This window comes from Pezoporus flaviventris, unplaced genomic scaffold (genome assembly GCF_033815535.1).
Source record: "Pezoporus flaviventris isolate CSIRO_AGI_PZ_B2104156 unplaced genomic scaffold, CSIRO_AGI_Pfla_v1 ptg000188l, whole genome shotgun sequence".
Classification (NCBI taxonomy): Eukaryota; Metazoa; Chordata; class Aves; order Psittaciformes; family Psittacidae; genus Pezoporus; species Pezoporus flaviventris.
In genome coordinates, this window is record NW_026892736.1 from 1,350,489 (window position 1) to 1,422,577 (window position 72,089).

The window sequence follows — 72,089 nt, forward strand, 5'->3', positions numbered from 1 at the left end:
TCCAAAGCTCAAACCAAGTAAAAAATGTTTGGGTTTGAGTTCTGGGCATGCTTTCAGGATGGCTCTGGTTTCATTTAGATGCCATGGCCCGTTTCTGTGTTTATTAGGATCACTCTGCTAATGAAGGCTTAAAGAGAAATGCTGCAAGAATGAATGTTGGGCAAGTCTTTCGTGCATCTAATGACATGTAATTTCCATAGTAAATGCCTAATGGTTAAGGAGTATTTTATTCTTTCCCAATTTACATATTTAGAGTTAACTTTTGTGGCTGCTCACAGATAATTAGCCGTTTGTTTGAAAAGGAGCCTGTGAACTAGACAACCACATGCTCATTCCAGGGCTGGTGACAAAAAACTCCAGCCAAAAGTAAAACCTTGGGCACATCTCTTAGAACAATATTTGATGACAGGCAGCTGGAAGAAAGTCAGCTGAGAAAGAGGATGGGATGATAAGAGAGGAAAAGAAGGGGGAAAAGAAATGGGACAAACTGACTTTGAGTCTGAATCTGTATTTCCCCTATTATGAGAGCATTTGTTAATCACTCTAAGGGGGAAGGTCCAAACAAGCCAAACCACTGCAAGGCACCGGGCTGTGTGATGTGTTGGTTGTCCTTTGTTCATGCAGCTTCATCCAGAAACAAAATGCTTACAAGCCCTGGAATTTCAGGTGCATCTTTACTCATCAAAAGGCATCTCACAGATGTGAAATAGTTGACAGCAAGGCAAGAGCATAAAGAAGTCACCTAAATTCAGATGAAGGAGGTGCTTGTCACTGGCCATAAAGCCTTGCAGGAAATCATAAAATCTTGCTTTTTTTATCTGCACTCAGTGATTGCTGTGACGAAATAAGAATGAAAATTTAGGGTTAAATCTAAGTCTAAGGAAGGTGCTTTGAATAAATGGCTGCTGAAGCACACCTTGAATGTTACTGCTGAGCAACAGCGTACAGAGAAAGGCCAAGTCTGTGGGTTGGAGTGGAATTGAGTTTACAGGCAGATATTAACAAAGTCATTTATTGTGCTGGCCCATAACCTTGCTACCAAACATAATAATTGGGTGTTTAACCTTTATCTTGATAGCATGAACCAGCCATGCTCTTCTTTTTCTCAAGCACTGCCTATGGCTGAAGTCTGTGGAAAATGACAAATACAGTTTATATCTATGTGTATAAAGCACCCAGCATAAGACCAATGAATCAGATTCCTCTTAACTCCCACTAACCATCACTGATATCAACAAAGTCAGATGATGGTAACCAAATTTAGCACATCAGCATGTGTTCCGCAGTGCTGTTGATTGGGTGCTGGTGTCCATGTTCAGCTTCCCGTTTGGATTAGTGCCATTACAGCTCCCATGGAACAAACAGTTCTGAGGTTGGATACAGCTGCCCTTGGAGGTACCTTGTTCACAGGAGAAAGGACAAAACGACCAAACTAAGGGTCTATAGATCCTGTAATGTCTATTTTGTCTTCTCTCAAATTCCCCCTTGACCATCTTGTTCAACCACTGCCACTTCTGGAAGGCAGGCACAGAGATTGCCACTAAAGCACCTCCATTGTTCCAGTGGCTGGAAAACATTTGTCCTTCCCAAAACTCTTAGATACCGTCAGCATGAGAGTTTATGCACATCAGACCTGCTGCAGAGCTGAACTACATCTGCAGCAGCTTTTGTGTTCATTCCAACAGGCTTTGATAGTTCTCCACGGTATTTCTAGCAGTGTTGTGCTTCCCTGCTTCATGGTCCCGAATTTTCATTGACAGACAGTACAAAAGAGTTCAATCCTGACCTTTCCGGAGCTGTAGGAACATCACATTGAGGAGGTGGAGGGGAACACTTACAAGTGGTTCTGATGGATGGGAGGGAGGAAAACCTGGCAACAGGTCTTCACTCTTCCACAAGCCCTTCTCTGAAGAGTAGCCTCAACTCATGTTGTCAAGAAACTCTCAGGAAATGTAACTACATTGTGCTGCATTTTCTAACCCTCAGTTGCACCACAACCACTGACCTTGCAGATCTATGACCCCTTTGTATAATTCCAGGTTGTTGGAACTCACAGCAAAAATAATGTTCCCAATTCATCTAGGCTTTGACCTAAATTCAAATCTCACCTCCTAGCAGGGAGATTTAACAGATATCTTTCCAATGCCCTACAGGATGTTATATTTCTTCTATATTGTTCTCTTCTATGTTATATTCTCTTCTATCATGCTGTTGCACACTGACTGGATCTTCAAATGAGACACATGACAAAGTCCAGTCTGGCTGGCTGAAGCAGGAGGACACAGGAGCAGGAGCATCAGGGTAGGTGTAGTAGAGCACCAGAGAGCAGAAAGGTGAGTGGAAGCAAACAGAAAGCCCAACAGTTTCCAAAGCAATCAGAACATCATCAAGTGACTGCTTGTCACCACTGACTCTCCCTCTGTGGGGACATCAACCATGTGAAGGCATCACCAGAGGTGATGCTGCTTGGATGAAGGTCATTGAAGACACACCTTCCATCATGTCAAGCAGGGGCACAGTTGTGCAAATAGGGTTACAAGGAAGACCAAGCCACTTTTCCCATGTATCCCCATATTGCAGCACAGCTCAAAGAAAGAAAAGGAGCGTCTGCACCAGTAAAGCAGAAGTGCTCTTGGAAGTGACAACACACCACTCGCATCTCTCAGACTTTTTAGTTTGCTTCATCCCGGGGTCTTTACCGGAGGCATTAAGTTGGTGACTCCATAAACATCTAAAAGGGAGAAGTTAAGGGAAGTACAAATGAGTTTCACCTCAGGTTTAATGACTATAATTTTCTCTTGTAACTGTAATTTCCGTAATTAATGGCTGCATTCTTCTATTGTTGCAGTATTTGGAGATGACACAAAATGAGCAAGTGTTTTTGTTTCAGTGACAAAAGGAGAAGATTAGCCTGTTGAATGCTGATAGGAAATGTTTGGTGGGAGGAATAAGCAAGGAAGGAGTGTTAACAAGTTTAGTGGTGTTGTTTCATTGCTGTCTTATCTCTATTCTAATGGAAGAGAACTGTGACAAGAGCAATGATTTGATGTGATGCTGAAAATCCCTTTCTTCTCCAAGGAGCTTGGTTGTTCCAGTACCTGGATGGACACCTTAGGACAGCTACACCCATCACATAATAAGTAAAAGGTGCTTTCATAATCACAAGCTGATTTAAAAGGCCTTGGTTCAAATCTCAGCTCTTCCCTCATTTCACAAGTGATCACATTAGTTCTCTCTCTGGGCACCACCCCGTTAGTGAACAGTCTCTTCCTTTCTACTTCCATGGAAGATCTCCAAAAGGGCTTGTGGTCTCCCTGTGGTTTGAACCAAAGCTTGGCCAATGGGAATCCCAGCACAGATGGGCTTTTGTGGTTCGGCTGGCTTGGGTTTGAATTTCAAAGGAAATCACCAACATAGTTCAATGGTAGTAGTAAGAATAAGAATTAAAATTAATAGTAATAATCAGACATGTCAGCTTCTTGGATTCCTGCCCAGTGATGCAGGAGTTATAGACCCCAGAGCAGGCAGCACTTCCCAAATGACACTCTGAAGTAAGTACCAAGCCATGACTGAAGAGGGAGGTAACCCCCATGCAGATGGCTTGGCTAGCGTTGCTCACGTGAGGACTGACTTCTCTTCCCCATAGAGGTCTGCAGTTACAAAGTCTTAATGAGCAGTTGGACTTGACTCTCACACCCTCTTCGGAGGGTTATTTAGGTGAGCAGACAGCTTGACAAGAGTTACCTTCTGCATTCAGCTGCCTGGAGACTTGCTGCATGGTTCCAATCTATATTAACTTGTCTCCAAAGGCTGTCTCATGACTTTGTTTCCGAGGCTAGAGGGCAGGGAGATAATGAAATCCAGACTTCACCTGCAACCTTCCCAGGCAAAAACAGTGATTTCATACATACCTGATGGTCCCCGAATGGAGCCATCAGCCCACAGAGGTCCCTCTGGAAGCACAATGAGGTTTTCTACACTTAATATATTCACTACTGCATTTCACTGGGGGAGTCTGAGTTTCACCTTGTGACGGCGATGTTTCCCCTTCCCTTTTTCCCTTGCCCCCTGGATTTCTGCTTGTTCATCACCCTTCACATGTGCTTTGCCAGCGAGGGTGGATGTTCATGACTGTGTGTCATTCCTGTTCCCATTCTGGGACTAGGGACTTGACTCGGTGCATTCTGTACCTCCCATTGATGCGGCTTAAAACCAACTCCAGTATCTTCCACAGCCAAACTGCACCTATCAGAAAGGTTACAGAAGCCTGTCTGGATGTATGTGCCATGGTCTTGGCTCGATCTCCCCATCTTTTGCTGCCATACATTTGTTAGATGCAGAACTGGGAAAGAGTAGCATTTGAGCACTCTTTTAGCAGCAGAGCTTTTTCCCCAGGGTTCAGAGGCTCGACTCCATCAGTGGCTAAGAAATTAACCTTGAAGTGTTCCCTACCTTAAAAATAAGTCCTCTGGTTTGGTTTTCAAAGGTTGAGGTTTTTTACTTAAAAAACCCAGACGTTTTCTAAATGAGGAAGCTGATCTATACTTTGCCTTCCGTAAAGGTACCTGGTAGTCCCTGCACTGCAGGTGCTGGGATGGAAAAGTATGAATGCTTCTATTCCTGCCCTGGCAAAATCAACCTTTTTAAAGCAAGCTGCCACTGGAGGTGGCACAGGATGCTGGTGCCAAGCTCCCTCCTTCCAATTCATGGTGTTCAGCTATGAAACAGAGAGATTTACTGAGCAGCTCTAAAGGTCTCGCTCTTACTGTAGAGAAAAGGATGCTTTCATGCCAGCCTTCAACCTCTCTTTTGGCCAACCCAGGAAGGATTATTTCAGCCATGAAGATTTTACAGCATGAAAGGACCACAAGAACTATGTGGCATCCTAGCCATAGCAAATGGCATGAAGCTGGGTTTGTGTTAGCTGATGAGAGGTCTTCCTGATGCTGGGTGTGCTCCATTTCTGACTGGGCAACTCATCTTGGCTCCCAACACTGATCTGCCAGGGCTGCCTCTTCCCATACTCACAGCTGGCTACTGTCACAGCATGGAAATGCTCTCCAGTGCCATTTCACTCAGTTCTACCTGGTTTTCTCTACTCACAGGCCCTACTCTTCCTCTTCCAAGGCAGCGACTGAGCTGTGGAAATGTCCTTTAGGGTGCCAGCTCACTACCTGTTAGAAGAGCTCCGTTCTTGCCTGCAGTGGGTTATTGCTTACTCTGCCTTGGTCACAGCTCTTTGGTTTGAGATTGACCAGATGGCAATCAGTCATTAATTGTTGCATCTTGAAGATGAAGTCACATGAATCCATCAACAGGATATTGGCCTGCACCAGGGTGGGAATTTGAAGTCAGAGGAGGGGATTGCACATGTTAACTACAGAGCTGATATATCTCAGGTCCTTCCTGCTTTCCAGAGGTTGTTCTTCCCCTTGGACTAGTGAGGTTGGAAGTCCAAGCCAGAGGGTGGAGATTATATTGCAGTCACTCCCATACTACTTCCACCTGGTTTTCCTTTTTTGTTGTGTTTGCTCCATCCCTCTCAGGGATGAGCCCAGGGCCCTCATCCTGGTGATTTCTCACCCCACAGATACAAGGTTAGAGGCATTTCACAAAAGGGATTTATAGAGTTCATGTCATCCAGTGTTCTAATACAGCCAGCTCTTGGGGTAGGCATGGGTTTGGCAGCATCAGGGCATCAGGAAAGGTTCCACATGCCTGTTTGTTAACAGCAGAGCTGGTCTACTTCTTTGCTTTGCTGCCCTAGCTACTCCATCCTGCTCTGCACCACCCTACAAATGTATTTTGCAAGGGGCCTCATGTTGAACTGCCAAGTAAAGATCTGGCTCAGCGCATTTCCTTGGAGACCGATAAGGACAAGAGCAGGAGAGGGGAAGCATCTGTAAGGAAACAGCAGGAAAGGGAAGGCAGGGATCCCTAATCCATCATCCCTCCATGGACCACATACCCTCAACAACCACCTGAGGAAGCTGCAAACAGGGTAAGTGGTATTAGTGTGATTTGGGCAAAGGGGCACTGTCATTAACCCACTGCATAGGACCAGGTTATGCTGCAAGGTAACAAAACATGATTGAAACAACCTATTCTTACCCTTTCCTTTTTCAATACTGATTTGTATATACATGGAAAATCATCTTGTACATCTGGTGTAGAGTGCAGGGCCCTAAATGCTCTGCCAATGCATCTGGGGTGTAGGAATACAGCAGGGAAGGGTGGGCAGTGGAGAAGGGGGGAAGACAAACATCAAGGCATTTCCTTCCCCACAATCAGATTCCAACTGTAGTTCCCTATGGAAGACACGGGAGGAAAGCAGCGTGGGTTAGCTCAAGCTTTTAAAAACAATTTACCCACAAACAAAATACGCAAACCCCCCCCAAAAAGACATTCAACTGTGGGCTGAATCAAACCTGTAATAAAGCCTTTGCTTCCTTGTTCCTGCTTTTTCTAAAACTAAAGGCTAAGACAGGTCGATTTTGAAAGATCACTTCAAACCTCTGAGAAGGAAGCGTTTTTGTGCTGCCTTTGGCCATCAAAACCCATTTCACATCCTCCAGAACATCAAAATAAATCCCAAACTCTTTGTTTTATGCTTTTAACCACAATGTTTTGCTAAGACCAGCCAGAATGAGCCAGCATTTCTGGTCAGCTTGAATAGATAGGCTTCTTTTTTTTTTCCAGGGAGCTAAAAATTCTATCAAATGTATGCGTGTTTGTGTGATGCTTTTTGGCTGTAAATACAAATGCTGCTTTATGGCCACAAAATGCACAAGCTATCATTTGAGAAAATGTTTATATTAACACTGGATGTTGGGCATCGTGCCTAGCAGAGGAAATAATGTCAATTACCCACACAAATACCTTTCCAAATCTCTCAGTGCCTGCTTTCTGCATGAGCAGTTAGATTCATAGAAATTAGAGATAGGAAAAGATCTTATTAGCGCAGCTCATCTACCTCACTGCTAGCAAAGGTTTGTCCCCCACTGTGTTTTCTAGTTAGGTTTGCCCAGCCTAGGTTTAAAATGATGGGGGTCTCCAGGGGAGCTTGTCTGGTTTTTATGTGTATATCTCCATTAGCAAGCAGAAATATTCAAGTTCTGATGTGGAAATCAGCAACTTGGAGTCTGGCATCGGTATAAAAGTCTCTCCTCTGTAGTCAGCATGCAGGGACTGAGAGCAAGCACACCCTTGGGCTCAGCTTTGCAGAGGTGACGGGCTTTGGGGATGTGTTTCTATCACCCCTTGATGGCCTGACAGCACTGGATGGGCAGGGATGGAGGGCTGGTTAGATAGGGTTGCTCCTCTGCCTCCAGCCTTTGCTCCCTCTGCACTGCTCCAGTACTGGCAAAACACTTTCCCAGTGGGAGGCTGCGGAGTTCTTTCCATCCATGGGCTCTCAATCCCATGGATCAAGTCCCTGCCCAGCCACTCACATGCAGCCCAGCTGGTTTTGCAGGTAGATGGATGCTCACGGGGAGATGCCTCTTCAACATCTGTGACCTGTTGAGCTCCCCAGCTAAGCTGTTCCTATGGCTTCCACGAGCCCTGCATCCAGATGGAAAGCAAAGCATCCAGAACAGGGCCTCCAACTTCCACCAGTGAACAAGAGAGCTATGTGCAGCTTGCTGGGGTCCTCAGGGAACATCTGAGATCTGCACTAGCCATGACTCCCAGAGATCTTCTGCACTGAAAGGCACCGGCTAACATGGATGAGAACAGCTCATGGAGACCACAAAGCTCTGGGAAGCCCCAGGTCAATCTCTTGTGTAGTTGCCCAGCGAAAGCAACCAACACATCTCATTCCCATGGCAATCTTTGGGTGTTCCATGGGTTGGTTTCTGGTGTAACTCCCCTGCTGACATTCACCCTAGAGCAGGGGAGGTCAATACACGTGGAAGTATGGTCACTGCTGAGACTGGGCTTGCAGGAAGGTCCCAGATCTGGGCTATGGCTTCTGTGGCTGTTGATGGCTGCTCCACACTGTGTGGCACTAATTCTGCACACCCAGATGGACACAGCCTGCTGCCTCCAGCAGCCCTGCTCCTTTTCCACCTTGCAGTAGCCCTGCCATCCCTGCAGGCAAGATACTGCAGGCTGCAGAGCCTGCAAGGTAAAGAACCCCACAAGATGATGGTGCAGACTGCAGGGCTGGGACTTTCGTGTCCAAGATCAGCTCGATGGGTGCCAAGTGGACAAGAGGGGAAACGTGCTAAAGCTTTCTTTACCCACCAGCTCTCCCCAGGACCTCAGCAATCAGATTTGAAATCGATAGCAACCGCATGCCTGTGGCTCATGTCCAGCCAAAACAACTTTGACACTGAAACCCTGTCATATTCCTTTTAAAGGTCACCATAAGCGAGCTGGGCTCCTTCTATCAACTTACCAGTTCTTTACTTAAACCAGCTTAAAGAGAAAGTTCCCATGGTGAATTATAGTGTAACAACATGTTATTCTGTGATAAGCACAATCCATGGGGCCCAAGACACTCTCTGCTCCGGAAATCACTGATAACAGCTCATCTCTTTGGCGAGGCGTGAAGTTATCTGCTGTAATCATAATGCACCTTCTCTTCCATCCAGGCACTGGGCACAGAAGCAACCGCAGGGGCAAATAAGATTTCCTGGGCATGGTTTCTAGGTCTGGTGAAATAAAATACAGCTAATTCATTGCTGCTCTCAGGCAGAGGTATCTCAGCCCCGATGATGCTCTGATTTGTACGTGTGTACCCCACTCCAGGTTCAGCATCAACCTATGTCCTGTATGGGTCATCTCTGCTGTCCCACAGACCAAGTGTGGGTCAGTCCAGCTGTTAACAGCAGTAAACCTTTCCTGGAAGTCATTCTTCCATGCTCCTGTTTCCAGTGGCTGCATTCGTTGCCATTGGAACAGTTCAACCTGAGATTTTTGTCATAGTGAGTATGCAGCCTGGCCTGTGTGGTCTTGGGAAGCTTTCACTGATAACAGGGCAGGTATCTCTGATTAGAGAACGTTCATATTGTCAAAAATGCAATAAAATGATAGCAACAGCGATCCTTCCCACGTGGATAGGGATTCCCAGAGTGCTTGTCCTGGGAAGCAGGAAGCTGGTTTGCACCAGTACAAAGGGGGAAATGCTTTGAAAACGTGTGGCCTATGCTTTGCTGCTCAGTGTGATGGAAATGGCCGACTTCAGACAGACCCTTATCTGCTCCCCAGACCCTGCTGCCTGTCTCCTACCCCTCCCTGCCACTCCTGTCCCCAGGGCACCCCAGTGCCAGCCAGGAATGACAGAAGAGGTTTCCAAGCCCCAGAAAAGCCCCCAGAGCACATCACTGATGGAAGCAAGGTGATGACTTGCACCCAGCTCAAGATGACTTGCACCCAGTTCAATGATGACTTGCACCCAGTTCAATGATGACTTGCACCCAGTTCAATGATGACTTGCACCCAGCTCAAGATGACTTGCACCCAGTTCAATGATGACTTGCACCCAGTTCAATGATGACTTGCACCCAGTTCAATGATGACTTGCACCCAGTTCAATGATGACTTGCACCCAGCTCAAGATGACTTGCACCCAGTTCAATGATGACTTGCACCCAGTTCAATGATGACTTGCACCCAGTTCAATGATGACTTGCACCCAGCTCAAGATGACTTGCACCCAGTTCAATGATGACTTGCACCCAGTTCAATGATGACTTGCACCCAGCTCAAGATGACTTGCACCCAGTTCAATGATGACTTGCACCCAGTTCAATGATGACTTGCACCCAGTTCAATGATGACTTGCACCCAGCTCAAGATGACTTGCACCCAGTTCAATGATGACTTGCACCCAGTTCAATGATGACTTGCACCCAGTTCAATGATGACTTGCACCCAGCTCAAGATGACTTGCACCCAGTTCAATGATGACTTGCACCCAGTTCAATGATGACTTGCACCCAGCTCAAGATGACTTGCACCCAGTTCAATGATGACTTGCACCCAGTTCAATGATGACTTGCACCCAGTTTAATGATGACTTGCACCCAGTTCACTTGCTCTAGAAAAGGAGAAGAGCCTTTTCTGCCTCTCTCCACTGCTAAAGCTGGATCCACCAGCACCCTCACAGGAGAGTGGAGGTTGGCAAAACGACTTCTGACACCATTGGTGCTAGATGGACCACGTGTACATGGTGGTTGGGAGGGTGATGGGATGATGCCTCCTTTTCCTTATTGTATTGCTGGGAACCCTCTAGGACACAACCAGGCCCAGACCCATGGCTCAATCAGTTGCGTTCTCTTCCCATACATCAGGCTTTTCACACAGGAGAACTTTCGTGCCTTTAGGTGCATTAAGCCATCATGAAGCCTTTATCCATGTCAGGAAGTGTTTCTTCACAGAGACATAGGAACTGACCCATTGTCCCCTGGGCAGTTTCAGGACCACTCCAAGCTGGGTTGGGTGTCAGTCTGAGACCTTCCAATTGCAAGGTTTGTGCAGCTGAAAACCATACCTGGCCACAGAGATGCTTTCTGCTGCAGGTTAAACCTCAAAAGCAGGGTATCCGAGCGGCAGCATGCCTGGTGGGGAGTAAGTGAGGTCTTTTGCCAGTCTGGTGAGTGTGAAACCTCTACAAGAAAGGCTTTAGGGAGGCAAGAGCTTGTCAGGCCCTTTCAGCTGAAGTTCCCTGCTTCCTCTGCCTTTTGCAAAGGTAGGTCCAAAAGCTGCTCTCAGATCTCATTCAATGAGCATCACCTGGACTAATGCTGCTGGTCTTAATAACATCACTCTAGGTTTGAATCCAGTGCAAGCGCATCTTGCACATCCTTCCTCCCACCCTTGGATGAGGCTGGCTGGGAGTGCAGGAAACCCACCCTGGCAGGGGTGCTCCTCTCTGAAACCACCTCACCAACACTCACAAGATGACAAGTTGTCTGTGCAAAGACTCTCATGCAGTGTCACTGGATAATTCTATTTAAGGGATGCAGATTTCCATCATCCCGGTATCCAGTCTGTCCAGATTTCTGTGGATGCAGCAAGGGGAGAATTCCTCTCTTCACCGGTTTGGTTGGACATCACCTGATCTACACTCAATCCATAACATGCACAGGCTGTTGGAGGCATCATTTGGCTTCTTCCACATCACACATAATATCACCCTTCACTCCCACAGGCTGCTCGTGGTCCTACATTACCCAGCCATACACGATGCTGCACCACAAGTTCAGAACTGACCTTCACCACAGGGTGAATGTCACAGCTCCTGTCAAATGAGTCATTTGTTCTTAAAGCTTTTGTCACCAAAATATGGTGTGAGAGTGACTGACAGAAAGCTGGAGCCCTTCCCTGGCCCCTTCCCATGCTTGCAGTGTGCTTCATCTCCTGCTGTCAGGGAGCATCTCTGGGGCCAAGGGACTCTAAATGCTCACTCTTTGGAAGCATTTAGTTCTTGATCTTGCTGTAGATATAGGTCCATGAGGCTTTAGATGCTCCATCAACAGGAGGGTGCTGGATCGCCATGGAGCAGAACCTGGGTAGACCTGACAGCTGTGGTATTAAACCAAACCCCCTGCCCTGATCCTAAGTCCTTGTAGCACTGTCGGTGCCTGCTCAGCAAGGACAATATGTGTCTCTTCCTCCACATCACAGGCTTGGCATAACCACGATCCAGCTTTTCTCAGATGAATTAAAATCCTGAACAGCTCCTGTACTTCAGAGCCAGAAATAAATGCAGCAGATCTAATCCTAGGACCTATTCCAAGCTCCCTTTGTCATTCCTTTGCTGGGAAACCTTGGGGAAATCAGTCCTTTTCTTTCCTCGGCACCTCCTCTGACACAGACAAGGCTTGGTTGAGGATTTGGGGCTGTTCTGTAGGTAAATGGTGAGTCCAAGGCTCCTTGGAAGCTCTGATAATTTAGCAGGATCCTGAGGAACGAATCATCAGAGATTTACTTAGTGATGGGGCAGATATTCCAGTGAGCTGCCCATAGCTCAAAACTGGCTTCTCCTTTACACAGTCCCTTTTACCCTCCTGAATGTCCCTGAATATCCCATGTCCCTTTGACACCGTGGCAAGGCTGAAGAAGCAAACATCTTTCTTGCCACCTCCTGATCAACTTTTCCTCTTTTCTCACTTATTTATCATTGCTTATATTCCCCTCTAATTAATTCCTATTCCTCACTTGGTTTCACTTTTTAATTCTCTTCTTCCTTTGTAATAACTTATAGTCTTACTAATTGACCAAGGAACTCGGGGATAGGAACGGGGGTTTATTTAATAACTCATTTTATTGCTGCTCTTCATTTCCTATTCTCTTGCCATACTGGCTCTCTGATGTAACCCAGGAGTGGATTTTCTCATTTCCAATCCCCTGCTTGCAGCCAGGTTACATAAGTCTGAGAAGGAAAATTAAAATAGTGATAATAGCAATAATAGTAATAATGGCAATAATAATAGTAATAATAATAATAGTGGTTCAAGATTAAAAAGTAGCCGTCTGAAGACAGATAAGTGTTCATCAACACTAGGTAGCACTGAGAGCTGATGCTGTGCCATGGACAGATCCAAAGGCTCATAAACATGAACAAGTTCCATTGGATTCTGGAGGAGACTATTAAAGCCTCCAGATTTTAGGCACTTGAGCATAGTTAAATCCTTCAAGACCTGATGGGAGAGATTTGGGCCAACGTCCAAGTGTCTGCTTCAAGACATGAAAACCAGGGCCTTGCCATAGAACTTCATGCAGTCACTCCCAGCCTCTCAGTCCTTCTCCAATGCATCATCTTCCCTGAGAACACCTTGTAGATGTCTACACTGACATTTAGAAGTCGAGTGTCCCCTACAAGTCAGGGCACAAACCTCCAGCATGGACATAAAAGAATCATAGAATAGTTAGGGTTGGAAAGGACCTTAAGAGCATCCAGTTCCAACCCCCTGCCATGGGCAGGGACACCTCACACTAAACCATGGCACCCAAGGCTCTGTCCAGCCTGGCCTTGAACACTGCCAGGGATGGAGCATTCACAACCTCCCTGGGCAACCCATTCCAGTGCCTCACCACCCTCACAGGGAAGAACTTCTTCCTCACATCTAACCTGAACTTCCCCTGTTTTAGCTTGAACCCATCACCCCTTGTCCTGTCACTACAGTCCCTAATGAAGAGTCCCTCCCCAGCATCCTTGTAGCCCCCTTCAGATACTGGAAGCTGCTATGAGGTCTCCACGCAGCCTTCTCTTCTCCAGGCTGAACAGCCCCAGCTTTCTCAGCCTGTCTTCATACAGGAGGTGCTCCAGCCCCTGATCATCCTCGTGGCCTCCTTTGGACTTGCTTTAAATATTTGCCATCACCCACAAATGGAGTGAGACCCAGACCCAGGAGGCTTCTCACATCTGCCCACAGTGCAGAATAAACCTGTCCGTAGTTCCTTCCAGATGCAGTGCACTTAAACTCCTTTCTACAGCTGCGTCTGAGCACTGCTGGGCATCCTTTTCCCTCCTTCTTCCTGCAAGAACTACTAACAGGGTTAATACCTGGGTGAAAAGGAGCCTGGAAACATTTCTGAGAACATAGCAGGTACCTCTGTATTTTATGGCTTCTATTATCATGCCCATTATTCTGCTCAAATGTGGTTATTGGCTCATTAGTATTTAAATCAGCTGATAATACGTGGAGAGATATTCCTTCTGACACAGGCTTTACAGCTGGTCTCTGTAGTGTGGAGGTTATAATGGTGCCGGTTGATGCCGTTTATGTCAAACCAGCTTTGATTTTTAGCCTGCAGTGGTGACAGAGCAGGGCCATGCAATTTGCTTAGATTAGCATTTTGCCATCCACAAAGGGGGGATTGCAGAGCTTATTGTGGGCTGCAGAAATGAGCTGCAAAGGAGCAACGCCCAGCGGTTTGCTTGCTTTATGGGCAATAGAGCCCAGCGTCGAGGGAGGAGCAGAGGGGATGTGGTTTAAGCAGCTTTGATGGCTGCAGAGTCCCAGCCATCACTTTTTAGGCTGGACAATGAGCCAAATCGCACAGCTCATGTTAAAAGAGGGGCAAAGAGGGAGGATGGGGAAAGGAGAGCAAGAAGTAGGGAGGTGGGGTTGTTCAGCAAAGGAAGGATAAGAGCTGGAGTGGACAAAGAAGGTGGCTAGCCTCTCTTTCCCCACACATGCATACCCTCAGTCTACACACTTGCTTTGACCCTTTATAAGGAGAATATAAAACAGCAGAATTAGAAATTCTTTGATGATAATATAAAAAATAAAGCAGTATTATAGACTCCCATTGTCTTTGGAGACCTTGCTTGTGATTTCACCACCTCCTGCCTGGAATTGGGAATCTTCAGGCTTTTGCTTTAGAAATAAAGAGGTCCCTTCCAACGGGGTGTTCTATGACTCTTTGAAACCCAACCTCAACCCCTCTGAGCAGTTCTTCATCTTAAACCACAAGTTCATTGCCTTCTTGTGCAGCTCTCACTGTGAAAACATCATTTCACCTACCCTTAGACAGTGAAAAGCAGCATTTGAATGGGCTATTTCCTGCCCAAAAAACCTATCCTAATAAAATCAGCATTAAGGAAAGCAGGCTATTCTGCCACTGCCATCAGAGCCTGAAGGCATCACGCTTTTCCAGGCCTTGACAGCAGAGAGCTGTGCTGCTGTGGTCACAGAGCTACTCACACGTCTTCGCTTTATTCTTGCAGGTAAAGCAATTGTCACAACTAATTACAGCTGTAGTGGAGGAGGTGGTGGCCAGCCCTTAAAGCACTGCTAGAAAGAGTATTCCATACCAGGAATGATGATGAGGCATCTGGGCATCTGCTTAAGGATGCAGGAGATGGGTGTTTGTGTCCCAGCCACCCTATAGCTATCTTAGGTGACATTGTCCAAGGCAGGTGAAGGCTGCCCTTAGTGCTGGACAATGCAATTCCTCTTGACGATCTGGTCTGTGACCCTCAGCATCGTATTTACCTGCTTGTAGAATGGAGAGGGTGGTCCTCTCATCTCACAGAGCTAGAGATTCCCCATTTTCTGCCCAGAAAAATGCCTACCCATCCTCTACCCCTTTGCCAGTTTGGTGGCCCTGCCTCAAGGGACAGCAATGTCAGTGGGGACCACAGTGGGAAAAGCAAGACCAAAGGGATGATCCATCTTTCCTATTGCACTTGAAGCCTGCCCAAAGCAGGGGTGACACACGGATGATTCCTCGCTTCTTGGAGGTGTTTGAGAGGGAAACAAGCACAGCTTCCCCCGAGCATCCTCCCTGCTTTGAACAGAGGAGCCAACACATCCCCAGCCCTGGAGCAGCAGAAGGATGGTACCAACCTCACACATTCAGCAGCTGTTTTTCCTGAGGCTGGAAAGCAGCTATCAGTCAAAATTAACACTGCATGAATGCCTGCAGTAAGGGGTTTTCACTGCCAAAGAGTAACAGGATGGGAAAGAAGAAAACTTAACTTGGAGAGAACAGCCTCGTGTAGGGGATGAGGACAAAGGGGGATGTTCACCTCTCTTCTTATCTGGGTTTGGGAATATCTGTGTTTAAACCCCTGCTTTGTCACAGGTTTATTGTATTAGCATGGATCAGAGTCTCACACACAGATCAAGGTCTTGTAGCTTCCATTCCAGAGCATGACCTATGGACTATGTTAGGCATTGTGGGGTATTTGTCCACCCATGCCATGGAGATACCTGGGAGCAGGTCTTGTGGAGAAGTCATCTAAGAGTGCATGCACCCAAGATGCTCCTCTCCTGCTTCCTGGCTCCGGGTTGGAATAACTGCCAGGTACCTCACTCCAGTCCACATGTGGTTTGTCCTGCAGTGGATCCCTGCACTTTGATGTGGGGTTACCATCTCCCCTCTCCTACCAGCACAAGTACACATTGCTCCCTACCTACCCCATCACGAGTACCCCAGCATGAGCACACAGGACTTTTTACTCCAAGGCTTTGCACCTCTTGTTCTTCCTTTGGACATCTCAAAGCCCCTTCCTGAGCTTTCCTGTGGGCAGCCACCCTCTGCCAACCTGAAGTTCGGGACAAGGTGCCTTGCCAATCAAGGGGACAAGGGGAAACTCTATTTCCTTTATGAGGGACTCGAACCTGAGTCACTATTCATGGTCCTACATTATAGTTTAAAAAAGCACAGTGTTTCCACCAAAAATAGACCCAATTCTCCTTTTCCACAGTGGGTCTGGTGCCATGTCCTCTTTTCTGGGGCATTGCAAGGGTCACATCAGTCAGGGTCTGGCTGAATCTGGATCCACCAAGAGTGGATATGCAGGGATCTTGCAGAGTGACCAATATGAAAGGAGTTAGCTGGCTTCACTGCCATTCCGTGCAAAGAGGTGTTCCTCACCTCCTTGTCATCACCAAACTAATGCTGGAATGAGCCTACATCATCCTCAAGGTACCATGAGCTGCAGGGTTGGTCTCATAGGATCTGTGCTGTTTTGTTATGACAGAAAAGGGACAAAGACATCTCTGATGCTTCGGACTATACAGAAAATCAGAGTAAGAGGTTTTCTCCATATTCTGTCCTTCAGGCTAATACATGAGTCTGAATCTCTTCTTTCTCTTCCATTTTAATCTGGATTTCTTCTTATTTCCCTTTTGAACTCAGCAGAACAATTTCCCCCCTTTGCTTCCCCACAGGATCTCAGCCCAGCATTTCAAAGCTCTTCCCTATCTCTGGACAGACACTTAACAAATAGTATTGATGATCTAAGTTTCTCTCCCGAACAAAAGAGGAATATGCTCCCTGGTGCTCTTGTGCATAGTGTGAAAGTGATCCCTGCAGAGAAGAGTTTGCAAATGAAAAGTGACAGGCACCTCCCATGATGGCATTGCTTCCCTAGTTGCCTTCATCCACATGGGCAGCAGCCCCGTTCTACTTTTCCTGCTTATTCTGCTAGGACAGACGTGGCCTAACAGTCTTCCCATTTCCAGGGGTGAAGGATGCCAGCAGCGTTTTTGGGGTCTGAGGCAGAGATTTGGGAGTTTTCCCCAGTAAAGCTCAAGCGATGCTCAGTTTGCTGTCCCCTGCACAGCAAGGGACATAGAATCATAGATTCATAGAATCCCAGAGTGGTTTGGGTTGGAAGGGACCTTAAAGCTCCTCCAGCTCCAACCCCTGCCACGGGCAGGGACCCCTTCCACTAGAGCAGCTTGCTCCAAGCCCCTGTGTCCAACCTGGCCTTGAACACTGCCAGGGATGGGGCAGCCACAGCTTCTCTGGGCACCCTGTGCCAGCGCCTCAGCACCCTCACAGGGAAGAGCTTCTGCCTAAGAGCTCATCTCAGTCTCCCCTCTGGCAGGTTAAAGCCATTCCCCTTGGCCTGTCCCTACATCCCTTGTCCCAAGCCCCTCTCCAGCTTTCCTGCAGCCCCTTCAGGCACTGGAGCTGCTCTCAGGTCTCCCCTTCAGGAGCCTCCTCTTGTCTAGGCTGCCCCAGCCCAGCTCTCTCAGCCTGTCGCCCTCTCTCTGCATGGTGAAACATCACTGAATCAGTTAAAGATGAAAGAAAAAACAAACAAAACCCCCCAAACAAACAAACAAATGTGCCCAGAGCAAATCAGCAGTCAGTTATCAGCCTGGAAACCAATACGTTTTCATAAGAAAAGCTCTCACTTCTCCTAATTCCTCATGATTCTATTTGCAGCCTTTTCTATGCTGTGGGAAATAAGTTGTTCCATTTTAATTGGGACAATGGCAGCAATAACGTATTTAAATGCATTTTGGGTCCACCTGGAATAAAACCCAAAGAACTGAGTAAAATTAAGAATACAGCATTACCCCTTCCTCTCCCTTTCAAATCAGAGGGAAAAAATCATTTCTGGATGCGCAACGATGGGATATTATGTTTTTCCTACCTCAAAGGAAAGGTTTCAGTTTGTTGCTCCCTCCCCTCATTTTACTTGTAGAGGAATCACTGCATTTTGCTGCATTTTGCAATGGGGCAGCGCTGGCAAATGCAAACTCAAAGCATTTCATGTGACAGGATTATTCAAATGGGGCTGTTGTGAGTGTTCTGCAGCAGAATCGTCTTAAAAACAAAGCCCCAAAAATTCCTGTAAGTGGCTTTCGATCAAATGACCGGAAAACAAGTTCACCGAGAGCTTCACTCAAGGCAAATCTGCGTTCTCCAGTGTAATAAACTATTTGACCAAACATCCTTCCATGTGCTGGCGTGGCCTCTCTGCTACATATCAATATAAAGGCTTTAAGAAAGAGCGTGCCCAGCTGGATGTGCTGTGAATCAGTCAATTTGCTGCTCATTTCGCACTGTCGTATGGGATGGGAGACAAGTTCCTCCGTGTTAACCGGGAACCCTGCAGGGACAATGGATTTCGGCTCGTTTTATTCCCCACACCATCCCTGCGCCTGCCTTTGCCTCCTATGGTTCCAGGAAATCTTTCTGAGCTCCCATTGTGTGTGCTTATGTTCTCACAAGGCAGAGAGGGTTGGTGCTTTGGTCCCTTCATAGAATCATAGAATAGTTAGGGTTGGAAAGGACCTTAAGAGCATCCAGTTCCAACCCCCCTGCCATGCGCAGGGACACCTCACACTAAACCATGGCACCCAAGGCTCTGTCCAACCTGGTCTTGAGCACTGCCAGGGATGGAGCATTCACAACCTCCCTGGGCAACCCATTCCAGTGCCTCACCACCCTCACAGGAAAGAATTTCCTCCTTAGATCCAATCTAAACTTCCCCTGTTTCAGTTTGAACCCGTTACCCCTTGTCCTGTCACTACAGTCCCTAATGAAGAGTCCCTCCCCACCATCCCTATAGCCCCCTTCAGATACTGGAAGCTGCTCTGAGGTCTCCACGCAGCTTCTCTTCTCCAGGCTGAACAGCCCCAACTTTCTCAGCCTGTCTTCATACAGGAGGTGCTCCAGCTCCTGATCATCCTCGCAGCTAGCCCCATCCATGACCCACCACGCTGCAGCATCCGAGACCTTCCATGCAATCCACTCCTTCCTGCAGGGAAAGGACAGAACAACTGAGGCTACAGGGATTTGACCTGTAAAAGGGCCAGAGAGTGCAGTGAATGCTTGATGGACCTGGGGATAGGAGGTGAGATGCAGCCCAGAGGCAGGGATGATGGGACAAAGTTGCAGAGCAGGGATAGGGCTTCTCTTCAAGTAGTATGAGCAGATTCCACCTCCATCCACCCACCCAGAGCAGGGGGCATGGTTGCGATGCAGTAAATGAGCTCATTTGCCAACAAGCAGAGAAGCCTTTGATTGCCCAGACTCAGGAAGATAAAATGGATAAAGTAATGGGTATTTACTCTTCTCTGCCTGTGTACACAACAGAATTGTGTTTCTTTTAATGGGAGCTCTATTCTAATTGCTGTCATTACCAAAGTGAGACTCTAAGCTCAACACCATCTTTCTATTACCTCTGCATGTGATGCGCTGCGTTTCAGGTCTGCTCGCTTAAACATCCCCCTCCTCTGACACAATCTGAGCTACGGTCTGCATAACCCTCCCAAAATGGCTTTTTGGCACCCCTCTGAAGCCTCCCTAGAGCCAGACGTGTTCACAGCTCCACAGGATCCAAAAGATCCTGGTGACGTTTCATTAATGGGGCTCGTCTACCCGCGGATCCAATTTTGTCTGCTCATCAATGCAGTCGGCATGTCGTGTGAACAGCATATGCCACAGCAGATGGCAGGGACTCAATTCCAGCAAACAGCTCTGGAGTGAAATCACTCATCTGCTCTCCCCTGCTTCGGATAGACTGGGGATGTTGCTGGGAGAGAGGTTGGAGCTGAAAGGGGAAAAGGAGCGATGATGGATACTCTGGGTCAGTATCTCCATCGCTTGGACCCCATGAAGGACCCACAGCCGAGCAGCTCCTGATGTTGCTCTGCAGCAGGTCACCAGCAGCAATGCCTTTTCTCCTGGCCAGCCCCATAGAGGAGGAACTTGAGGGCTCATGTAGCAGGTGGGGAAGTGTTTAAACCCCATCACCGGACACAACAAGTTGTGGACATCCCAATGTGCTTTTGTTCTGCACCTTTTAACTTACTGTGTTACCTTCCTTACTTGCTAGTCTCTGCTCCTTGCCTGCCTGTGCTGTGTTGTCTGGATGCTCCTTGGTGCTTGGGTTGTGCTTGGACCAACTCCATCCTGCATATTAGTTGCATCACTAATTTGGAAGCATTTCTGTGCTCCTGGTTTGAGTCTCTGTGCCAGCGACCTCCATAGCTCTGCACTCTGCAAAGGGGAAAGACAAGCTTGGTTTTGCTTGTTTTCCTCTCATTTTCCTCTCATTACACTTGCTCTTCTTCACTCACATACTGCAGGAGACTGCAGCATCTCTTACACCCCCCCACCCTTTACACTGCTTACGACATGTGGAGTTGGTACCTCCACATGTCAGCTGGGAGAGGAGTAAGGTTCTTGCTTTTAGAGCCAAGCCAACAGCAAAGCAAGACATAGCCCTTGAGTGAGGGCTGCAGATAAAGTTTCCTCTGGTTGCTGGGGTTTGTAGACCAGATCATTAACATTCTCTACCATCCTGGTCACAGACTTGGATGGGGATCAGACAATAGTTCAATGCGTTCCATTGACAAGGCAATTACATTTTAATAAGTTGTGACCCTTGAGGCAGGACCAGCTGAGATCCAGCAGCTGACCTCATCTCAACCACGGATGGATGTGCTGCAGCTAGGAAGGTGACAGTGTAGTAAAGCATTATTGTAAGTGTCCAGCCAGGCCCCTGCTGTCTGACCCTGGCAAGTGGTGGGAACCAGATGCCTCTATTTCCCTTTTGCTATAATAGAGGTCTTATTTCTCACCTCCTGAAGACGCTGCAGAGCCTTGGAAAGTCCTTTGGCTCCTTTCCCACCTGCCTGGCAGGGAAGGAAGGCTCTTTGCGGTAAGAGGAAGGTGAGCAAAGGCAAAATGTTCTGTACCCTCATCTCCCCCCATGCTGAGCTGGGCTGAGAGCAGCTCCAAAGGGGCATCGCTCAGCCCTGACTGCAACTGAAAGACCACCACTGCCTGCAGTCATTAAAAACGTGACAAAAATCATCCATAATCCCAGACGACAGATTCCAGAGAGGGTCAAATTCCTTTATGAGGACGAGACGAGAGGTTTTATGATCACACTGCTGCCTTATACCCAGCTCCCTGTAGTGTCATATGCATCCTAAGAACCAATTTGCTATGTATGTCCCTCTCTCTCTAGCAACATTAAGAACAAAACAACTTCTAAATATCCTTCCACAGCCACAACTGCTGTTTTTTCAGTTAACATTTGCTTACTGGCACTCAGGGAACCAATCCTTACAGAAGGGCCAAAGCATCCAAGCATCACTGAGGAGATAAGTCGGGTTTTGTGGTCCTTTCTTAGGAATAAAGGCTGAATGGCTCATTTTCCCTGTGACAAAAGAGGGTACAGTCTCCTGAGCATGCTGGCTACAGCAAGGATTACATGAGGCTTTTATTTTACCTTTCTCAAGTGACTTCCATCAGCAGAAGCAAAGAGTCTTTGGCTTAAAGGGAGAGAGCCAATTGCTTCTGCAAGGGAATGATCACCTGGAGAGAACCTTCCTATGCCTTTCTCCCGGAACATTTTTCATTGTTATTGTTATGGGGGTGTTTTGTGGGTTTTTTCCCTTAAATATGAATGGCACAGTATCTATTCCTTGAGACACAGGATTTAATGTCACCTGGAAGAATAACAGTGAGACTTCATCTAGGCCAAACACTGGAGGAAGCTTCCCAGAGAAGCTGTGGCTGCCCCATCCCTGGCAGTGTTCAAGGCCAGGTTGGACACAGGGGCTTGGAGCAAGCTGCTCTAGTGGAAGGGGTCCCTGCCCGTGGCAGGGGTTGGAGCTGGAGGAGCTTTAAGGTCCTTTCCAACCCAAACCATTCTATGTTGTTCTATTCCATTCCATTCCGTTTTTGGTCCCCTGCGGTTCGGGATGATGGGCTGCAATGACAGTGGCAGCCTTTGTCCTCACTGTCAGACACTTCAGTGTCTTTACTGGTGGCAGCAGCACCAGCCATCCCCATGAGAGCCAGATCCATGTTGTTTAAGCACTGCACACAAGGTAATAACCCCGCAGAGGACATGGTTAATCAGCTTGAATACAGCATCATTCAAAGGAGGGTGCTCTGCCCTGTTACAGAGCTCATGGCTCCACTCCACATGTCCATACTGGCGCTTTCCAAAGGAGCTGAGGGAAGTAAACCAGTGTGATGTCTGTCCCCAAAGGTCCCAATGCTTAGAGAAGAGCTTCAAGAAGAGGGTATGTGTGGAACGATATATTTTTAGCATGAAATCTTTCTGGTTTAGGACTTTCGAGCCAGACTTTATTCATTGTGCTGCTTTTCATTGCTCTTCTGCATTATCCTTCCCTGAATGTCTTGAGCCCGTAAGAAGCATCAGTGCTGAGTCCTTTAGGCACTGGAAGCTGCTATGTCAAAACATCTTTGATGTAACCCCTGGCTATGGATGTGCAGGGGTTGTTGCAAAGGGCTCTGGGTGAATACAGGATGGAAGGGAAGGTTTTTTCTTTCCAGGCTCTTAGGGAGAGGATGGGTCACCTGTAGTCAAACACAGTGGTACCAAAGCACTTCAATGCAGCAAATCCAGTTCATCTGTGAACAAGCCACAAAGTCAGTCCTGAGAAACAATGGGAGCAGCAGTAAAAGCAAGAGATGGGTGCAAGAGCCCTTTCCATCCCAGTGACCTTTATTTCCACCATGCAGCCACATACTTGCAGCTTCCCAGATAATTTTCCTTGAAAGGGGACAAGTGATGTACAGGGAAAGGGGATTCTTCCTCGGACCTCCTTTGCCAGAAGGGAGCTTCAAGCAGTAAACTCTGAGCTCTTAAACCAACCTGGAAGGATACAGTTCACTTGCCTTTTGTATTCCCTCCCTTTTCTTTCTCGTAGTGCTGAGTCCCCTCTTTCTTCCTTCTTTGCTAATTCATGCTCTCAAAGACATCCTTGGTGGGGAGGAGGAGGAGAGGGGGGATAACCCCATGGAAACCACCCTCTTCTTCATATATATATTCAAGCCTGTTCAGAAAAGAAGCAGTGATGGGGAAGAGACAAAACCCACACGGTGTTAACAGCCCTGGAAACGTGCTCCTGCTGCTTCCCTGAATGCCAGGGGAGCGTTATCTGGCCTTGCAAGCAAGGAAGGAGAGCTTGCGCCTTATGAAGTGTAATAAGGAACACGGAGCCTAATGGAAAAATCATTTGCTTGTGGCATTTAATTAAATATGTAAATTTATGAAGGGCCCTGAAATCATCAAATAAAAGGCAGAGCTGTCATGAATTTCGATTTGGTTTCCTCCGCGGGCTTCCCCTCCATCCTTTCCCACTCCTATTCCCTTTAATCAAAGAGGTGGCGTGTGGGGAGGGCTGAGGCTGCCACGTCGGTCCTCAGGGTTTCCCCAGGGGTGATGCCCACACAGGGTGGTTTGATTCCCTGCACATCAGCCGCTGGTGCAAGGAGATGGCAGATGGGTGAGCGTTGTTTTGCTGCAGGGGATCCAGTGCACAGGGCATGGAGGCATGACTGGTTCTCACCATCTGGTCCTGCAGCTTGGTGGGGTGGCACCACATCCCTGGAGATCTGATACAGCAACTGGACCTTTACAATGTCAGTGTCCACAAACCTGCCCATCCACAAAGCATCCTGCATCTGGAGGACTGGCTTTGCCTTGTGCGCTCTGCTATTCCTTGCAGACAGCATCACCTCTTACCTGGTGGACAATCCCCAGCACAGCCATGGAGAAGAAAACCTTCCCGAGGGGGAATCTGTGCTCCAAAATCTACCTTGAACTTGCATGCTGGCACCGCAATTCACATCGCTTAGTGCTATCATGGCACATCTTCAGTCTTGTCCCAGAGACTGAGCTTTGGGACATGGGCACTTAAGGCATAGCACTGATTTCTCTAAGAACCCATCATTGCTCAGCATGAATCACTGATCACCCTCCAAAAAGCCACTGTCCATCTTCCTATCTTAAGAACTGGGATGCCCAGGGAGGTTACACTGGCAGACCTGGGATGCCCAGGGAGGTTACATTGGCAGACCTGGGCTATTAAACTGGCCTTTTGGATTTGGAGCTGCCTCCACCTTCCCATGCCCAGCCCAGCTTTTGGGTCTGATGCATGGGCTATTTGGTTTAGGGTGAACAGTTCCTGCTGATCTTTTTACCCTTGTGCAGTGCCATCAAAGACTCTTTCCTAGCACAAACTTCATGTCAACCTGTGTTCATTTCTGACCTGTCACGTGCCAAGCACCCGCAATGGGTGTTCCAGTGAGGGAGCAGAATTGCTTTTCCTCATCTCACAGTGACCATCAGCCTCCTTCTCAGGGTCCATCCAGGCAGGAAAGCAGGTTGTGTGGGAAACACCAGCCAAAACTAGAGAGGACAGAGAGCAGCAGGGAAGGCTGGAGGCGTCCACAGGGACAGCAGAGCCCCATGGCAGCCAGCAATGAGCATCAAGGCCCAGAGGAATGAATAGCACAGAACAGGAAAAAGCAGGGTAAGAGCAGGTGGGGTCTGTGATGAAAAGGTGCATGTCAATGTTTGTACAAGCCAGCAGTAAGACTGAAGCTACGCCCATGATGGCAGGACCACGTCTTTCTCCATCACAGCAAACCTTGAAGAGGAAACAAAGGTCTGACCCTTTCTATATGATGAATGCCACCACAGCAATGCCACCTCTGCACGTGGGCTGTGAGCTAGGAATGAGAAAAATCCTGAGATAGGAGCAAGTTTAAAAGACCCCAGTGTTTCATTATAATTCCTTGCCCACCGAGTGACTGCAAGACATCTCTTCCACAAGTTCATCAGCACTTCCTCCAGCTCCAGGCTTTCCCCTCTTGGCTTGCAATGACACATTAAAATCAGGGTGACACTTCATAGGGGCCACCCCAAGTTTCCAGGGATCAAAACTGGGCCCTTTGTCTATGTGTTTAGGGAAAGCTGGACATCTTTTCCTGCCTTCCCAGGCTGCTTTAGCTGTGGGGTGGATGGGTTTTGAGGTGCAAAATCCATCTCAATTTGGCACGGAAGCTGAGACATTATCCCCCGGAGTAAGCCATGTGCCTCGCTTTCCACTCACAGCTCTCTGTGGGAGATGCTGTGGGTGGATCACCGGCTCCCCAGGTACACCACGATTATCCATTCAGTTTATTTATACATCTGTCTGAAGAGGGGAGAAGAAATCTGCCATGTATCACACAGGGACAGGTGCATCCTGCTGAGATGCTGCCCTGATAGGCTTGGAAAACAGCAAGCGGTGAAGGGGTGTCCTTTCTTCCTATCGCTGGTTCTCCAAAGAGACCAAGACAGCTCCAGCTGTGCAAATGAAATTCAAGAGACTTAATAACATTTTAATGCATGCTCTTAGCATCGAGGGTTGGGGTTTTTTTTTTCTCTCCTTCTTGCTTTTTCCTTTGATGGTTATAAATGGAGGGGATGTCATTTGCTTGTACAGCTGCGGGGCCAGGTCTTTGGAGGAGTAGGGAGGATGAGGGAGGTTATTTTAACAGGGACTTGAAAGAAGGCATCAAGCAGTAATGTGCAGGTGTGCTGGTTTCCCAGAAAGCTCAAATCAGCTCATAATCTAATCTGTCAGTGATAAAAGCCTTCATGGCTCTTGGGATGAACTGCACTGCCCGTTACCCCAACCCCAACACTGATCTGGAGAAGAAAAACCTGGTCATAAGCCCAGAAGCCCAGTGGGGAATTGTCTGCCCAAGGCCTTTGCTTTTACATGGTCTTGATCTCCAGAAGAGGTAAAGGACTGTTAAGGCTAAAGGAGATGGCTGCGGAGCATGGTTTGCCATTCCTTAGCCTACAGCACAGCCAGCATCCACCACCCAAATATTCCAAGGAGCTGCAATGCCCCTGGATTTGTGACCAAGCCTGAAAAGCCCAGACTGTGAGGTTCAGAGTTTCTCCTGTAGTGGCAGATGGTTGGTGGCGCAACGGTCCTTACTGTTGTCCTGTCCCATAGAAATACTTCGGGGACCTCCAAAGATGTGCACTGTGCTCCAAGGGGAGCATTGCCAATGAGGATGTACTGCTGTCCCAGCCTGTTCACTGGTAAGCAGAGAATCACAGAAGGGTTGAATTCACCCATGATTTATCCACAGGCATTCACGCTACGCTGGCTTCATCATCACCTTTTGGATATCAAGGTGACAAGTGCTCGGTGCTAGTTGTCTTTGTGAAGATGAAACATGAGTTCTTGGTCTGCAAGCTAAGGCACGGCATTACCTGGTCTTGTTTACCATGGCATTTTCCCCTGTGAGATGTTCATTCCCCATGGAAGAAGAAGTATAGACTGAGCCAAATGGGCAAAAGACATAAGAATATCCCTGGATGTGCCTAGAGCTGTGCATCCATGTCTGCTCTCAGCTTCATCACCCTGGGGAGACAAACAACAGCTCACAGGCAGGTGCTGAGCTTCTGTCCTTTCCAACCAGGGCACCTGGGCCCACGTTACCAACACAGCCTCTCTGGCCCAGCCATAGAGCAGTGAGGGATTGGAGCTGGAGGTTTGCTGTGCTATCCTTCCTCCCTGCTTCAGAAGCAAGACCAGTCCCCCAACAACAGGGACTACCCATCTCTTCATCTTCTTGTCTGGGCCAGAGAGCAGGGAATTCTTCCCACCATCCTCAAGTACCTGGGCTAAACACAGTAAAAACAATACAAGCAAAGAAACTTTTTCTTTTACATGGAATCATGGAACCAAGTAGGAAAAGACCTTTAAGATCATCAAGTCCAAGGAGCCGAGCAGACCCATGTGACCGTGACCCTGGGACTCACCATGCCCATACTGAGCTGGGCCCATCCACAGACAACAGATAAGAGTTTGGAGGGATGCTAAGGCAGAAAAAGCTGGGTTTGTGCAATCCATTGTTAGTTCCGTGCTGCAGCTCACTTGGGGGGAATGCTGCATCCTGTGATAACGCAGCCGTGCTGGAGACGTTGGCTGAAGCGGGATCTGACTGGCTACGGGGGGAATAACTGCAGCAGGAATTATCCTGGCATGGCCTGTTAGCATAACGAGCACAGTTTTCTCTTTAATAAATCAGTGGAATTGCTGTTTGGAAATCTGTCATTACTTAAAAAATATCTACTACCAAGGAAATGCTTCTGCAGCACAGAGCTTGAGGCAAAGGCAGCGGGTGAGGAGAAGCACACAGTGAAGCAAAAAGCCATGGAACAGCAGGCAAGGAGCAAGTGGTTGGGTGTTTCTTAGTTTGGAGAGTGCAGCCAGGTAAAACCTCTATGAACGCAGACCCGGAATACAGCCCAAATAACACCAGACTTTTCCCAAGCCATTCTCACCCATTCTCTTAAGAATCAGAATGGTTTGGGTTGGAAAGGAACTGAAGATCACCCAGTTCCAACCCCCTGCCATGGGCAGGGACACCTCACCCTAGACTGTGTCTTAGAATCATAGAATAGTTAGGGTTAGAAAGGACCTTAAGATCATTCAGTTCCAACCCCCTGCCATGGGCAGGGATGCTTCACACTAAACCATGGCACCCAAGATTGTCCAAGCTGGCCTTGAACACTGCCAGAGATGGAGCATTCACAGCTTCTCTGGGCACCCTGTGCCAGCACCTCAGCACCCTCACAGGGAAGAGCTGTTACTTATATCTAACCTGAACTTCCCCAGTTGAAGTTTAAACCCATTACCCCTTGTCCTACCACCGCATCATCAGAGCAATGGAACCAAATGGATTGCAAAGATTTTTCACCCCCAAAAGTAACTAGTCTGTTCAGGGTACACGGATCCCCTACCCCAAACAGCATTCTACGGACCTCAGCAAAATCTCAGTGCTACCTTTCTGCTAAGCAAAGATGAGTAAAAGCTCCCAGGCATGGTAGGAAGGGTGTTTTTCTGATGCAGGGGAAAAACAGGAGTGGTCTACACCCACTTCATAAGCTTCACTGCCCTTGGCATCCTTCAGCCTGTCTTTGAACTGGCTGAGAAGCAGCAGAGCGTAGCCAGGATCTCTGATCATGAAAGACAGTAAAGCTTTATGAACATACTGAATTCCTCTCCATAGGACAGCCCAGGCCCTCCAAACTGAGCTAAAGAGAGTATCTCTGCAGATCCATATCTAAAAATCAGGCTAGAAACACTTTAGATACCGCTGCAAACACACCATTTGCAAACCCACACTGCAAACACTGGCCCCAGCGCAAACACGTTTGCCCCTCATGGGGCTCTCAGAGAGCACGTATTGCACGTTATCACATGCCCTCCTCCAAATGCAATGCCTCCGCTCAGCCAGAGCCTTCTCCTCTCCCCTCATTCCCTTCCCAGAGCTCTTGCTGGTGCTGTTTGTTTGGAGAATTGCTGGAGGGTGCTGGCAGGGAAAAATGCCACCACTCACATCCCATGAACTCGGTGCCAAAGCGGTTTGATGCTGTAAGTGTCAGGACAGCCTGCCAGGAAGGGGTTTGTTCGGCTCTGCAGCCAGATCTAAGTTCAGCTCAGGAGCTGGCTCGCAACATTCCTGTGTGTGACTGGTTTTCTGCTATTGCACTGCTCTTCTCACACCAAATGCGTGGGTCTGGCCCCAGAGCAAATCTGTAGGATGTGTTGGAAGAGGAGGAAAGGCTCAGAATGCAGCTAAAGCAAAGTGTGAACTTGGAATCCCAGAGTGGTTTGGGATGAAGGGACCTTAAATCCCATCCAGCTCCAACCCCTGCCACGGGCAGGGACCCCTTCCACTAGAGCAGCTTGCTCCAAGCCCCTGTGTCCAACCTGGCCTTGAACACTGCCAGGGATGGGGCAGCCACAGCTTCTCTGGGCACCCTGTGCCAGCGCCTCAGCACCCTCCCAGGGAAGAGCTTCTTCCTTCTAATCTAATCCCTCTAATGGCTGAGGATATTTGCTGCCACCCTGCTTCTAAACCCACCCCTGCTCTAGCACAAGCTACCCAGCGCTGCAGGACTTCAAGGTGACCTCCTAATTTTGGAACCCGAACTACACTGGGATTTAAAAGGAAAAGATCACCTTTATTTTACTATCTCGCTCTCTTAAAGAAGCTTTCACCACTTCCAGCAAAGAGAAGGTGGCAAAGGGTTTCTAATCCTGAATCTGTCAGCTCCTCTGTTCCTGTGGCAGCTGGAGCAAGCCAAAGTGACAAGGATCTAGAAATCAGTGTGTGGGAAAGCCGTGTCTGAGCCAGCAGGTTTGATCTGCTTAATAATATTTATAATTGCTTGACTTTTATTAGAGGGAGGGGAAAAATAAATCAGAAGGTTAAAAAACCTCTGTCAAGTACCAGGAAATGCTCCATCATGTTCCTTTTCTTTTCTGGCCAGCATTACAGATTTCCCCGTGTCTTTCTTAAGGGGAGTTGTCAAGTGAAATCAGCGTTTGTCTTTCACTAGGGCACACAGGCGCCAGCTTGCTCTTGCAATGGCTGTTGCTGTTTTCATTGATGCTCTGACAGGAACGTGTCAAAGTGGTTGTTTGGAAAGAAGGATTCCACCTTTCATCACTCCCGAGGGTTAGAAGTGTCCATCGGATCTGGTATCCCCCCACTTCAGTCATAGACCTGGGCATCTGGTGAGTGAGGCATCACAAATCCAGTGGCTGGGAGACCAAGGCTGTATCTTAGTGTAACCTTTGTAGAGAATGGACTGTGGACAGCAAGCTTGAGACCCTCCCAGGGGTCCACATCCTCACATTTAGACCTCATTCTGCCATATGTGAAATGGAGATGAACCCACAGCATGCTGTGAGAGCCCGAGCTTTAGTCCTACCTGCACCTCCCTGTAAAACCACCCACAGCAGACACTCAGGCTTCCCTCTGATTGGTTATGCCTGCATTCCCCGCACAGGGAGAAATCACACAATCATGGAACCATGGAAGGGTTAAGGTTGGAAAGGACCTTGAAGCTCCTCCAGCTCCAACCCCTGCCACGGGCAGGGACCCCTTCCACTAGAGCAGCTTGCTCCAAGCCCCTGTGTCCAACCTGGCCTTGAACACTGCCAGGGATGGGGCAGCCACAGCTTCTCTGGGCACCCTGTGCCAGCGCCTCAGCACCCTCAGTGAAGAGTTTTGTCTGTGTATCAAAACTAAATCTACCCTCTTTCAGCTTAAATCCTTTTGAATTTAAACATCACCAAAGTCCTTGAGGGGTTAATCAGCAAGACCCGAAGGACAGACGGATCAGGGACACACTGCCACAGCCAACTGGAAGCAGCTCCACACCCTGGTAGTACAAGAGCTTAGAGGTCAGCGAACCAAAACCCATCTCCTATAACTGCAAAAATATATACTGGTCTTTAAAAGCAGCTCAGGTTCGTAAGACAGCTCAGTAACAGGGTTTTTCTTCTCTTTTTGTTAAGTTTGCTCCTTGCAGGAGCTTGCATGGGACCTCCAGCCTGTAGATGACAGGAGCTGGTGGGTGAGTGGCTTGGTTCACCCTTCACACTCCTTACCCTGCTTTTCAGCAACCTGTGCTTGACCAGGTCAGTTCTAAACCCCCAGCATCCGCTCTGCACAGAGCACGGTGAGCTGCAGGAAGCCCTGGTCACCACCACTGAATTGCAGTACGCTGTCACACGGGGAATGGGGACACCACTGCCTGAGGAGGGTCAGAGAGGAACAGGAATCAAAGGGAACCGCATCAGTGGGGAGCCTGGCAGGCAGGAAAGCCTCCCTCTGAAGAGTGTATCTAGGACTCGAAGGATGCCCACTGTGCTGGCCTCCTTAGCAACAAAGCATCCTTTGCCCCTAAAAGAGACAAAGCCAAGGACTCGCCCCATGTGCCTTCCCATGTGCTACCTTGTCCCTGCCTGACTTGTGACAGCCAAGGAGGTGCCTTCTCTCCTCTGACCCCAAACTGCAAATGGTGCTGAAAGAACAGAATGGCCACAGTGAAGTGCTGGGGGTTTTTTGTTGAGCAAAACACCACCAGAAAGGGATGTGAAGAGCCCACATCCAAAGAGAGAGGATCTTCAAGTGAAGAGTCCTGCACCTAAAGGGGAATAACCCCATAAACCAGTATAGGTTGAGGGCTGACCTGCTGTGAAGTAGTTCTGTGGAGAGATACCTGTGGGTCCTTTGGGACAATGAGTTGTCCATGAGCCAGCAGTGTGCCCTTAGGGCCAAGAAGGCCAGCCAATGGTATCCATAGAATCATTGAATATCAGGTTGGAAAGGACCTCAGGGATCATCTGCTCCACAAGCTCATCGTGAATCCAAAAGCATCTCCCTCCTGAGACAGAGAAGAAAGCCCCCAATAGGTGCAAAACCAACCAAGGGTGGAAAGTCTTTGCTTGTTACCCAGCTGGGCTGCAGAACTGCCTGACACAGGACGATGAGGATGCTATTACAGTCCTGGGTAATGCTTTCCCAACCAGGAGCTGAGGTGTCTCTGAACATACCATGTGTCTGATGCAGCAACCCTAAAGCTCATTCTCTGGTTGTTTTCACCTTCCTCTTTATTTATCTGCTGGTCAGAGACACTGCTCTGGCTTAGGGGCACCTTTGACTGACTCTGTAAGGCTAGTTCATTTCTTAGGGTCCACAAAATCATTGAAGTACAGGGATGAAGCCATCATATGGATTCAGGCTGACCACACAGCGACCTGGCACACTGGTCGCTGGTGCCTGGGAGAGGCTGGCTGTCCTCCACTGCATGGGACCCCTTCTTGCTCTTTATAAAGCCTTCACCTGCTCCAACCACTGCCTGCTCTTGGGCAAACCAAAGCAGGGAATGCAGTGAAAAGTGAAGATCAGTGAATCCCTTTTGTCATCCTGCCTTGCCCCGTTCCTACACCAGCACCTACAAGGAACCTGCAGAGGCTCGCACGGGTTAATTAAACACCAGCTTATTCTTCATCATCACTTGTCCCTGTCACTGACGGCAGCAGCCGGGGATGGAGCAGACCAGGTCACTCTTCATCACCCATGTGATGACGTGATAAGCTTGAAGCCATGGCAGACCTAAGCAAGGCTAATGCACCCTGTCAAACCAGTGGCGTTCCAAAGGCTGTCAGCTGAGGGGTGCATGAACCAGGGAAACAGGGACTGATCCATATGATGGCTTCATCCCTTTACTCCCTGGTTCATGCAGGAGCTTGGGCTCCTGCAACACGTCAGGAGCAGGGAGAGATGATGGGACAAGAGGAACCGGCCTCAAGCTGCCCCAGGGCAGGTTTAGATGGAGCTGAGGAACAATTCCTGCCCCAGAGGGTGCTCAGGCATTGGAACAGGCTGCCCAGGGCAGGGCTGCAGGCACCGTCAGTGCCATGGGGCAGTGGTGGCCTTGGCAGTGTTGGGGAATGGTTGGACTGGATGAGCTTAAAGGGCTTTTCCAACCTGGTTGATTCCACGACAGGAGGGAGAAGAACATACAGCATGGCTTCTGGTTCCCTAAAGCAGCATAAGTTCTTCCTTTTAGCCACTGCTGTGGACAGATGTGTAAAGAGCTGGGCTGATGAGGCAAGGAGAGCAAGGTGGGACCTCACCACCCAGCAGCAAATGAAGTTTGTTGCTCCAATACTTTGCCTCACTGGCTCAGAAGCAGATGCGGGTGGGGGGAGATGGATGCTCATACACAGAGGATAATCATCAACACTTGTTTCCTATGGAAAACAAGCTGTGAAGACTCCCTGAACCAAGCTGGCTCTGCTTGAGTTCCTATTGGCCCAGGAACATGTTCCTCAGCACACCAAAACAGCCCAAACATGTCCCCATGCCCTCAGCATCCCCAAATCCTTCCATTCCATAAAACACTTTGATGATGGCAATTCAGCTGGGGATGCTTCTGCTTCTCTGCCCCAATGGACAGTGAAGTGGCCTTTTTGGCCTGAAAGCTCTGCACATCAGGAGGTGCTTCCATGGGAGCACTGCTTTAACACCACTAAACCCATCTGCAAATCTTCATGGACATCAGCAAGCCTTTTCTGCAGAGGCCTGGGCAGACCTCATGGTCTTCATATGCATGAGACTGGCCATGGATATCGCATCCATTTCCAGAGACAGCTGTTGGAACCGGCCTCTGGGCATCCTTCTGCTGCTTCCCTCTGTCCTCACAGCCAAACTGCCTCACTGATACCTCCTTCTGCTTCTTCTACTCTTGTAAGGGACCTGGATCCAAGATGTGAGCTGGGCTCCAGGCTGTCACTGTCACAGCATCCTCACTTCAAAGCCCAGGGTGCAAAGGCGACCATGTCCGTGCTTTTTTGGCTCAAGACCACATACTCACTTGTTTTGCTTCCAGCCCCTTCCCCAAGATCCTGGTTTCCTCTCTACTCATGGCTGTCTATAGCAGGGACATGCAGCATCTGAAGGAGGAAGCTCTGCCCTGCATGGTGCAGAGCCAGAGCAGCACCCCCTTGCTCCGGCCCCAAGTTCTTCCCATGAGCTCCAGCAGCTCAGCAGCACTAAAGCCTGCTTGGTCTCATGTTGGGGCTGACCCCAGAGATGACAACAAGAAATAACAGACCAGAATCTGCATGAGTCACATCTTCATTTGCAAGTCTTATTATGTTGTGAGACCCAATCTCAGTAAACACAGCCCTTGCCAAAGCATCTAATGCAAATAGAGCATCTTCCACCTGACAAGCCTGTGGCATACAACTATTATGGCTATTTTAGACTTTGAGAGTGCCACCTCTGCACAAGCACAGGCAGGCCCACAGCATCCTCTCACTTAGACCCTGCTCAGGTTTTCCTCACTGGAAACCAGTGTGATGGAAGTGGTCCTGCGTGTCTCCAACCTGGGAGACATCAGCCCAAGGTGAGAGAGGAGCACACAGGTGTGATGTGCTGCAGACAGCTGAGGTGAGAGGCACGTTTCCTTCCCTGCGTGGTGCTGGAGAAGGGAGCCAGGGTTGGTCTCCATATTTGATCCAATCTGGCAGGCTGGACCAGCTCCTCCTCTACAAACCCTCAAGGACATAAGGCAGGGCTCAGCCTGTTCCCTAAGGAGCATGTTTTGGAAGCTGCTTGGCCTCAAAGCACCAAGGGTCCCTTTCTCAACCATGGATTGCAATGAGCTCTGACTTTCGGTTGACAGAAGAGAATCATCATTTCTGCTTCAGCTGAAACAGCCTGAAATAGCCTGCAATCACTTTGGATCACCCCGGGCTCCCTTGGGAACAGCAGCAGTGCTGTTTGCACTGCCATCAGTGTAGCTGCCACTCCTAAGAGCTAATGCCCTGCAAGCAGTGTCCTTCAGAAACCCAGGGAGGAGAGAAGGAGGCAGGATGCCTCAGTCCTTTATTGGGTGCCTTTGCAGGAGTCCTCCAAAGGCTGCTCTGATGTGCACACCAGACCTTATGCTCCTCACTGTAAAGCTGACAAATGAAGTATCACAGGATCATAGAATGGTTTGGGTTGGAAGGAATCTTAAAGCTCATCTGACCTCAAGGCTCTTAAAGAACTGGCATTAAGGTGCCAAATTCTATTCAGCTTTCATCCTCCAGTTCCACCCTGTCCCTTGGAGCTATGCCTGTACGAGTCATTGATGGACTTCTATCCAGGGTCGTTTATCCAGGATGAAGCCATAAGAACATCTTCCACCTGGTATGGTGTTGGGGGGTTTGAGCAAACCCCCTCCAGGCCAACGCCTTGGCATGGCTGGAACTGCCACCAATGTTCCTTTGCATGGAGGGAAAGACTGCAGCCTCCATTCTAAAGCCCTTTGAGACCCCCTGAAGAAGGAATGCCTTCTGAGAGCAAGACCTTATTATACTTCTGCATTTACAGAGATGCAAACCAGAAATACAGTACTATTAAAGGACTTTTCCAAAGCTGTAAGCTGGATGGCCCTAGGAGAACCAGAAATGAGCCCTAAACACATGAATTACAGCCCAAATAGTAACTAGTCCTGGCCAATTGGAGCTTTCAGTGCTTAAAGCAGTCTGTACCCTAGGGAGTCAGGGCAGCAGTTCATCTAGCTCAGTGTGCTGCCTCCCATGGCACCAGTAAGAGGCACAGTTCAGTGAAGTGGTGTGAACCAGGATCCTTTTGGTCAGTTCGCCACTTCTCCTCCAGCATCTCCATTTGTTCTATTGGGGATGTTAAGGGGACATCCCTGCCTCCCTTATATCTCTGTTTATAGACCTGCTGTCCATGAAGTTATCTAATCCCTGACTGGTTTGGATGTGCCATATTCCTGCCTAGCTGGGAAGGAAGTTGGAGCACAAGCTGGGGTTGCAATGCCAGCCTGAACCAGTCTCTATCCACTATTACAGCTAAAGCCAACTGTGCTCCAGGCACTGTGCTCTTTTCACAGCCCACGAGGCAAAGCCAGAGGCAGCTTTCCCTACACAAGCACCTGCAGACTCCTGCTAGCCAGAATCCAGCATTTCAACACAGTATGTGCCATCTAAATTGCCTTTTTCCCTTTTGTGTGCTAAGCTGCACCCCAACTAGAAGCAAATGCTGCTTATTTAAGACCCACTACTTTCCATTTCAAATCACAGCCCTTATAAATCCCTTGGAAGAAGAGGGAGAATTGAGGGGCAGGGACAGGGGAATCTCTGCAACAGACTGGCCTCTCATTTGGCCTCCTTCTCATCCCAAAAGCGAGAGGGGAGGGAAATGTGGTGCCACTCCAAAGCATTTCCACTGCTTCTTAATCACTGCTAATGACAGGTCACTGATGGCTGTGATTGACAAGTGTCACTATGTCTGTTCTCACTCCCAAAGCACCAGGACAAATACTATCTGTTTGTCTTGCACCTCTACACATGTCACCATTTCTCCTGGAGCTGTTAGGAAGCCTGGTCCATCTCAAAGGCTGTAAGATGAAGCACTGTTCAGCCCGTCTTAAATGTCTGTATTCACAAAACCCTTCCAGCAAACAGATTTATTGATGCTGGGATTAACTTAGAGCCAATGGACTGAAAGCAAGGAGGGGTTTGCCAAGAGTTAATCCATTTGGGCTCTGCCAACTAAAGACATGGCCACAATATCTGTCATCTTCCAGACATTCCATGCCTGGTCAGTGGGGAAAGGCAGCAGCACCCCATCCCATGGGGCTGACCTGAAGTCTGAGTGCAGCCCTTGCAGCTCCTGGCTCCCAGCACACCAGTTCTTCACCTCTGTTCGTCCAAGCACCTCCTGTCACCATCAGGATGCATGGATGGTTTCTGATGGAAAAAAAGCAAAGGAGATGCTTTCTCAAGTCTGACTTGCAGGCACAGACATGGACTCCTCACCTAGTTTGGATCCCTATGGATGGGCTATGGTAGCTTCAGCCTCTCCATAGAGGAGGGATAAGGTCCTATTCCCATTGACAAAGACATGGAGGTGTCACATCTTGGCTCCACGCTGCTCAGAGTCCAGTTCACCCACAGGGTAAGCAGGTAGCAGCGACAGAGGATGGCATGAGGTCAACGTGTGCCCAGGAAAAGCAGGAATAAGACCTGCTGCCTCCCTCAGGAAAAGCACCATCCGGCCCCTTCTCCTGCAGGATCAGCACATCTCCTCCAGCTCATGGGGCAAACATTTCCCTGCATATAAATATCTGCAGAGTCACTGTACACCTATCCCCAGCCAGAAAAGGGAGGGATGGTGATTCCCATGGGCACATCCCACCCTCTGATAGAATGCTTGGCTTCACTCCAGGCAGCTTTCCAGCCGTCTCCAGGATGCTCTCCTCTCCCAGCTGGATCTCTGGAGGGGTGAAGCTCTTCTGGTTTCCAGCTTCTGTGAACGAGGTCTTTTTATCCAGCAAAACAAATGCATGACAGGCTTCAGTATCTACTTGAACAGCATGTGTGAGCACCCAGCATTGATCTGCAGCCGTGGCATTTGTGCCAAGGGAGCACTGGGGCATGTCAATACAACTCACCAACTCCACGTGCTATAAAAGCATTTATTTATATATATATATATATATATATATATCATATAGCAAGAGACAATGGAAAGCAGCTCACATTTCATAGAATGATTTGTGTTGGAAGGGACCTTAAATCCCATCCAGCTCCAACCCCTGCCATGGGCAGGGACCCTTTCCACTGGAGCAGCTTGCACCAAGCCCCTGTGTCCAACCTGGCCTTGAACACTACCAGGGATGGGGCAGCCACAGCTTCTCTGGGCACCCTGTGCCAGCGCCTCAGCACCCTCCCAGGGAAGAGCTTCTGCCTTATCTCCAACCTGAACTTCCCATTTCCTTCAGCAGACCCACCTTCCCATCATCATATTACCATCATTATTGTTGTAAATAAATCAGTGAAACCCCACGCCAATTGCTGAAGGGAGCAGCAATTCCTAGCAGAGATGGCAGGAAGCCAGAGAGGTTGTATAGGAATGCTCTATGTAATAAGAGCCACAATCCTCCCGGGCTGTCATCCAGCTCTGAGGTGGTTCAGAGGGTGGAAGAAACTGATTTTTCCCTTCATGGGCAGCTTGCAGCCAAAAGGAAATCCTTCTGGAAACTTCCCTCCCCACCAAAGGCAAGTCTGTGGTGGAGCTGGAAATGGGTCCAAAATGTTGTACCACCAAATGTGGGCCTCTACTATCATTCTCCCTCTACATCATTCTCCCTCTATCATTCTAGAGGAATTTTGCTCCAGGGGGATGAAGGGCTGTGCTGGGTGGGTGTAACCACCTGCAGGGCATCAATGGGAGCTGCTCTCCACAGGCAGAAGGGAAGGTCAATTCCCAAAACCACTGCCCAGAGGCAAATCGATTGAGGGATTTAAGCCTTTAAGTGATTTTTCTACAAAGGTTTTCACTTCAATTGACCTTTAAAAGGCCAGTTCTGGTGCTTTTGTAGTTAAAGTTGATCAGTGGGGAGCATTATTTGCACTTATTTACTTTTCTTTGTTGTTTCACCCCATGGTTTTCCAAAATGACACATAACCCTAACCCCAGCATCACCTAAACCATCTGGAAAAAGGAGGTTACTGCCTCAGGACTTACTTCATTTCATGCCCCTGCTCTCCATCAGCTTCCCTCCATCCCCTTGGTCCTGCAGATCCGCGAACACAGGCTCCTCATCCGGTGTCCTCTGCCCATCAGCAGACCATGCACCGGGCCTGCTGGATCCCAAGCTCCTGAAGCACAGCCCCTCCATGATTCCTTCTCTTCACCAGCCCCCAAAATCACTGCCTTTCCAGACCAGTTCAATTCAGTGCCAGGAGCTTTGTCTTGGTGATGGTGGCACTGCTCCACAGAAGAACGTGTTGCAGGGCAGGAGCAAGCAATGCTCTTGATCAAGCATTTGATGTCTTTCTTACTTGCAGCCCACTAAAACACGATGGGCCAGTACATGAGACCTAGAAACTTCATCTCTTCTGTGACAGGGCTTCCCCAAATGAACTTTCTGATTGCTCCTAACATTGACTTCACAGAATGGTTTGGTTGGAAGGGACCTTAAAGCTCATGCAGTTCCAACCCCTGCCATGGGCAGGGACACCTTCCACTACAGCAGCTTGCTCCAAGCCCCATACAACCTGGCCCTGAGCATTTCCAAGGATGATAGAGTTGGCTGATGTGTTCTGAGATACAGGAGAACAATACCTTCATCCTTTGCTCTTCATGCTCTGACAAGCATCTGCTGGCCTTGAAACCTCGCCTCCACATCCTTCACCTCCCCTGCTTCTTGCCTCATCCTGGTACCATGAATCATCGCTTGGCTGATGAGGGCATCCCCGCAAAGACCTCCTTGTTGCACCATCCACAACATAGCTTTGTAAGGTTCAAACCAAGCTTGGTAGCAGGGCTCTGGTCCATTTATCTAAGCCTGTTGTTCCCTGTTGAGGATGTTTGCATTGTAGTTAAGGCCAGCTCCACCCTATAGATGGTGTAAAGCAGCTGGTAGCATCCTTCCAGCCACCTGGAAGCAGTTGAGGACCACGATTTTGGTCTAGGGTGAGGTGTTCCTGCCCATGGCAGGGGAGTTGGAACTGGATGGTCTTAAGGTCCTTTCCAGCCCAAACCAGGCTGTGATTCTATGGCTCGCGTCCCTCTGACAAGGACTGCGTTGGGTTAGTGACAGCACCAGGTCCCACACAACAAGAAAGAATAAAACGTGGTTTCACTGGGGATGAGGGAAGATGTACAACAGCAGCAAAATCAAGCCAGACCTTGGGCCCAGTGGCCAGCTGCAGCTGCCAAAGGCAGAGCATGAAAACCAGCCAGCACACAGTGATAGTTCCCAGATTACTCTTCCTGCTCTTCACATCTCAGCTTTTCCACATAGTGATGCCTTCATTGAATTTACCACATCTGTTATCTTTTCTTCCATGATTTTTTTCCTCAGTTACTCCCAAGTAACCTCTTGGCACCCACAACATCCTGCAGAAAAGGGTCATCAGCTCATCTACCTGCTGCTCTGTTTGGATGCCATCACTTGTTACATCCTATTTTTCACCCTGGAGAAGACTCTGAATGGTCCATCTTACCCATGAGCATCATGATTTTGTAGAACACCCTCACACTGGATTGTACTGTGTGTATTTGTATCTATTGCAGAAAAATATACAGATACAAATATGCAAAATATACATTAAGAGGGGAGGAAAGATTCCTTCCTTATAGCCTAAAATGCTCAAAACCCAGCTACTCCCATCCAACTGGTTTGTACCTCTGCTAATGACTTCAAGCATTTATAGACTAAAGGGGCACAAGTATTGCCACCAAGTAAATTACCTTATCTTCCCCAGCTGAGAGGCAGTGTAAAGAGAGCACAGAGAACAGGTGAGCTGTGGAAAACCATATCAAAGATGTATTGATTCCTTTGTTCTTATTCCCCTTCCCTCTTTTCCACCTCCCAGCTGGTGCCAAAGAGGAGATAAGAGCTGCTGGGACTTCTAAGGGTTGACTCATCTTCTTTCAAGCCATTGTGACTTGACTTTAAAAGGTCAATGAAAGAAAAGCTTCCATAAAGTGAGAACTGGAAGATCCACCATCCCCAGAGCAAAGGAGGAATTACCCAAGGGAGGTCTGTTAATGGGAACAGGAAGCAGAGGTGAGGAGTTTTATGAGCAGAAGTAGCTGGCTCTGCCTCAAACTCCTGCTCCAACCCTGGCCAAGATTATGGGGTGAGGCATCCCCTTAACACCCTATATTTCTGCAGCCTAAAAGAACAGGGAAAGAACTAAAGTCCCTAAGAGATCGACTACCCCAGCTCAAGCATCCCCTGCAAGGTGGCAAGAGCCCCATTCATGGGTGCTACATGCTCTCATGGTAGAAAGAGAAGAGAAAGGAGGTAACTGAGAAAGGTTTAGGTCGTTTCACATAACAAGAGGCACTTGCAACAATTTCCAGGGCAAGGAGCTTGTGAAAGAGGCCACCAGTGAAGAGGATGCAGAAAGGACGTTTGTTCCCCTTCCCTTCATCTTCCATTGCTTCAAAGCATCCCAATCATCAGCTCTATGGCAGGCCTGACTCACAAAAGGCTTCAAGGAGGCATTTTAGCCATGAGACCTCTCTGAGGACACTGGTGACTCATGGGGGCCTTTGGGCATGCTGGCTTCCTGCCCTGCTCTGCCCCTTGGGAAGGGCAAGGGAAGGATGCTGCCTTCAGCCCGCATCCCTCAAGCCACCCTGGTCCATGCATTGAGCTGTGACCTCGGTTGCTGGTTCTTTCCTATCAGACTCAGGACTTCGGGATGCTCTGGACCATCCTGTTGCTATTCCTCATGTGTCTCATCTCATTTCACTCAACAGCTGCCCAAAGCAAAGTGCTAGATACAATTGGTTCTTGCTCAAAGTCACCCAACCCTCTGCTGTACCGCTGGTGGTTGAGCTGTGGCTCCTTGTATGCTGTCCTTGTCTTTCTCAGCCCCAGGGCTCAGCCCTGCAGCCTGGTTTCATGGGTTCAGCGTGTCTTTTACCTGTATGTATACAGGTGTGTATGTCCTCATACAGACAGCTCCAGTATAGGATGATGTGACATTTCCATCCCTTCCCAAGAGCTGTGCATCACTTGGAGTAACCAAGCTTCCAAGGTGCTCCCTAAGCCAATTCAATGATCTCCAAAGGTCCCTTCAAACCCTAATGATTCTGTGATCTCTCCTTGTGCAGGACATAGCATCAGGATTCCTCTGTCATCCATAGAAGCTCAGATGGCCTCAGGGCCTGATTCCATCCCCCAGGTGAGCTATGTAAATAAAATACACTGAACCAGTGCCTTAATCACAGATTTCCTAGCAGAGCTCATTATCACAGCATCAGAGTATGTCACAACCCATTAATTAACTAATCTTGGCTTCCTTTGAGTACATTATCCCTACTTACAAATGGAGAATTGAGGTTCAGGCAGCTTAAAAACAGAAGTTTCCAGGAATGCTTACTGCTCCGTCAGAGAGCTAAGCCATGCACAATGGAAGCGGTGCCTTCTTCCCCTCTTTGTGGTACCCATTATTGTATTTCCCATTTCTCCACTCTTCTATTTTTCTTTCTGACCCCTTTTTCCATTCACCTTTTTGCCTGCATTAGGTCTTTTAGAAAAATATCTCCTTCATCCCGCATCCTTATGGCATTAGTGGCCTTTGGGCTTGTGTTAAAACATAGAAACGTATCATAGAATCATGAAAGGGTTTGGGCTGAAGGGACCTTAAAGCTCCTCCAGCTCCAACCCCTTCCACGGGCAGGGACCCCTTCCACTAGAGCAGCTTGCTCCAAGCCCCTGTGTCCAACCTGGCCTTGAGCACTGCCAGGGATGGGGCAGCCACAGCTTCTCTGGGCACCCTGTGCCAGCGCCTCAGCACCCTCCCAGGGAAGAGCTTCTGCCTAAGAGCTCATCTCAGTCTCCCCTCGGGCAGGTTCAAGCCATTCCCCTTTTCCTGTCCCTCCATCCCTTGTCCCAAGCCCCTCTCCAGCTTTCCTGCAGCCCCTTCAGGCACTGGAGCTGCTCTCAGGTCTCCCCTTCAGGAGCCTTCTCTTGTCCAGGCTGCCCCAGCCCAGCTCTCTCAGCCTGGCTCCAGAGCAGAGCTGCTCCAACCCTTGCAGCATCTCCATGGCCTCCTCTAGACTCAGTCCAACAGCCCCACATCCTTCTCATGTTGGAGGTCCATGTTATGCCACATGGGATGTTGCAGGCCCTGGCTGATCCTGCTCATAGTTGTGACCTGCGGTGACATGCTCAGCTCTCACTCCTGATAAGGTGCTTCACTGTTCGCACTAAAACTTGCCTTACCCCTGGGTCAGACACCTCCACTGGTCATCTAAAATCACTGGTATCTGAAGCCATTCCCTGATGCAGCAGAAAGAAGGGAAGAGGAGAAGCCTGACTCCATGTACAGTGACCAGGACGGTGGATGTATGCCAGACCGGGGTAGCCTGGGGCAGCCACCCCTCATAGACCATTGGTCTTAAACAGCAAAAGACAATCAGCTCCATCATCTCCAGATCTTCGCACTGCTCCTCACAGTTGGTCCTGATGTGTTTCCTCAGCAGCCTGGTTCCTGGAAGCCAAAATCCTCCTCCTTTGCAGACTACATTGAGAGCTATTACTGCCTCCTGATAAACGCCAAGAATACAGCAGTGAAACCTCTTCATGTCTGCCTGTTTGTATGGACCATAAGAGAAGTCCTACAGAGCAGTAACACCCTTGGTCACAAACTGAGCCTCCCAATTGCTGTGTATCAGCAGAGATGCCCCCGTCTATCCGAGCATCCCTTCCCCAGGTGATTTTTCAACCCACGAAGGTAGTGTTATCCAATAGCAATCCTCAGCTGTACGGCTTCAACTGACAATGAAATAGAGAAAGTCCCAAATGGGAATGCAATCTGTGAAGCGTTTTTTGATGGACGTTTAATGTGAATATTGACTCTCTGGGCTTTGCTGCCTAATAAGTGGAGTGGATTTATGTGAAGGCTCATTGTTCAGCTTTCAGTGTCATAAGGCAGCTCTGTTTTGATTATGGTGATTTATTCTGCTCTGCTGCACTATCTGTAACAGCAGCTTTGAACTGATTCAATTCCCTATTACCTTCCCCACCCCCCCAAAAAAAAACAAATTCAGCTGCATTTAGGACTTCATAGATTTTTTAGAAAAGCATGAAAATATCCAGTGGGATATTTTCCCAATGCTTTGTGCACTAATTCCCACCTCAGGTCCAATAACCGCGATCAGATGAGACAGCCCACCTCAGTACAACTATCATCAGTGATGGTAAATGCAGCACAGGTTTTGTCTGCTGCTCCTGTGATCAATTACCCTCATCACTAATAAAATAGCATCTTTTTCTGGTCTGATTTGTCTAGTTTGGACTTGCAGCCACTCATTCTTGTTACACTTTTGTCTGCAGGACTGGCAGGGAGCTCTCATCGATTTCTGTTCTTCATTCATGGGCTGGCATAAAGTCACTCCTTAATCCTCTCGCTGTAAAGCTGAATGCAGTGAGATCCAGGAGCTTCTCACAGTAAGCAGGTTCCCAATCCTTTAAGCATTTTCCTGGCTCTTCCTTGGACACTTTCTAGTCAACTCTTGATCCCAGTCTGGATGAAGTCTTCCTATAGCATTTGCAGTGCTGCCAAAAGCAGAGGTGATACAGCCTCCTTTTTCTTGCTAAAGCACCTATTGTCTGTAAGGCCAAGGATGGCTTAAGCCTGTTTAGCCCCAGGCAGAGAACTCTTGTTCACTTATTAGGTCTTTTGCAACCTCTCCTTCTTGGAAAACACTTTTGCATCCCGCAGGTATGGACAAACCCCAGGAGCTGGAGCTCAAACCCTGTCCAGACCCCCAGTACATCTAACACCCAGTGTGTCAGTTTGCACCGAGTGGCTCTGCTGAGTCTGGTCCCTCCGTACACGTTGTGTGGGCTATGTCTGATGAGCCATTTAGCTGCCTCCCCAGCCCCAGAAGTGTTTTAAGATGTCCTGTGCTCATGTGTTTCTAAACCAGAGTCCTACGTTCAGACTCTACTCCATGAGTACTAGACCAGCAGATGCACCGGTGGTGTGCAGATTTGCACACTGAGTCCCACACAGAAGCATGTCCTCATAGAAGTCCATATAGAAGCCAGAACAGGAGTAGCCACCATCTAATTCCACTTATCCAGCAAGCTGAACTGGCCACAAATGATCCTATTCCCTATTTCACCCTCAGCCCCACCACCCCAGTCCTTGGCACCACTGCAGGCAGTGAGATAAACCTCTTGCAAATCTGCACTTCCTTGCCAAGCCAAGATCACCAGGCAGTGACAGTGCTCCCATTCAGCTGTCACACACCAGGTGAGACCCTCTTCTGTAACCGTGCCAGAGATCTTGTTTTTCCCTAAGGGTTCAAGTGTTTCAACTCCTCGGTACACATTTGCTACCTTCATATTTCAAAAGGCCATCAGGAGTGTGGCTCTGAGGTTCAGTATGGATGTTGATAGAGGAGAGCAGTGATTTTTTTTTATGCAGGAATATCTCTTGTTATCTGGACTAGTTTGGTAAAAAGTCAGATTTCAGGCTATGGTTCATAAAATAAGGACTCGAACCCAATTGAGAGCAGAAAGAGCACTCAGCCTGGGTTTGCACATTGTCACATCCAGAGGTAGCTCCCAGGTTTCCAATTGGTGATCCTGATGCAAAGGGTTAACCAATGTACAGGGGGGGTAGGGTTAAGCCACTCGCCTGACAATGTCACTACTCGTTCGTGCTTATCGTACTCACCATGTGTGAACATGATATAAGGACATGGCTATTGTTAAGAGGTAGGGACCGTGACTTGGCTCCTGTCCTTTGGATGCCCAGGCAGGCTGAAACTGGCTCTGTGCTTTGGACAATGACCAAGCCTCCAGGGAGCATGTGTGATGACTAGAGCTGAAAAGTTCAGGCTTGAGGAAGATTTGTTTACTTCATCTTGAGACCCTCGCCCACGACCACCAGGAGGCACTGCGCAGGCGCAAAGGATCATTTAGCTCATTATACTATGAAGCAGGGCTAGGACATGAATATGTATAGGCGTGTTGTGTAACCTCATGCATATGTATAACTTTAGAGGATAAATGTAGAGGGGAAATGACGCTGAGGTGCACGTGCCTTTGGAGGAGCTATCCCCCGTGCGCCTCAGCACTGAATAAAGCATACCTACTTTACAACTTTAACGAGTTGTGGAGTCTATCCACATATCCATCCTTCTTTCCTTATTTCTCAGCCCAGAATCAAAGGCAAGCCAGCAGACACACCATAGAATCATGGAATCAACCAGGTTGGAAAAGACCTTTAAGATCACCAAGTCAAACCATTACCAGGACTGCCAAGGCCACCACTAACCCATGGCACTCATTACCAGAATCCAGCCATTTACCACCTTAAAATATTGGTCTCTTGCCTTCAAGCAGCTTCAAGACTTAAAGGAAAATCAGCTCCAAAATGAGGGCTCACCTGATCATTTCTTTTGCTACCTGAAGGTTAGGAATACAGTTTAAACTCCCTCTCTAGTCACTGGAGGGAGAGGAGCACCTTCAGGAGAGATGGGTCAGGCTGGGTGAGATGAGGTTGGGTCTGGGAAGCATCCTGCCTGCCTCCTTTAAAGCTCTTCCTGCTGGTTGGGTATAAGGTGCCTTCACCAGCAGATGAAATCTCTTAGATGTTTCACTTCCCAAGCTTGGACAGGATCCATCTCCCCACCTATAGCAGATGAGGCTGTCAGGCCCTTGGAAAGCAATATTCCCAAGGAGTGATCTTTTCCTCTCCTTCACGCACTGGATTTGGGACACAGTTTCCAAACCTGGCTCTGCCTCAGGCTGTCCATGTGATTATTGAACAAGTGAGCTCAGGCCAGAGGTTTCAAAGAGCTCAACTCCTGTTAGAAACCCCTCCAGAGCAAGAGCCAGATTTGTTCCTGACCACAGGCATCTGGCATCTCCCACTGCGACATGAAGAGCCAGACCTTCAAAAGGGCTGGTGGAAATCCAGCCCTTGCCCCAGGCTTCTCTTTCTTCATCCAGAAGGAGAACGCTGCCTCGGGTCACTGAGGTGTTTTGAGGCCAGACTCACTAACATCCATGGGCAGCATTTCAGTGGAGGAAGGGCAGGCAGATAAGGTGTTTAGCTGGAGAGACGGAGTGATTTCCTTCTTCTCTGTTACAGTCCTCATAGAGATGGCAAAAGGATTTTGCTCGGAGCAGGAAACATTCCTTACAGCATTTTATCTTTCCTTGCTGCAGGACCTTGGCCGTACCATGACAAAACCTCTGCTGAGCACAATCCCAGTGGCCAGCCCTTTGCAGCTTCCCAAACCAGGCAGAGTTTCCATGAATTTAACAACCCTCAGTGGATCTCTTCACAAGGCACATCTCCAGCTTCCCTCCACTGTTAACCTTTATCATACATCACGCTGAAAGTAAAGTGAAGGACCTGCTGTGTCTTCTGGTCTTGCTTGTTGCAAGCCTCTCATGGGCTAGGCAAAGCCAGAGCATGCTAAACCACCCCTTGGCCACCAAGAGGGTATCCCACAGCATGTCATAGAGTCATAGAAGGATTGGGGTTAGAAAGGACCTTAAAGCTCCTCCACTTCCAGCCCCCTGTCACAGGCAGGGACCCCTTCCACTGGAGCAGCTTGTTCCAAGCCCCTGTGTCCAACCTGGCCTTGAACACTGCCAGGGATGGGGCAGCCACAGCTTCTCTGGGCACCCTGTGCCAGCGCCTCAGCACCCTCACAGTAAAGAGCTTCTTCCTTATCTCCAACCTGAACTTCGCCTGTTTCCCTTTGAACCCATCACCCCTTGTCCTGTGCCTACAGCCCCTGATGAAGAGTCCCTCTTCAAGGCTGTTCCTCTCACTGAACGGGATGGGAGGAGAAAAGGCCCTGTCTCAGGAAGCAAACAATTGCCTAGTAAGGCTTCACTGAAACTAGGCTTGGAGTTGATGGAAGGCAATCAAAACTCACCATTTCAAGGGTCTGAGTATGGATCGTGATTTCACTAGTGAAGAGCTGCTTTGATAATTACTCAATTGTCGAGAGCTCAATAAGCTGATCTGTGCCATATAAACATGGATTTTCTACACAGAAGAAGCATATAAACCTCTAGCTCAGGCCACCTATCACTTTCTAATACAGGAGCTGATTTGCAGTAACTTATAACTCTGCAAAACTGAATCTAGCTAGTCTAACATTTTCTACACAGGATGCTTTACCCCAGACTCATCTCATCTACAGAAATCGTTCAGTTATTTCCAAGTATAAGGTTAAGGGAATATCTACTGCTTTCCTGTGTTCATTAGCTTGTGGTAAGGCTTTTGTTCTGGGAATTCTCTTGCCGTGGTACTCTGCAACAGGGAGTAAATGGAAAAAGCAGTGTGTGACCAGGATTAGGGTTTGCATCCTGTGTACGGTGGAAGGGAGATGCAGATTGCACAGCCAGCCCTGCAGCAGCATTTCCTTGCCTTATGCTTTACATTTTAACATTATTTCCATAGCTGGTGGTTATGTCAGGCATTATTTTTGTTGGGAGAGAGGTGGAAGCAGAAAACAATGAGTCCTGTGTAATGCTTACAAGCCATCCTGTGTCACAGTCTACAGGTACTGCTCTATTCCTAACCTCTAAAGGAGTTAACCTGTGTTTCATCAGGTCGAAAACCGCTTGCTGGCTTTAGCTCCTTTGCAGCAGGCTGGGGTCAGAAAGTTACCCAGTGCATGGAGCCAAGTATTCAACCACGTGCTGGGCAGCAGCACAGGATGGGTTTCCATGGCAAGCCAGGATGTGCAGTATCAGCCTGAGCCAAGAAGGATGTGGATGTCCATGCTGGCAGCACTGCTTGCCCCTCTCTTCCCCAGGAGCCTGCCAGCACCAGCTTTATCCCACCTCCAGTCCCCGTGTCAAAGTGTCATAGTGCTGTTTTGATGGTGTTTTGTCTTCCTTTTCTGCCAGGTCCTGAACACCAGCTTGCTTTGGGGTCTTCCATGCTCCATGCATACAAAAGCATGGATCTGAAAGCCTGATGCTGGTTTTCTGTCCCTAATCCCTCCTCTTTGACCCATTCTAACTTCATGCGGCACTTCAGGCTTGCGCATCAGCTGCCCATGCTGATAAACAGGGTAGGAGTTCTGCCGAGGTCTATTGAACATTCCTCCTAAGCCCTCAGTATCCTGCCACTCAAACCAGGGCTATTGATGCTGCAGAGTGGAGAGGCAGGCAGGATTTTAATGGAAACATCCTCTAATCCATCTGCATGAGGATTTCCAGCTCTGCCTTATACAGCAGCCCAGCTCTCCCTACCACGGGCAGCCCAATACTCAGCACACAGAGGCTGAAAGCCAGACTAACTCTTTGAGATGGTCAAATGCCAAGAAATAGGGCATTTGTAATGGGAACAGAGAGGAAAAACTGCTCCTGTCAGAACCAATCCAGCTGCCCTTCCCATCTTCAGCACAGTGAGAGCTTCTACAGCAGAATGAAGGTAGGCACGCAGAATGAAGTTATCGGTGATGCCTTGCCACTAGTAGCTCTCTATATAACTCAGCAGTGATAAAGCTCTCAGCAAAGGACAGCAGAAACAGCCCAGCGTAAGGAGATGCAGGTTAATCCATTGTGGCTCTGGAGCAACTGGTTCTCTCTGGGTTAGAGGCAGGACAAGGTGCCATGCCACTGCTACATCAGCGTACCAGGGAGAGGAGGTGTTAGTGATGCATGAGATGATGGATTTCCAGCTGTGAATACCTGGAATAAGGGGAAGACGCTTGGTTCAGAAGAATCCACAAGCTACCCACCCTGTGTCCCTAATGGGCCTCAAACCCCAAATCCATTGCGCATTCTGCTTCCCAAAAGGAGTTTATCACACTCTATCCCTCCCTGGAGGTACCCACCACATCAGCTTGGAGCCGACAAATCTTTGTGGTGGACAAGGGGAGATGGATCCATGGGTCTGAGTCACTTTTTACCCAGCTTCTTATGCAGCTGCTGGAAAGCCCCATTAGTTTGTATCCTCTATGTGAGCATGAAATCCCCACAAGCCGCTGAAACAGCTTTAAGAAGGATGTTGCAGACAGGTCAGCATCTGCCATCCCTTCTTCCTTGTTGGAGTGGCAAGTTCCCAGAGAGCCACCCTGATGATAGAAGCAGAACAAGTCAAAGCCATCTCCAGCAAGCATTGCCCCCTTTTATTTCTCACAGTAAGCTGGACTGCCTTCACTTTAACAGCACCAAGCTCAGCTAATTCCCTAACCTCCAAATTGCTGGAGGCGGGGATAGCCTTTGAGCACACACCACTTCATGCTGGCCCTGTCCTGCAAGCCATTTCAGAGCACCCATCTCGCTCATCCAGTGGATAGACAAGCTATGGACAAGCCAGGACACTTGTTCTCACCAGAAAGGCCAGCGCTGAGCTTCTCTTGCACCAGAAACACCCCACCAACCCACTGGCAGAGGAACCATTGTTGAAGTGCAGCTCTACAGGCCTGGACACATGGTTGGATGCTATTTAGAATAAGGCTTTCTTTCCCTGTCATCTGTGATGGATGCACTTGTCCCCTTAACCAAACCAGCAGCGGTTTGGTACAGGCTCCAAAGGAGGTAAAGGACTGAGCTGCATCCTCTTCCAGGAAACCCACAAAGGAACACAGTGACCTAGCGAACGTCGATGCTTGGAACACCGATCATACAAACAGGGGGTGGCTTTTCCAAGACTCATTTATCAAGGAACAAAGGAAGTTGTGGTACAAGGAGTCTCAATGCATGCCTTTCCCATTGTATGCAATTTGACCACAAGCCAACCTCTTTATCCCATAAATATGACAGCCTAACTGAGCCTCCTTTGAGTTCTCCCTGCAGGGCAGCAATCTCCCCTTGAGCCAGAACACCTCTCAAGGTTGCTCCTTGAGATATAGAGCTCTTTTATCAACGACAGATCTTTGGATCAGTCCTGAACTGTGTGCCAGGAGCCTCTCCCTTGGGCAAGGACACCTCTCAAGGCTTGAGAGTCCTTACCTGGGACTAAGAAATCCTTGCTTACCCAAGGCAGAGATATCTTTAGCCACAACAGACCCTTGGTAAGTGCTGAATTAACACCGATGAAATTAATACTCAATGTTAATTATTACAGATCTTGTATAGACAATTCCATTACAGATTTGTCCGAGTCTGACACTAGGATTGCATCTAGACAAATGTAAGCTCCTTCAGGAGGTTGGGAAACAAGGGGGTCCGCTCTGAACCTTGTGTCTCAATGAGAGGGTCTCCCTTACACCTTTGTGCATTTGGTCTCTATGTGAATCCCAGAATGGTTTGTGTTGGAAGGGGCCTTAAAGCTCCTCCAGCTCCAACCCCTGCCACGGGCAGGGACCCCTTCCACTAGAGCAGCTTGCTCCAAGCCCCTGTGTCCAACCTGGCCTTGAACACTGCCAGGGATGGGGCAGCCACAGCTTCTCTGGGCACCCTGTGCCAGCGCCTCAGCACCCTCCCAGGGAAGAGCTTCTGCCTAAGAGCTCATCTCAGTCTCCCCTCTGGCAGGTTCAAGCCATTCCCCTTGGCCTGGCCCTACAGGCCCTTGTCCAAAGCCCCTCTTGTGCTGTTGCCCCAAAGCTGGACACAGGACTGCGGGATGGGCTGTCTCTAGAGTGCATCAGAGAGGGAAAGATCATTCTAGCTCAATTCTAACTCGATTTTCCTCTGTACTTTTCCTCCACGTAGTAAATAATAGAGTGAACCTCACCACGGAACTTTTGTTCAGCACTTTTACAACATCATATTAAAACCCCTTTTGCTAACACCTCTGACAGTGATTCTCTAAGCGATCTAAACCACTCATCCGAAACAAATCTGTACAGTCAGCAGGATCCTAAATCAGGATTCGTGACAAATTGATGTAGTTGGCAGTATTCTAAATCAGGATTCGAGACAGTATCACACATTACAGCTGGTTCAGTGGTGCTTTTGCCTATGAAGCACTTGCGAAACCAGCAATAACAAAAGACATCCCAACCCAGCCATTTCAGACTCCTGCGCTCTCGCTGCTGTTAAATGAATGTCTGAAAGGCCTGAATTGTATAAGCGGAAGAGAAGATGTGGACCAGATCCTCAGGTGGTGTAAGAGGGCATCCCTCCAAGGGAATCAAATGACTTTGACTGTTTTTTAGCCCAACTGAACGCCTTTACAACGCAGCAGAGAAGATTGCATTGCTATTGATCAGATACCAGCTATCACCAACGCAGGGGGAGATTTGTGCTTCTTGGGATGCAATAGGACAGGCTCCCAGCCCCTGCTGAGAGCAACAGCAATTTAATAAGTGTTGAAACATGCTTTCCACTGAAAGGAATTGGAGTAAGCATGCAGACTGTTGAAAAGCAGGACATGATTCCTACAGAGGGGAGGTTTCTTTGTGAGAAGAGGATTAGCAGCCAGAGTCCCAGCCCCAGCAGCTCAGCTTCGGACCAATAGCCCCTTGTCTTTCACAAATCTCCTTGTAATGGAGAAGAAGTGACTTAAAATAACATTAGGACAGCAGCATCCACACCGATTTGCCTGATAAAGCCTTTATCCTGATCTTAATAGGAGCTGACAATTGTTGTCATCATGAGTTAGCAGCTCTGAGCTGCAGCCCAAGACCTGCTGAAAGCACTAAGCTGCAGCTCCTGGGGAGTTCTACTGTGTTGGAGGCATGTACAAATCACAGACTGAGGGCCCGTTATCTCCATGGTCCTCCAGTGTCTTGCTTTTGTGGCAGGATAAGAGCCTGAAAGTGAGACATCACCAAGCTCACATCACCCGGGTGCATCTGCTGATGCAGGCAGCATCCAGGCTCCAGATCCGGTGTAAAGCTTGCTGTGGAAAACCAGGAAAACTCTCCAGGAGTCTTCTGGACCCAGTCTGGCATTAAAAATCGCATTAACAGGGTCGGGGAAGGCTTGAAAGAAAGCTAAATCTATGCTGCAGGGTGGTGGATACATATACATCCATGGGGCCATAGAGACACAAAGAAAACACAGCAAACAGGATGGCTCCTGTGTGCAAATGAACCTCTCCGTGTATCTGATCCATGTTCTTCTATCACCTCTACTTCTGTCTCGCAACTCTGATACCTTCAGATATTTACAACACACCTCTCCCTTTGTCTCAGCTCTCTTTCTGGGCTGCAATTCATCTTCCTGCAGGTAGACATCTGAAAGTAGGTCATATTAATCTAAATGTGGACAAATGATTCCTACCCTAAGTGACAACTTCTGTCATGTGCAATTCACCCGTCTCCCCTTTCTGTCTCAGAGCAAGTGCGTGCATTCATCAGACAGTGCTGTTCCGTAGGAATTGTTTAAGTTTTGGGGTTTGGGTATCTTTTGGGGCTGTCACTCTTGATGTTATAGACAGGGAGCAGCACCAGGGAAGAGTCCTGTCTGATGTCCACAGGCCATAGGAGGTAGATTACAAAGCCATCCCATTTATAGAGTATTTTCAGCCAAACTGAATGCTTCATGACAAGGGGAGATTAAGTTAGATATAAGGAAGAGGTTCTTTATTGTGGGGATGGTGAGGCCCTGGTACAGATTGCCCAAGAAGTGGTAAATGCTCCATCCCTGCAGTGTTCAAGGCCAGGCTGGACCGGGCTTGGAGCAGCCTGCTCTAGTGGAAGGTATCCCCTGCCTGTGACAGGGGGTTGGAAGTGGATGAGCTTCAAGGGCCCTTCCAACCCATGCTGTGATTTTATGATTCTATAGCCTGAGGATGGTTCTCAAAAGACTCAGAGGCTCTTCTAAGCGCCACAGTCCACCTGGAGACCACTGCTGTATGTGGTCATGGCTGTACCTATCTCCTGGCTGGTAAGAGATCAGATGTGCCAGTGACAGCTGAGAAAACCTAGACCAGTTTGTTCTCATTAATTCTGGCCTGTAAGCCCTATAGGCAATGATCAAGCATCACACCAGGCCATTGAATGGAGAGCCCATGCATCCTGTCCCACCTGTACCCAGGTGAGATGAAGGTGGGCCACCCTTTCAATCTGTGTATGGCACTCAGCCATGGGGTGTCCCGAGGGTGTCCCAGTCCAGAGCCCAGGGCATGGAGTCTCCTCTGCTGCAGGAGAGGCATCAGGACCAACCCCAATTGACTGGGGACACTAAACACAGGAGGGGAATGTTTTTCCCCCATCCCACTGACTTCTGCACCACGCACCTTTCCCACAACGACAGCGAACCAGATTGCAAAGCTCCTCTCACACCTCATTGCTTCTCACCTCTGGTGCAGACCTGGCAAAACAGGCAGGAAAAATGCCACGTTATTCCCGCTACCCTCTAAAAAAGATGTTTGGTGGCAAACATCTCTATTTTGTCCTCTGTTGAAAGATTAATGGCTTCATTTTGCAGCTGTCCCACCCTCTGCCTCCCAGCCCTCTTCCTTGTCAGGACAAAAAAAACCCAAACAATTGATGCTTTTTTGCTGTGACATTTCCAGCCTATGGAAACTGAAAAGTGACCAGCACAGATTTAATTGCGTTGGTGGGCAGATCTTATATAAAGGCCTAAACTGTCTTCACACTGTGCTTCAAAAAGCTTTGTGGGAGAGCACAGTGGGCTCTGGAAAGGGTACTTAAAAGCTTAGTGCTCACTATGCTATTACTGTAGCAAGGGGCAACATCTGGCTTTTTGCATCACCGAGTGGTCAGAAAACTTTTCCAGCTTCATTTTCCTTTTTACTGTGAATTGCTCCTTACAATCACTGATGGTGGGTGCTGTACAGGACATAGGGATTATTGCTCTTCAGGGTTTTATGGTAGCTGCTTTCTGCTGTTATTAAGGTGTTTCTCTAATTGCAGAAACAAGCTATTATCGCTTATGTCCTCTTCAAACTGCATAACCAAGATGGGATACTGCTTCAAGTCCCCTGTTTCTCAATTGATTTATATAAATGGAAGCAGAGCTGCACTCAGGTCCTAAAAAGGAGTTTTTAATAAAAAAAGACCCAAGCAGATTGTGTGCTGGGGAAGAGAGAGCCATCAGCAGTAGAAGAAGAATAAGGTGACCTCAGAGCAGCTTCCAGTATCTGAAGAGGGCTACAAGGATGCTGGAGAGGGACTCTTCATCAGGGACTGTAGGGACAGGACAAGGGGTGATGGGTTCAAACTGGAACAGGGGAAGTTCAGGTTAGATGTAAGGCAGAAGCTCTTCCCTTTGAGGGTGCTGAGGCGCTGGCACAGGGTGCCCAGAGAAGCTGTGGCTGCCCCATCCCTGGCAGTGTTCAAGGCCAGGTTGGACACAGGGGCTTGGAGCAAGCTGCTCTAGTGGAAGGGGTCCCTGCCTGTGGCAGGAGTTGGAGCTGGAGGAGCTTTAAGCTCCCTTCCAGCACAAACCAGGCTGGGATTCTATGACTCTAAGTCTAGAACAAGTGTGACCCAACCTCCTCTCCCAAATCACCAGCATCAGGTTAAGCTCTCTGTTACCCACCCAGAATATGTCCTTCTTATCAGCCTGCTCCTGTTCAAGGTGTTGAAGTCCTACTTTTCAGCTTTCCTTCATAATTACAAGAGTTTTTACAGATTAGTTTTAGAGAGGGAATAAAAAAATATAGCATAATTATGTAAGGTCTGGAATTGGGACTTCAAAAGCGCATCACCTGCTGAAATAGTTGTGATAAGCATTATTGCCAATGGAGGGACTGTTGTAAAACTTTGACATAAAGAACTTATGTTCAAATACAAACTTCTGTCCAACACAACTTTTGGATCACCCGTTTTTCTGTGGGTGATCTCTGCCTCATGACCATGTGCCAATAGGTTTGTCCCAAGTCCTTGAATATGGAAAACTTACTGTTCCAGTTAAAACATGCAACCTCAGTACGTTGCCCCAGTGCCTTCCCCTTTTTCATGTGCATTATGGCATCCATACCTGCCCTTTGGTTAGTACCTGGCTGAATGGGAGATGCTCATGCAATGCTTTCTCCCAAAAGGCCATGTTTCACTCATGTAATTGTATTTTTATATCAATTTAATTATAGCTCTAAATCAAATTGTGAATACTCTGGTGTCCAGGTGTCCAAATGGGCTGCTCATCCCACCTGACAGGGATGGATGGACATGGGGCTGCAGAAAAACACAGGCACCCTGGAATTCCCATCAAAGCTGATGCTCTTTGTACCACCCTGAGCATCCTGGAGCTGGGGACTTTACCATAATCCTCCTGGCAGAAACCAGGTGCTGCAGCCATGCCATGGTTCATAGCATCAGATCAGATACCTTCCCATCACGTCTCCACCCTGACACACACACACACATACTGCTGTGCAGCAGGCGATGCGAGGTGCTGCAGGTTGCTTACTGAAGATGTTATCAACCTTTGGAGACCAAGAGGGAGCAACCCAAGGCAGGAAAAGCTGTGCACGCTCATGGCATGAGATGTCAAAGACTTTATGGTAAGCTGGCAGAGCTCACTGTTGGTCTGATACGTGAGGGAGAAGAAGAAGGAGGAGAGAGGTGGGATTGGAGAGACAGACCTGCTTGAGAAAGTCTTTGCTCCAGATGCTGCTCTGTTTGGGTGATTTCATGCAGCAGTCTCGGTGTTCAGACAGTCTGCAGACAAATTAAACCCAATTGATGGAAGCACATCTCTTTTGGCAGCTCTCTGTGTGAGACTCAAAGGGAAGCCTCCATTAGAACTGTGGTTATTAAAAGCAATGCTGCAAGAGACCAGATTTTCTACCCCACAGCCCCTTGATGGACAGGCAGGATGATCTAAAATGAACATGGCACATATTAAAGGGATTCAAAGCCCTTGACTGACCTCATCTTGTGCCAACAGATGGGAAACATTCTCAAGCAAGATCCCAAGGGATCAGTGCACCCTCACCGTACCTAACAGTGACCCACAAAGAAGCCATAAGGGCAAAGAAGTCTACAGGTGAAACAAAACTGGCAGGATATACTGTTGATAGAAGGCAGCCTAGATGAGAAGGACATGAGCAGTCAGTGGGCATGGTAACACTGTCCAAAGTATAATCAGTACAGAGGCTCATAGGATCGTAGAATGGGAAAGGACCTTAAGATCATCCATTTCCAACCCCCTGCCGTGGGAAGGGACACCTTCCACTTGACCATGTCACCCAAGGCTCTGTCCAACAGGGCCACCAACACTACCAGGGATGGAACATTCACAACTTCCCTGGGCAACCTGCTTTAGTGCCTCAGGACCCATCATCTTCATGGTGTGATGATGAAGATGGTGTGGGGTTTGGGTGCATACACCAGGGATTTTGCAAGGAGAGAGCGAAGTATCACATCTGTATATAGCAATAGGGCAACTGGGACACTGCATTTTGTTCTGGTATTTACATTGAAAGCAAGAGCAGAAAGAGCTGAATAAGTGGAAAGTCTGAGTTAAGCGGGGACGAGCCGGCAATTTAAGCTGTTCTGTTATGAAAGAAGAAGGCCAAGGGGTGGCTGGAGCAAGCTCTGTGAGGCCCCTCATTAAGTGCAGAAATCTGGCATCACTTGTCTGTCTGTCAGACAAAGAGATAACAAGATCCTGAGGCTGCATGTTGAAACAGGACAACAACCAAACATGAACTTACATCCTGTTGCTCTTTTGCTGGGCAGGGTAAATAGAAGTGGATCTGCCATGCTGGACTGCTTCAGTGTTGGGAAAGACTTTACAGCCTGTCCCGGGTGGGTTTTGTTCTTTTTCCCTAAATCCACTCTTAGCCCATTAAGTGGGATGGGAGACGATGCCTTCCTCACCTAACAAGAAACCTCCACAGTCTGCATGTGGGCATCCACTAAACCCAGGGATGGAGGGAGCTGCACAAGTACCATAAAGGCATGAAGTTGCAACAGCTCCCTGGGGTCATAGACTCACAGAGTGGTTTGTATTGGAAGGGACATTTAAGCTCATCCAGTTCCAGCCCCTGCCACGGGCAGGGACCCCTTCCACTGGAGCAGCTTGCTCCAAGCCCCTGTGTCCAACCTGGCCTTGAACACTTCCAGTGTCCCTTCACTTGTTTTGCGGGATGAAGATGCACTGAGCACCCTGTCCCAGGCTGCTGGGTTGCTGTGCACAAGTTTATCCTTTCTCAGAACCCTTCCCCAGTCCCCATGGGCATTGGCAAATTCAGCAGTGAGCAACGCCACCTTGGGAATCCAGAGAGGAGAAGGGAAGTAGCACGTCTCACCTTGCAATCCCTATGAGAAACATCAGTGGGGTGGAAGCTCTGTCCTTTCAGGGCCTTTCCTGAATCCCGTTGTGCTTTCCCAAGGATGAAGAGTTCACCAACACCCTCTTGTCTCTCTAACAAGGGGAACAAAGAAAGAAGCTTCGTAGACCTCAACGTAGCAAAGGGAAGCAGGCTCTGCAGGGAGCAGATGCTGAGGAATCACCAAGTCCCCGTCCTGTGCTGTCAGGTCCTTCCCACTGATGAGCATGTCCTCCTGTGCCTACGATTAGATATTAGAGTAACAACAGTGATGAGCATGTACAGTTAAATATAAAGAAAGAGAAAGAAAATACAGCAGCCCCTAAAATCAATGAGCCATTAAATAGGTGGTGATCATTTCCAGAGGAGGTTCACATAGTTAATTGGAACAAACTGAGGGGAAATAAAGGTAAAAATGAAATGTCTGGCCTCGAGACAAGCTCCCAGTCCTATTGCTCTGTACCACTGGGGATAATAACACCTTTATCTCCGACAGCGTGGGGAGAAAAGGGATGAACCCAAAATGAACTGATCCAGTGCTGGGTCCAAATATCAGTTTCTCTCTGCAGGGAATGCAATGAAGAGACCTCAGAGAGGGCTTCAGCAACTGCCGATGTGAATTACTTGGGTCAAGAGTAAGTCGGTGAGGCCAGGGTTGGTCTTTGCTCTCTGCAAGGGCATTGAGTAACACTGCCACAGGGGACTGGCCCTGTTTGCCTTCACACAATTGATCCACTGAAGCATTAAAGCCTTTTTGCCATTGCTCTCCTGACTGTATTGCTGTTTTCATCTCCCCCAGCTTAGCCAGAGTGGTACCCGGCTTATGACGTGGGAAAAGGACAGTGTCTGACTTTGCCCATCCAGCTTTTTCCATTGCTCCTTGACCCAAGTTTAGCTCTATTCCAACTCATCTAGCAAAATGATGCTGTTCAGATACCTTCCACCGCTTCAGGCTGGTGGGGCCCCATCCCATTTTATGATTTTATTCCTTTCTTGCTGGTGAAGACCAGAACTACCAGGAAAAAGGTGCTGACACAATTTCTAAACTAATGAAGAACTGGGAGCCTCCAGTAAGCCATCTGCAGTGGGTAAAGGAACTGGTCGCAGTGGGTAGAGTTCCCATCCAGAATGGTTTTCACTGAGGTTGCCTAAGAAATAGGCCAGGACTTGTCTAAGAACAGGTAAATCACTTACCAGAGGTGCCAGTCACTCTCTATTGTCCAATTCTGGAACCTAGAGGGAAATCCTACTTCAAATCCGCGTGTAGACTATTAAGGTTAGGCAAGATAAATTGAACCCCAAGGCTTTGGAAAAGGTTTTACAACATCCTACAGATGATGAGAGCCGCTGCTCAGCTCACAGCCTGTCCCCAGTTACACATGCAGGCGCTGGTGGTCCTCACAGCGGACATGGTAATGATGAATTTTGGCAGAGCTGTGATTAGTCACGTCCTATCTGCTTGCCATGACCCCAGGAGCAATCCCAAGCAGGGATTCCTCCAATCCTGCTTGGGTTTTGGGCCAATAAATAGCAAAATCCAGGGGCTCATTTTTAAATGCCCAGCCCCCAAGATCACAGTGATTTACCTTCTTATAAGGACACCTCTAAAAAGCTTTCTAAATGCAACTGATTTTCCCTTCAAATGAACATTGGTCTGAATACTGGAACAAAAGGAGAAGGTTGGGAGGGAGCAAGGGGTGTATTCTGCAAGCAAACCCCCATTGGCTCTGGTTGTTATGCTGAATTGGGCTGCATCTGTCACATCTGATTAGATTGTCTTGTCCTTTTTTATCTCCCTGATCTAAACTATGATTCTTCTGGTTTTATGTGACATTTCCTTGGCAATATAACTGCTTGGATTATATATCCAGAACATTTCCCAAACCATAAAGCATCCAGATTGCAAAGGGTATTTATTTGCATAGTTATATCTTGGTCTGTTTTCTTGAGGGTTCTTTTCGATGTTGCTCTTTATTTATTTAATATTTTTCTGCTGATGTTGCTTGTAAAGAGGATCCATGAGGCTTTCAGGGTTAAAAGTTATCAGTGATGATACCGTTCTGTGATTCTATGAATGAGTTAAATTTAGAGCAAGGCTATCTGTACACTTGGGCAAGGATGGGACTCTGAGCTGGTGTCAGGGCAGAGTAAACCCATGAAGTCTTTTAGGTAAGCAAAAGGTTAGGGGAGGCAAGAATCCCATCCAAAATGATCATATCTGCACCTGACTTGGATGGGAAGTCCTTTAACTGTATCATCACTTGTACAAACTGTGATTGATGGGAATAGTGACAATAATAGGGACCAGGGGCTGACATTTTTCAAGCTGTGATATCAAGTCCCATCAGTTCCACAGTGGGCTGAAGTAGCAGCAGAACGGCCAGTATCCCAGCTAAATCCCTCTCCAGTTATGGGTATGCCTACAAGTCTGGGTACACACAGAGATAAACCTAAGCCTTCCATGCTCTGAGCTGGAAACAAGCCTGATGAGCCCAGGCCCACCATACAGAAGGTCTCAGCCACCATACAGGTCCATCTAGCATCACCTGGTGCATTGACAAGAGTCAACCCAACGCTGAGGAAGAAAGCATAAAAAAGAGGGCAAAATAGGGAGATCTTTCTCTTCTCTCCCCCTAGCACGGAGCACCCATCGCTATTTACATATGGCTGAATGTGCTTTGGGTTATAATGGGATCATAAAACCACTCTGGACTATGAGAATGAGCTGCCCCAGAGAGCTAAATATTGTGCCAGTTATCAAAGGGTTTTTTTCCACACACATCTACTTCCCTGATGGCACTGTCTCATCCCCTACTTCCACTTCCTCAGAATGGGACTCAACTAAGCTCATCCCTGAGCTTTTCCCAGCCACCCTGGCCCCAGCAAGCCCACATGCAAGCTTGTCCCAGCCCTTGCAGTTCTGTTAGAGCACTTCATGTGTTTAGAAGTTAACTTTTATGACTGACATTTCCTATCAGAACAGGCATCACATTCTCCTGTTCTCCCAGTGGTTCACACCAGCCACCTCAAAAGGACCTTGAATGTCAGAGGCAATTAAAAGCAAGCAATAATGACACCAATACTGACAAGCAGAGACCGTGGGCCAGCTTCTCAGCTCTGTCAATAGATGTTACTCTTGGAACGTGCACAGTTAGACTTCTTATTATACCACCCGAGACTTTCAATGTATTCTTTTCCTCTGAGGTAGTCCTCATTTATAGCTTTTATTTTATTAGATGGTTTCTTCCAGGCCCCTTCTCATCTTGCACACATTTTGTGGCCACAGATACCCTGCCCTGCAAGGCCAAAGCTGGACCACTTGGTTAACTGAGCAGCACAGTTGGGATTTGATGTCTGAATCACAAGATGATTAGGAAAAGCCTTTTAGTCCCATTAAATGGCTCAGCTGAAGCAAACCTAGCATCCAAGATCCCTAAGGATCGATGCTCCGTAATCATGCAGAGAGGATGCTCAGCTGCAGCAATCCACCAGGAAAAGGCTCTTTTGGTAACATCCATGCTTCATCCTGGTGGTCCATAATAAACCAACACAAAAGGTTAGTGGACGATCAGGTTGTTATCAGGAGAATGAAGGACGCAAGTAGACCAATGCAAGAACATCTCCCCATCGACCTGACCCCATCCCATTAAACCTGGTCACATCTTTGTGCCAACAGAATCTTTCCTCTTTTTCATCCATTAGCAGCAGGGGCTGAAAGAGTCCTATTAAAAAGCAACTCTGTGCATGTGCTCCAAAGATAAATATAATCACTGGGCCTGATTGACTAATAAACTCCTTTCCAGAGTGTGCTGATTATTCCTATGGAGGAGAAACCATGCTGATGAATTAGCAATGGGTTATTAGAGCAGTCCTGTGTCCTGTCTGCAGGGCTGATTTTCCTGCTGAGGTACCATGTGTTTACCAAGCCAAATACACAACTGCCTTATCTTTGTCTCCTTGTTTGCAAGAAAATAACTCAAAGCTTCCTCACCAAGGTCTGGTTGTGGATAGAGGAATATTAAAAGGCTGAGCTGGTCTGACAAACTGGGAAAAGGGGTTGTGGAAAGAATGGCATCTCTGCTCAAACACAAGACACCCCTTAAATAAATCAACAGCAAAGACAGACAAAGCAGCTCCCCCAACGCTCAGTTGTCATCTTTGGCTCTTCTGTTTACCAAAGAGACCTTGAACATGTCGGTCAGAGATGTCACACTGGCGAGGAAGCGTAACACCAGAAGGGTGATGAACTCCGGTGCCAAGGCTCTTGGTAGTCCCATAACTCCGCTAAAGGAATCAAGGACCCACAGAGCAAGATTCATGTAGGTGAGCCTTTGGGACCAAAGCAAGTACCATTTTATCCTGAGAACAACAGGCTTATACAACTACATTCTTCTGCTCCGGTTCTTTAAGGACAATTAAATTGTTGGACCACAGACAAGCAGCCACGAGTGGATAGAACCAGAGCAACCAGGAGGACAAGGCTGGGTAGGGAAGGAGCTGAGGATTAATTTGGCAGTGTATGATATCCATGCAGAGTCATGGAAAACAACAGGATAAAGCCCACGGAGGCTGAGTTTCTGCTCCCACACAGGCCTGAAATGCCCAGGACTGGGCATCTCCTGCTCCACCACCATGGATGAGCAAGTCAAGGGGAATTCAAACAGCTTCCATTGGAAAGACCCTTTCTGCTGAGCAATGCCTTGCTCTGAGCTCACCATACTGGAATTGTTTAATGGATGCTGTGGGTGAGTAACTGAGATGATATTTTACAGAGGGTTTTTTTCATAAGGCCCTACATCGATGCTAAAGCTATTCAGTTTCTTTTCTTGTCTTTCCAAAGGACGTTGAAAGCTTTTCAGGCTGTATTTTGCTCAATCTCAATTCTGTCACTGGTGTTGCTATGCTTGAACAGGCTGTGTTGTGTGTGTCATAGAATGGTTCAGGTTGGAAAGGACCCTAAGATCATCTGCTTCCAACCTCCTGCCACTGGCAGGGACACCTTCCACTAGAGCAGGTTGCTCCAAGCCCCATCCAAGCTGGCCTATCCAAGCAGTAACATGGGATGGTGATGAGGCCAGACTCGAAGCTCAAATCACCTATGGTTTGTTGTGTGTCTAAGTAAATGCCAAATTCCCCCTTGGCATTTTCCAGTCTCTTGGCACTGAAGTTAGGGAAGTCTCCCCCAAGCACAAGGTCAAATGAGAATACAAAGGATAGAGAATATGATGTTGTGAATAGCTGTGTAACAACTGTGTTAATAGCCCATGGTCCACTTCCTCATCCTAGATGTACCTGTGTGGAAGGACCAGTGATCCAGGACGCCCCGAGCACTGAGCCAGGGGATGCACCCTCCCGTCGCCAGCCCACGAACATGACAGCATTTGCATTTAGATGGGAACAGTTATGAACTCGAATGGCCTTTTGTCACCACACAGCTGCTGCACACAGCTGCTCCGTGATGCAAAAAGGTCCCTTATGGTTGTTACACATCAGAGCCCTGCAGTCCTTCGGTGTCTTCCCCCATTCATCTGAATAAAAGCACTGGGTGGAAATGCCAGAGAGCAGCGAGAATTCCCTGCGGAGCTCTCTCGTCATTCCACGGTCTCAGCACCTCTGTGCCTGCAAATACACCACAACGTGTTGGAGGGGGAGACTGCATATGCAGATTCAGACACCTAAATATGAGCATCTCTGCATGATCTGGGTGCTTGTTTCGGTTGCCTGAATGTAACATATAGAATCATAGAATAGAACATGACATGAAAGATGCTGTAGATTATCCAGAGGGTCACCATGCTACAGAGATGCAATACGTTTTACAAGGGCCTGTAGGGCCAGGCCAAGGGGAATGGCTTGAACCTGCCCGAGGGGAGACTGAGATGAGCTCTTAGGCAGAAGCTCTTCCCTGGGAGGGTGCTGAGGCGCTGGCACAGGGTGCCCAGAGAAGCTGTGGCTGCCCCATCCCTGGCAGTGTTCAAGGCCAGGTTGGACACAGGGGCTTGGAGCAAGCTGCTCTAGTGGAAGGTGTCCCTGCCCGTGGCAGGGGTTGGAACTGGAGAAGCTTTAAGGCCCTTTAAACCCAAACCATTCTGTGAAGTCTTCCATGGTCTACAATCCTCATGCAACCATCCCTGGACACACTCTCTGCAGACTCCTACATCTCAGACAACACTGAACATCCCAAGCAGCATTAGAATCTGTCTTTAAGAAACCAAGTCAAAGCCCCTAATAAATATACATTTGAGCATGAAGAGCAATTCAGCTGAGCCTCTGTGTGCTCCAGAGGGAGCAGAACTGCTCTCCAAGCTCCTTGGACTATACTTACTGTTGCCACCAAATCACAGCATGAGCTCCCATGCCTTGTTCCTAGGAGACATCTGCAAGTACAGAGCTAAAGCCAGGGGGGGAATCTGGAGCTGAATCTCTCCTGGAGTGCTTTTGGCATAAGAAAAAGGAAAAGATAATGTTTAGAAACATACTTCTTTCGTGACAGCAGCAGAAACAGCCTTTTCTGTGGTGCCCTGGGGTACACTGTGCAGACAGAAAGCCCCCCAGAAGGGTAGATCTGGAATACAATGCCTTGGCAGACATCAGTGATTCACAGGTTTGTGGGATCTCACACTGTCCACTCTGGAGCTGGGGATGGGGATGGGATAAATTCACTGTCCACTCCTGGAGGAAGCGGTGGGATAAAATCTAGGCATCTAACACAGGATTTTATTGCAGCCTGTGAAGCCCAGTGGCTGCAAACCAAACCCTTCACCTTGTGAATTCAGGTTTGTATTTCCAATTCAGAAGCAGTAAGGAGGTGGGCTCAGCTCAGCAGAGCAAATATTCAAGATAGCTGGATTTTGGATGCTGAAAAGCAGGGGTTAGTTACAAAACAGCAATAAAGATCTCATCTGAATGCTGGGATTCTTATGTATGCACATCCAGCTGAAACCCTTCTGCATCTGGACGCCTTTCCTTTTGGAAACTGAACCATTTGTAATGGAAGATTTCTCCTCTCTAGGAAGTGCCCCCTGCCCCTTGCAGATGCGCTGTCTGTTTGTTTACCAGCCTTATTTTAGCACTCATATTAACCAGTATTACTCTCTTGACAGGGATGGGTTTTCCCCCTCAATGCTGAAATTGCATGTGAATGCTGAATTTTCCGGTTAATTGAGCAAGCTAAACACTGGCGATGCACCAGGCCCCGGTAACGTACATATGTTTTATTCCATTTTTCCTCAAGGGGTCCGTATCAGAATAGTCATAAGGAAAAGAAAAGACTCCAAGAAGCAGGAAGATACTTGTTGTGATTTGCAGGGTTATTTCTTGGAGACATCTGAAATCTTTCCCATCTTGTTTTTCTCTGAATCCTCACGATCCCCAGGGGCAGTGATACCGCTATAGAGTCATAGAACCATAGAATAGTTAGGGTTGGAAAGGACCTTAAGATCATCCAGTTCCAACCCCCCTGCCATGGGCAGGGACACCTCACACTAAACCATGGCACCCAAGGCTCTGTCCAACCTGGCCTTGAACACCGCCAGGGATGAAGCATTCACAACCACCCTGGGCAACCCATTCCAGTGCCTCAGCACCCTCACAGGAAAGAACTTCTTCCTTATATCCAATCTAAACTTTCCCTGTTTAAGTTTGAACCCGTTACCCCTTGTCCTATCACTACAGTCCCTAATGAAGAGTCCCTCCCCAGCATCCCTATAGCCCCCTTCAGATACTGGAAGCTGCTCTGAGGTCTCCACGCAGCCTTCTCTTCTCCAGCCTGAACAGTGATATGAGTGATAGGTCGGGGATAAGAAGGGTTCAAACAGAGCTGGGAGGAGGAGAGGTGGAAATGGGATCTTTTCTCAGCAGCAAACAGCAGGAAATGGACTTTCTGGGGTGGAAATTCCAGGTTTTTCCATGAAACCGTAAGTCCTGGGTGAGGTTTAGAAGTTAAAGCGCAATGCAGGCAGCCTTGGCTATAGAAAGGGTGCAACACACACTCAGGGCTCAAATCTGAAATGGGGGGGACCCAAAAAGCCCTCTCCAGCACAATCAACCTGCTTTGCCATGGAGCCAACCCTATCCCAAGGATCACTTCAGTGTTGGCTGGGGGTTCCTGATAGGAAATGCAGTCCATCCACTCTGCAATGCAAAGCCCATTAGCTCCAAAACAAAGAGTAATTAAGGGTGAGATCCTTCTCTGGTGTAAAGCAGCAGCAAACCATTGGGACAACGCCAATTCACGGCCAGCAGGGAGCTGGCCCCGTATCCAAACATGCATTAAATCTCCATTTGGGCGATAGGGTTTTATTTAACATATGTTCCTTCTTGACACAGTTTGTTTTCTGTGAAAAAGGAGCTGCATTAAAAGCGTCATTGAGAGCAGCAGATGGATGTGAGCAGCACGCTCAGCAATGGGTCTGGCCCTGTGCTAGAGGGGACAAGAATGGTTAAGCCCCTGGGCTGAATATAGCTCCATATTTTGCAGACAGGGCTTGCTTTCTCCTCCAGGTTTGGGACTGTGTTGCCAGCCAAAATACGAGCCAGTGACTTCCACTGTAGTGTTGGTGCAGTAAATTCCTTCCCTGTTCACAAAAACACTATTATTCTTGCCCCATTTGCACAGGGGCTTTGCAGGAGCTCCCCTTCCCATGGGCAGGGATGGAAACCCCATGTGCTCCAACTTCACAGGTTCAGGATGTCCTCACAACAAGAGAGGGGCTGAATTCCAACCCCCTATTTTTAAGCTGAATATTAAGGCCCAAAGAAGGGTTCTTACTTAAATGCTCCACTTAGGCTTCCCAAGGCATTTCATTCTGTCTATGGCCGTTAGAAACCAAGATTTTAGCCATTTCCAGGTCTTCTCACATTGAAGATTTGGGAATTCACTCTTAGCTCAGACATCCCTAAATGATTCTTTTCCTCTTCCCTTGCATGGGTTAGGAATAAATCCTCTCCGAGTATCCCAGCCACTTACTCCCAGAAACCCATCCAAGTGGGACCTGCTGCCAACGCCGGAGCTATTTGCATCCCACTGTTCCCAGCCATGTGCAGTGATTCTTAGTCACAAGGAATTTGCCCTGCTCCTGCAGGACTGTCACCTAGTGTTTACTCTGGGACTGCAGGAACATCACTGGTTCGAGACAGGGCTTGAACATGAGAACTCCTAATTTATTGTCTTGCAAATGGTGTCATCGCTTCATTAAAAGCCAGACAAGGCTGACACCTTGGTGACAGAATGTAATTTCCCTACCCAAGTGCCTTGACACCAAGAATCAGGGTAAATTGCATTATTTTAAAGGAGCAGATGGGAATGCTAAACATAAACCCAGGGAAGTGCTTAAATTGCTACAGTTCATTACTGCCACAGCACGGCAGGGTACATAATGGTCCCCATCAGTGAGTGCAGAGCAATGCCACAGGTCAAAGACCGGTTTGGTGGTCAGGTTCCTCTGTAATAAACAGCTTTGCTTCTCCCCAGAGAAGATCAGGTTTGTAGTGAGGCTGTGAAGGTGAGAGGATAAACTGGAAGAGGGGAGATTTAGAAGCTGTGGCTGCCCCATCCCTGGCAGTGTCCAAGGTCAGGTTGGACACAGGGGCTTGGAGCAAGCTGCTCTAGTGGAAGGGGTCCCTGCCCGTGGCAGGGGTTGGAACTGGAGAAGCTTTAAGGCCCTTTAAACCCAAACCATTCTGTGAAGTCTTCCATGGTCTACAATCCTCATGCAACCATCCCTGGACACACTCTCTGCAGACCCCTACATCTCAGACAACACTGAACATCCCAAGCAGCATTAGAATCTGTCTTTAAGAAACTGAGTCAAAGCCCCTAATAAATATACATTTGAGCATGAAGAGCAATTCAGCTGAGCCTCTGTGTGCTCCAGAGGGAGCAGAACTGCTCTCCAAGCTCCTTGGACTGTACTTACTGTTGCCACCAAGTCACAGAATGAGCTCCTATGCCTTGCTCCTAGGAGACACCTGGAAGTACGAGGTGTGGATCTGGAGCGGAATCTCTCCTGGAGTAGTCTGGACATAAGAAAAAGGGAAAAATAATGTCCAAAAACATACTTCAGTGATGGTATAGCAGCAGAAACAGCCTTTTCTGTAGTGACCTGGGAATCTGGGGTGACATTGTGCAGAGAGAAAGCCCCCAGAAAGCATAGCTCTCCTTAACCATCACATCACTGCCTCGATGTCAGCAGCTGTGATTTGACACTTCATGCCCATGCTTTAAGGTCCCTTCCAACCCAAACCATTCTATGATTCTATGGTTCTATGGTTCTATGATTCTGTGGTTCTATGTTTCTATGATTCTATGATTCTATGATTCTATGATTCTATGGTCCTATGATTCTATGATTTTATGATTTTATGATTCTATCTGACGGGTTTCTCCCTCAAGGCATAGCTGAGCCACTGTGTCCATATTCAGCACAGCTGCCCAAGCAAGGTCTGACCCAAATCACAGCTTAGTTTGAGCACTGCTGAGCTTTACTAACCTGAGAAAGCCATTGTGCTCGCCAAACCCACTTGATTTCTGCCTCGGAGCTGTCTTGCAGTTGTCCAACAAGAAGCAGAGTGAAATCCACACTGACACTGTGTGACACACAGGCACTGGTTTTGCCTGGACAGCAAATTTGCCAGAACTTGGATCTTTCTCATGGCACTTTTCTGAATGCTTTCCAAATGGTCAATGTGCTCTTTGAATCAAGGGCTCCATATTCAAGTTGTCATGTCAACAGCTTTGGAGAGGGATGGCACATTCAGCCCTCTGGATACTCCTATTACATGTCCAAGGTCTCTTAGGACTTGCCAACCTCATCCGTGACCTGAAACACAGCTGGAAGCCTCTATAAGAATAAAACAACCCAGAAAACTGAGGGCAATTTCTAGAAATGCAAAGCCAAGCCCAAAGTGGAGCGGATTGGACAATTTCTGTGCACTCTGGAAGCAGAAACGCAAGGAATGCTAAAGAAACCGTTGGGGAGAAAACAATCAAGAGGACAACAACAACAACAAAAGTGAAGTAGATGTGAAAAGAGAAACTTGGTGTGCTGGAAACAGCAGCAGTTTAACTGGAAAGAGGCCCCCAAGAGAGCAGACAGATGATGTTGGGGAAGATGAAGGGGGAGGAAGAAGCACCAGAGAAATAACCCATCAAAGAGACTGAGCTGGGGAAAGAGAGTGAGAGGCACAAAACAAGCAGAGAGAACACAAAGCGATTGTTAATTAGAGGAGGGAGAAGAAATAATGTGCAACAAATTGCAGAGAGCATTGGCAATTAGCGGCAAGGAACCCGCTCCCTTCTGCACACCACCGGCGCCAGATAAGAACATCCATTCCGAGATGATTTGCTCAAGTATTGCTGGAGGGCAAATAGCCATTGTCAGCGTGGGCACTGCTGCTGGGGCTGTGCGAGGGGAGGGGAGGTTTGTCATGAGATGGAACAATGGACAGGAGGAGGCACAAAGGGAATTGTGGGTGGTAAGGGATTTAGGAATCATGGAATGGTTTGGGTTGGAAGGGAGCTTAAAGCTCCTCCAGCTCCAACCCCTGCCACGGGCAGGGACCCCTTCCACTAGAGCAGCTTGCTCCAAGCCCCTGTGTCCAACCTGCCCTTGAACACTGCCAGGGATGGGGCAGCCACAGCTTCTCTGGGCACCCTGTGCCAGCGCCTCAGCACCCTCCCAGGGAAGAGCTTCTGCCTAAGAGCTCAGCTCAGTCTCCCCTCTGGCAGGTTCAAGCCATTCCCCTTGGCCTGGCCCTACAGGCCCTGATGAAGAGTCCCTCACTCTGAATAAGCTGAAGTATGCATTTAAGACCCAGTAACATCAGGCACCTGCTTCCTCACTTGGAGCTGATGCTAGGTATCCCTAAAACTGCCTTGATATCTACAGGAGTGACCCCCATTGCCTGGAATGCTATGAGACGATGTAGGCTTAGCTATCTATATTCCCTCCAGACTCAAGTGACTTCCTAAATAACCAAAGTGCTTTGTGCTGGGAAGCTCTACAGAGATTGAAGGAACCAGTTCTCCACCCCAGTGGCTCTTTAGACAGTCCAGGGTGCTTTTCATAGAGGTCTGTCCATCATGACTCAGTGCGAGCAAACCACAACTGCTCCCAGCAGCTGAAACCAGCACATTAACGTGTGCAAGATCAGTTCCTACTGGGTGGTACCTCATTACAGCACAATTGCTCAATTGTTTTCAAGTATGTTGCAAGAGCTTGTTGTGTCCAAGCTTTCTGGAAGGCTCCCAGCTCCGTTAGTCATCATGGCCTGCAATGGAAGGTGGAGATGATGGTGAGGGTGTTTCTCCACTTCCTGCCTAGCAAAAGCATTGCCAAGTTACAGCTCAGGATGGGAGTGTGGATGGTCAAGTACAGATCACATCCCACTCACTGCAGGTGGGATTTCATTCACCAGTCTCAAAGCCCATCTTTAGATGCTTCCATGTAGTTATACAAGGGTCTGAGCACCCACTGCAGCCTTTGGAATCATTGATCAACTTAGATTGGAAAAGACCTTTGAGATCATTGAGTCCAACCTTAACTCAGCACCGCCAAGTCCACCACTAAACCATGTGCCTAAGTGCTACATCTGTATGTGTTTTAAATACCTCCAGGGATGGTGGACTGTTCCTCCTTCAGGACAGTGAAAGAAGTGTCAGGCATTGATGGCGGAAGAGGTGTTGTGGGGCTCAGGGGGCGACAGGGAGGTAAGGACTGGGGAAGGGAGTAGACTTGTTCCTGATCCTTGGAGAGTTTTGTAACCCTGGAGCCAGTGGGAAACTGTCAAACCGCCTCTGTGCTCCTTGCAGAGATGGACATCAGGCTTAGAATGTTATCAATAACTCACCTCCTTCGCTTCTCAGTTCACACTTCTCCATAGCATTCAGTGAGTTAAACAGCATTGAAAGCCATGAGGACAATGGAAAAGCCAGCTCAAACTGCCCTGAATAAAGACAGCAGTGCGAGCTCAGGAATGAGAGGTCTCACTTAGGTGATTTGTCAAGCATCTTTGAAGACATCCCTACTGCGGCATTGGAAGCGAATGACTCTCTCAGACTGTGATTTCTCTCAAAGAGCATCCCAAAGGTTTCATCTGAGAGATAAACGGTTGAAGTAAAGGGCTGGGGAGTGAGGGGAAGGAAGGAAAAACAAAATCTGGAGCATGAACTGGTAAGACAATAGGCAAGAAAGCAATGCCAGAGGTAGAAACCCTCTGAGACAGGCTGCACCAATGGGGCTGTCATGATTTATAACAGGTAGGCAGCAAAAGGCTGCGGGTTCAAGGCACAGAAATGACCTAAGAAGCCAAAATCTCTTTTCAAAGGAGATGTAGGCAATTTCATTGTTTTTTTCTTCAGATTTTAAAGACCTTTTTCACTAGCTTTCAGTGCAGACACAAGCCACAGCACAACCTTTAGCTCCTGCAGTGCAGAAGGGGAGCAACCCAAACAACCCAAACAGTCCCTTTGGAGCTCATTGGTTTGCGATATAACCGAGTAAAACATTTAGCATGCAATTCCTGCCCCAAAAGGGAAAGAGAGAAACATGAACTGAAGCAAGGGGGGGGGGGGGGGGGAAGGAGCAGACACAGGATCTGTCTGTTGGAGCCAAACAGTGTTTCAGATCCAAATATATTAGTGCTTGGAAATGAACGTCTCGCTGTAACTTTGTTTTCTGGGGAGAGATCTTCTATCTTATCTTTTCTTATTCTTGTGCTGGGAATTAATGAAATACCCAGGGAAACTCTTTTGCATTTCAAATAAGAGTCTTCTGCCTTTCACTTTCGCCTCAAAAACCCTTTGCAACAATTAAGATCAGAAGAATCCGACTCAAACCCAACCGAAGAGCGCGTCTTTTTTTGTTTCTACATTTTTTTGGCAAAACATCAAGGTTTTCCACTGAAAGTTTAATTTTACTTTCGTATCAGTGTTATTCTGAGGAAAAAGTGTTTGGAAACCCCATTTTATCAAGGAGCCCATGCTACTGGGAAATGATTCCTTGTGCACAGCTGGAGGAGCACGCTAACACTGAGGAAACCTCCCACACTGGTATCAGAATATGAACCTCACGCATGTACCAGATAGCTGGTTATCATGCATCATTTTACCTCTGTTCTTGATATTTTTCAGCTCCCCTATCAGAGATGCCAGTCACTTCTCAGCTAAATATTTCATTCGGGAGCAATGGATTCTTTTGGGGGATAAATATCTGTCCCTGTCTCCTATCAGAAGTAATTAAAGTCATATGAGGCAGCTCTGTGCATCACAGGGGATGAGCAGTTCATGGCTGTTGTTGATGGGTAGCAAATGCTTTTGGGGAGGGAGCTGACAGTCACTGTGCTGATATAAACACCACCAGCTCCTGGGGCCTCCCAGGACAAAGAGGCCATTGGGAGCCACCAACACACTGTTCCCTGAGATGCAACAACTCATTTGCTTCAGTAGGAGACATTGATGCTGGAGCTGGCAATGCAAGCTGGTTTACTAACACCACCCTCACGGTGGTGTTTTCCCTGACCCAAACTCCTTCACTTAGCACTGAGTCTATAAAAGCTCTGGGTTTTCTTGTTTAAAGGTCCTTTGACCTTCCAGCTCCATCCTGCTGACCTCCCACCCCGGACACCTCATGCATCCCCATCCAACACAACTCATCTTCCCCTGCCCAGGTTGTTGACCCCGTCACTCTGGTTCTGTATTGGACAGGTATAAATATACATCTCTTCATTGATATATATATATATAGGACAGATATAGAGAATCATAGAATAGCTAGGGCTGGAAAGGACCTTAAGATCATCTAGTTCCAATCCCCCCTGCCATGGGCAGGGACACCTCACACTAAACCTCACTAGGGAAGCTTAACTGCCTTACACACAGAAGAGTGACCACTGTTTTCCAACCAGTCCCCAAAGCACCATGTCTCAAGGATTGCCAAATGGAAAATTAGATCCCAGAAATTCCCACCCCACCAGTGAAAGGAAAATCTGGATGCAGCTCTGGAATGCTGATAACTTGCTCCATTACTTGTTTCTCAGGCTAAGATCCCATCCTCTCTCCCTCCTGCTGCAGCT